Source organism: Mizuhopecten yessoensis, unplaced genomic scaffold (genome assembly GCF_002113885.1).
Source record: "Mizuhopecten yessoensis strain PY_sf001 unplaced genomic scaffold, ASM211388v2 scaffold4535, whole genome shotgun sequence".
Classification (NCBI taxonomy): domain Eukaryota; kingdom Metazoa; phylum Mollusca; class Bivalvia; order Pectinida; family Pectinidae; genus Mizuhopecten; species Mizuhopecten yessoensis.
In genome coordinates, this window is record NW_018405595.1 from 777,132 (window position 1) to 849,220 (window position 72,089).

Here is a 72,089-nt window from a genome sequence, read left to right on the forward strand (position 1 = left end):
TTTGGTTGTTGATAAGTATACTGTTACACTAAAATTGATCCCCTGCGCCTCAGCTTTTCGTATGGTCAGAATGAATTACAAATGCATCAAGTCAGACGCCGAGTCTCCTATATATAGGTTTGTATTTACTACATATAAGTCTATAGAGACATTCTGAGACAAGTAATATGTTTAGCGTTTATTGAAACGACGATCTGTCAAAAGGCTTCATTAATGAAAATTATAATTGTTAGACCTTGGAATTCTGGAATGTTGACATTGAGGAAGCCAATGGCAACAATCTGGACAAGGGGTCACCAAAGCATATGGTACCTTTAGCCTGATTCCAAACACAGTTGTCATCATCGCGAAATAATTAGCTTTAAAATCAGCTCTGTGGCTATCACATTCTCTGTTGTCTTCCAAAACCTGTCGAATCATAACGCCATTGTTACTCTGATGGGAAGTTGCGGCAACAAATGTTTTTGTGTGAACGTCATATTTGACATAGCATTAACCAGTTATATATACAAACAGCAGGGTTCGTAAAATAAGACGTGCTTTTATCCGCAAAGTTTCAAATCTCCATTGCCGGTCTAGCCGGTCTCAGTCCATGGATTGAGGACGTTGTTAGTCCGTGTTGCGATAAAGCTTCATATGAATGGTATAGGATCAATATGTGAATGGTTTAAGTGATGCATTGATAGCGTTCCTGTCGCAGTGCAGTGAATGTCGCATGCTACCTGTCTTGGCAAATGTAAAGATGATATCCTTGTTCGGTTGTAATAGACCATTATATAACCTATCTAAGAAAATTTGTGGTTTGCGTTTTTCTCTGACACGGAATAAAATTTCACAAAAGATCATTTGACCAGTCTTAGCCAATAATTGAACGGTGTTCCTATCAGAAGTGCAATAAAGGTCTCGAAGGTGATCATTTAGCAATAAATGTCTTAGCAATTCTATGAATGGCATACCTATATACTATAAACTCTCGGGTCATTTTCACAGCAGCTGCTACTTTTGTAATTATTGTGGTAAAGTTATTCACCAAATTTAACACGACGGCAAACACTGAAAATATACACAGTATGAGTGAGTGTATTTTCACAAAAAGGCCAAATTATAAACCCTATAGCATCATCAAAGCTTTATAGAGCATAAACATCATGGACTTATGACTTCACACAAAACGTCATCTTTTTAATGCAATGGCGGTTTTCTCCATGTTACAGCGCAATCTTGCCAGCGTTTGTACTGTCTATCCCTGCATGGCTGTGTGGATATTGAGGAGGATGTCGCCCTAGCGATGTGTCGAAAGGGACTCAAGAACCTGCGCTCGCTGGACTTCAATCACACTCCTGTCACAGACAAGGCTTTGCTGCACTTTTACAGTAAGCATTATAAGTGTCTTTCTCTTTAGTTAATATAGTATGCTTCTCCATCAACAGCTAATTTTAGTATAAACTATGCCCAGCACGTGCACTGTTGTATTAAATTACCATGCCATTACTTACATGAATACATGTAACCCTCCGCCTGTCTTTAGTGCCACAAAAAATCTAACTAGCTTATCGAAGATATATCGTAACTTAAGAATACCATTGTATAGACTTGTATTTGCCAAATACATTGTACGCATATCTGAGTCAGACCTATATATTTATTCTGATCAGGTTCCTGTAAACACTTGAAGTCCATACACGTCTCCTTCTGTACGGAGGATGTCAGTAAAGACCCAGAGTTGAAGGACACCACGGAAAACTTCAACAAGCGAATAAAGGCCTTGGAGGTACTGCACAACCAAGTACTTAACTGTCACGAGATCTGTTTCTTATGTTGTCTTTCCTTCTATTTTGGAGTTTCCTGCGTTCCTGTTTTCTTTTCGTGATTTTGAATTCAGCATACACTTAGTTTGTATTTTTTTCTATTTCAGCAATAATTCTGGATATATCTATATACATTATTTACTTTATTTTCATATTCAATGCAGTTGGTGCAAAACATTTATTGTTACTTTTTTTCAGAAGTTGAAAAAGAAGGGAGGACTGTGGAATATTCTTAAGCTGGATGTTCAAAGAGTGAATGACTAAGAACCGTTGGAGTTCGGATGCCTTTAAGTGCAATTATGGTGTTTTCTTTTTAACAGATTTCTCTAAAACACTACAGTTCTTGCCATGGTAATTTCATTATATTCGTGATACGATATTTATATCTAGCTTGATAATTGTTTGGAACTGACAACTTTGGGATTACTGCAGGTTCTATATACATTCACCGTACCTGGAAAGTTCCCGAGTAACATCTCTTTTTACCATCATAAAACAAGGTTTTCAATTGTGTTTTTTTATGTATCAAAATCTTTCAACTGAACATTTTAATATATATTTATGAATGTCTGACTGCAACGATTACATTATATATTTCTTCAAAATGATGGCTTATTTTTTAGCTAGGCTTACTTTCATGAATATTGACTCATTAAGGTAGCAGAGCAGAGCTGAGAGTTGAAATATAATAACGTAGAATATCTTTTAAGAACAAATTCAAATGATTGATTAGAATTCACTATCAATTTATATACATGTATTTTATATCTAAAAATCAACACTGCAAAATAAAACCAGTGATTAGATTTCTCTGACAAACATATATATGCAAGACATGAAGTCATATTCATGTGTGACGTCACAAAGTTTAACGTTACGCCAAATTAATGACATGCCATACTGACCGTGAAATAGCATCAATCAACGAGACATGATTAGCGAAAATAAATAATATATATATAAATAACGCAGCAAGATGGATTAAAACATATAGAAACAACAAAGTAAATATACGCACGATTTAAACCATAAAGTTCTTATCAATATATTCATGCATACCATGAAAATCCAAAAACTATTATAAACATTCATATAATTTCTTATATTTATCATGATAAAAGTCATTCCGTCTTCCAATGTTAGGATTCATAACTTATGGTAATAGCTTTATCCAATCTGTCAACAACTTTACACATGATTTGTATCAAATAAAAAAATACATATGTTGAATAAGATTCTTACTTATCGTTGATAATATTTCTCTCTTCATTTCAACTCGCCTTTTGGCTTTGTTGTTGAGCGTTCAAATAAGCGAGGAAGGTTATGGGTTCTGTCCCCTGACAGAGACAGCTTAGATGGATGTTGGTAATGACTGGTTAGCCCGTTGTCAGTATAATGTGAGCGGGTGGAGTGTCAGATTACCGTAACATTTCATTGAAATGTCACTTGAGAGTGGCCCATGTTGAAAGTCGACCCGATGTACGAATAACACGGCGTCCATTGTTACATCACCATATCACAAGTAATTACTGTAGTATTAATTTTATGGAAGATATGAATTTTGAAATCGTTTATTAAAATTGAAGAGGTGGCAAAGACAAGCACTGGTATTTGTAGTTCTGTGAATTGCAGTTTGATTCTGTTTGACGTCATGACAACAGTCGTCAAGGCCATGGGGTTATTTTAATATATGCCAATGATGTTAACAAATGATGTCCATGAAGTAAATGTTAATGAAAAGATTTGTCCTCTTTACTGGTAGATATAATCAAAGTACTGAAAGTACTGAAAGCTAAGGCAAAAGATATATATATTATTTTTGGAATGGAGAACAAAATAAAGACGAAGTTCCCATCATATTGTACAGAAGGATTTACTGTTAATTTGTTATGAATCAAAGTTTTATGTAAAAGTGTACCACTGTGAAGTTATTCTTCTTGTGTGTACAGTATATCTTTATAGGTTTGTCAGAAGAGTGGTACCAAGTTTCCTCTAGAATATATCATTTTAAACCTTTGGATAATTAATTTGCATAGGAATTTGGAATTGCTTCCCTTTGTCCATACAATGTATTTCATAGAACATTAAAAACTGAAACTGGCATTTACCCCTTTGACCAATACCTGATTATTTTAAACCATTGAATAGATTATGCACAGATTGTGAACATCTTTGAACTTTGCCTTTGTTGTTGAATAAGATATCAACCCTTGCCTTATCTAACAAAGTTACTTGGCATAAAACCATTGACCAATCAGAGTACAGTATGCTAATTAATTAGGCATGGATTTCACTCAACTTTGAACTTATCGTCTAAGTTTGTATATTGATCAATATATATTCAAGCAAGTTATCTTGTAAAGTGTGCACATCGACCAGGGTTGGCATGCTTTTTAATACGTGTGAATTTTGTTCAAGTTTCAATTTTGCATCAGTCAGTGTATATTGTTACAGAACAATATTTATAAGGATGTTTACTTGCCGAAACTAAATTGTGGATAAGCAAGTGGATTACTGCTACCCATAAATTTACAAGTCTCTCAATAATTTTGAAAAACTTTTAAATAAAGTGTTTTACATATTCACTGCAGTGAAAAGGTCTCTTCTTATGAAAAATGGAACTATTTTGAATCTGTGTTCCCATGAACAAATAATATAAAAAGCACTCTAATTCAATATGATACATTGTTGTATGTTTCAATATTGAATAAGATAAACAAAATATAAACATACATACTCACACACACACACAAGATTAGGAGAGTTACATTATTTTCCCTCTATTTCCATTGCATAAATTCTTCACAAAGAAAACAACAACTTTATAGCATATGTTCAGCTTTATCATCTTCATAGGCTAGCATTTGAAATAAGATGCACATATTAATTTCAAATACATTTCAAAAGAGTACTGCAAATGTACCAGCTAGAACACATACTATGTTATTACAGTTGTCATGATTGTTGGTTTCAGAACTGATAGCATTGTGCAACAAATGTTGACAACAGGACTTATTGAAAGTTGAGGTTGCTTGTGTATATGCAAACAGGTAGTGCATGATTTAATGTTGAGAATGATGGATCAAGGTTTATAAAATTTGGTTTGAATACTTAGTTAGGAATGCACTGACAATTTCTCTGTCACATGTACATGAACAGGTTGTGAAGCTGTAGCCTTCACCTTGACTGAATGAAATTGACCTTAAAACTGTCTTGAACAATTGATGTATGAAATTTAGAAATGAAGTTTCAAGAAATATGGTTGAAAACTTAAGAAATAATTGCTTTCATTGACATTGATACAATCTTGTGTGCTATCCCTCTCATATATCACACAAGATTTAATATCAAATGTTGGACACAGTAAAATCGAGCGAAGTTAACAAATATCAAGTTACATATTATAACTTTTATTTTATTTTATTGATATTGATCATAAGCATTGTTAAAAGTACAATGTATACCAGGGATCTTACATTTCTTTTACTACTTAACATTTGCGTTGACTTTTAATTCATTGGACAAAAACTAAAAGGAAGCCATGACCAGTATTTCTATCTTTAAAAACATACTTTTAATTTTTTTTCCAATTTGCTCCCACCACCCATAGTGTTATATTGATCAAAACAAACGTTGTTTCCAACATTTGTGCCCTTAGTCAGTAGTGGGTGTTCAATCACATTCATCAGGGTTTCAGCATCAAGTAGGGGCTGTTCAATCACATTCATCAGGCTTTCAGCATCAATATTCACAGATTCAATCTGTTCCAAGTAAAGATCACTGACTTCTCCATTAAGGAAAAGTTTGCGAGGAAAGCATTTGAACTACATTTGAACTATTCGCTGATGGAAGGATCTGTGGACTCGGCTTTCATGTGTCTGAGAGAAAATGATTTAGTCAGAGGTTCCTCCTCTATAAAGTAACTGACAGATTTCAAAATGTCATGTCACTGTTGGTATAGTTCTTGCAGCCTTTTGAAAAAGTTCATGAAGTCCTCAAAGGTATGAGAGAGTTGGTACAGTTCCTATTTCTCATCCTCCTTTCTCCCATCAATAACCATCCCTGTCTGTTGTAATATTGATTGCTTTCCCCCCCTAAAATAGAACATAGTTACCATATAATTTCTGCACCAGCAATAATGTTTAGAGATGATATTCAAACAAATAGGAGGCATAGCAATATGAGCTTGTATAGTGAGAAATAAGGCATTAAAGCTGAGGAGTTCATTAAAATGTTTCAAAAACATTTCAATAAGTCAATCTCTTTGGTAGCAGAACTAAATATAAACAAAATGTACATTAAATTCAACTTATAACAGCACATCATATGGGGGCTTAAGACATCTAATTCCTTAGGTGGTAAAACATGTGTACATAAAAAGGTACCAGTAAAAACAAAACAAAATTAGTTTAAACACACGCACTTAGATATTCACGGTTTTCATTAATACAAAAGATGAAGCAGAACATCACTCTCCCCTGGTTGTTTCCATAAAGAAGAAATTAACCAGGAAACATGGAGATGTCCATTGCACTCCTTTATTTTGCTTACAATGTGCAAATGTGCCTACTATGTGCTAATAAGCTTTCCATGTTATGGTTTTGTTTTTTATGTGCTGTATGCAAATGTTCTAAATGTGCTTAAATTACCATGTGCTGATGTGCTTACCGTGTTCAATGTGCCTATTAAGTGCTTTCCAAGTGATAAACTCTTTTTCTGAGCTTACAGTATACTACATGTACATACATGTTTTTATTTTATTTTTCCATGTTGTAATATTTTGGTCTCTGTTATTATACTCATGTTTTGTCTTTGTAGCTTATGTTGTATGTTTTGCAAAATGGACGTAAAATATATATTTTTGTATCTTGTACGTGCTCAAGGATTTTATCTGTAGTTTTTGGGACTATATATAGAAAAACTTTACCCCAGTATGAGGAATTGTTTTACACATTTATCATAAAACAAGTTATGTTCAGATTTCAGACAGAAGATACTCTAAAATTGTACAACTCAGAAAAGGTTGAAAAATATTTATAGTTCATTTTTTTCTGCTTAGAAATATTTAATCTCTAAATTACAAATGATAACTGTTTTAACAGGTCTAGTTTCCGAATTGGAAACCAAACCCTGTCTGACCTATAAATGATCATTATATAAGGCCAATTAAAAGTTTAAAACAAATATTGAGTTTATGCTAACCCCACAGATACTGGACACACTAATAGTAATATGATGTGTATAAACTATGATATATTATACACACTATACTTATTGGTGTGTTCGACACCAGTGTGGTTAACCAGACTTATCTCAGATTTGTGTTCTACAATACCCTTAAGTTTTTATATGCACTGTTAAAGTCAGAACTCCTGCTCTATATTAGCGCAGTAAAGATATTTTTCAAATTAACAATAAAATGCCTAGCTAATACATACCTACCCTATTTTTTTCTGATAGTAGAAACACAAGTAATTTGTTTGGCCTAATGTTTCTGTCATTTCATAATATTTAGAACTACTATACTTGTTTAAGTTTCCAAAACATCAAGTAGTATAACAATTGAAACTTCAATGAAAGCCAACATCACAATGAATCTAATAATACAATGTTTATAACATGTTTTTTTTTAACTGAATGAGAAGAAATGTAAGGCCAAATATCCTCACAAACAACGCTTAAGTGAAATCAGTTTGCAACTAAGCAGTTCGAAAATTTTGCAACACGTCTGGAGAAAGACGTTCCTCGTGACGCTGTAATTCACTAGAGTAAAACGTCCGTTTATTATGTTTGTTTTTGCATAATAACTGCTATACATACCGTAGAAGCACCTTCCTTTTTGTCATCGCCGCTGACAACATGCGCCATTCTCTGCGGCTTCGGCCGCATGCTTGGCCACAAGTCACCGAAATCGGGATACATAGCCTTATTTATGAATCAGTAGTAGGTAAACGTTGCAGAAGTGTATGTATATTGTTCATTGTCAATGCTGCTTAAACAACATGCCTAACATTAAGTCAACACTCGCCTGCATTTTCGTCTTTTCCGCTTCGCGTTGCGAATGATGTCTAGGCCTACACAAAACGAAAGTAAAATGTGCGCATGTCTAAATGTAAGGGAGATCACTCGTGTTTTCCCGCAGTATATGTCTGAAATCATTCCGAAGGTGTTGTTGTTTTTGTGTATATTGAAATAAAAGAGTCCTGTTATATGGTAATACTTCAATAAACGAAAAACACAAATCACACCAACAGACATATAAAATGTAGGCCTATCGGAGCATATTTTCGTTTCTGGCTGAGCTGTAATTAGCGAGAAGGCGATATAAAAATGCAATAGCATATCTTATGATGAAAATAGAACAAAATGATAATACTGCGAAGGTAAAAAAAGCCTTCAGGTTAGAATACCAATATGGAACTAGAGAAGGACAGTGGCTAGTTCTAACATGATTCCCGGTCTCATCTGCCCCGGCCGGTTGATCCCATTTTAGTTAGGCAAGCCTGGTGTGAATCACACGGAGGCGATTTTAGAATTAATTGACAGGATCCGTATCCATTAATAGGTTTGTAATATGAACTTTTTATGTTGATCTCCTACATAATTGTAAGTTATACTCCGCCTTATATTTCGTTAAATTATCAAGTTTACGTAACAAGTGCAAGCGAAATCCTAATTGACTGCCATGTTGGAAACTTCCTCAATCTTTCCGATATAGGTCAGACGTCTAAATATGGGTGTCATGACCAAATATGGAAATTGTAGTAAACATGACCGCATCAGTAGTAATACTATATTTGGCCGTGAAGGCCATATAAGGAAACGGATAACATCACGCGTGATCTAACATGGCCGTCGTTTCTTTTTTTAGAGTTTTTAGTAAGGATTTGTTATTTTAACGATGAACGAATATGCAATATTTTGATAACATTATAATCATATGAAGCGTGAATCAGATATATTATTACTGATTAGCACTTTTGATTATCCTCAGTTAGTTGGAACAGGACCGCTTCATAGCTCTGACCACGCAATATATAATTGTAAACAGGGACGTAAATGTCACCAATTTTAGCCAATCACAGGACAATATTTCCGTGTAAAGGGTTAATCCAGCGACAGTTCCAAGAGTAAATACGAAGTTTTAGAAGGATACTTAGTTCTAACTAAGAATAAGATTATATCCAATGACGTTTGAGTGAACTTGAGTCCGTGGTAATGGATTTTATTTGCAGTTTGTTTAGTATTACTAGAAGGTGACGTTATGTCTCGTTTATGAATATCTGAGCTCATTAACTGAAGTATTTTTACCGGAAGTTGCGTGTAGCATGCATGACCTACATTCAAGTAGCAGTTCCCGATTGAGATAAACAGGGTGCATTTTCAATAAGAATACGACGTTGTGATAAGATCATATGTTCTATAAAGAAAAGTAATGATATTTACAAGCCATTTGAGTCCAAAGTTACGCATAATAAAGACAGTAGGTCCGGTATATGATTCAATTTAGTACCAGTGACTACCGCTAGAGGCCGTCTGTGTGAAATCGACATTGATGAATATCTGAGCTCATTAACTAAAGTAATACCAATAGCTGGCGGCTAACGCCTTAGCTAAAAACTTAATAAACATCTAATGTTTAAAGTTGTATATCTCCATGTAAAGAGCACAAATGTTTGCCATTGAAAGATACAAACGAACATCTGTCAAGTACGATATGCACTGAAACACAATATTTTGATAAACGCCTCAAAGAATTTCACAACAATTAGATCTGTTTAGTAAATCAAAAAGATTAAGTATCAACAAAACTGATATTTGAACACCAGATTGATCAAAAATAGGCCAAATATGAAGATTTTCATGGAGACATTGAAAAAGAACATGAACAAGATCAAGTGTTCCAGAAGGGTAAAGACACTCGCCAAGTAAATCTTGTTCACATTCAAGTAATGTCACGTCCTCATCGCGAGAACGAGGGTGGTGAAAACACTACAGAACTAAAAACATTGTTTGGTTTACGTCCTATTAACAGCTATGGTCATTTAAGGACGTGCCAGGTTTTGGTAGTAGAGGAAAGCCGGAGTTCCTGGAGAAAAAACCACCGACCTACGGCCAGTAGCTGGCGACTAAAACCATTGACCCTCACATCACACAAGGAACCCTGAAGGTGGTGTAGTTCATTGTTAGTGTAGCTGTAGTCCAAGCCTTGTGTGCCACAGCTCTTTTTCTTGCGCACTTAGTGCACTATGTGAAAAGGATAGTCTACACTTAACTGTGTTTTTCAGAAACTTTTTTGTAGATTGGTCTCTTTTAATATAAATATATTAAATCAAACATTTCAATTTATTGTAAGTTACGTTTTGTACTGGGATGTAGCAATCGTTGGACAATCATAAGCAAACCAGTGTTATCTTGAGGTTTTGTTAACGAGTCTGTAAAACTACATAGACTACCCAATTTAAAAAAATTATATTTGACTCCAGGCATGCTACTGAATTATGCTTATAAATAAACACTATTTCTATCTCTGACAAAGAACTAATCCATGTAACATATGACTATGTTACAAATCTTGGCTAAAGCACATTTATTTTTGGAGTTAATTGTTCATTGTATTAAAGCTATATAGACATCAAACATGTGTTTGTCTCAGCCTACATGCAGCTGTAAAAAGAAAAGAAAGAAAACAAAATATTACCACTTTCATTTCAATCTTATTATAAATCTTTAATAAAGGTTTTAAGACAATCAGAATGTTACGATTCATAATACAATACACTGTAATGAATGCGCAATGTATATTTCATTATATGATAGAATAATTGAAGTGTTATAACGTTTATTATAAGGTATGAATCAATTGATATTTCAGGTACACACGTTTTATATATCATAAGGAACTACAAACCTAGTGTCAAAATTGAGGTGTGAGAAGGATACATTATTGCAGATAATTTTACATCAAAAATAACCAATCTGTATAGAAATTACAAAAGGCTGTTAAAAACTAGGCCCAATTTTTCATAATAACTTAAGGTTCAAAATTACACATTTTTGTTTCTTTTTGTAATGATTTTTTTCATTTGGTCTTGAACTCTTAATTGTATTAATTTTTCATAAGAACATTTATTTCTATGAAATTATACTTTTAATAAGACTGAAGAAAAATTCACATATTTCAATTTTTTGTAAACAGAAAACATCAACCCTATTCAGTAATTTACAATAAAAAGTATAAGGTTGGACACGTACTGACAGGGCAGCTGAATTTTGGGATGATTTGTTTTTCTGTCGAAAAATAAAGGTCAGAGTTCAATAGCAATTTAACACATTAAGATAAAAATTTGAAACACTGTCCACAGGACTTTGTCTGATTATTCATATCAAAAGTAAAACTTAAATGTTCTTGTACCTAAAATGAGCCCAATAAAACATTCTGACCCTCATTAAATTTTGTAACAAAAGGATGTTATTTATTAGTTAGCTAAAGAAGTTTGATACAAGTAAAATGTGTCCTGTAACAAATATAGCGGTGATATAAAATATGGATTTTAAGGCTTTGGACTCATTAAATCAGATCCCACATATACATATATTTTATTTCTAAGGGATAATCATATTCTTTTCGATTTTGAAGGATTTAGAGTTCATTAAACAAAAGTCATACATTACAGTACATCCATAATGAATCATGTTTCTGTAAACACTATGGTGTCCTAAAGTTTAAAAAAAAATGAAACCATTTCCTACATATTAGCATGTAAATAGCATTTTGTTGCAATTGATGAGATTCCTCTAAATAGAACTTATGCTACAGAAATACGGAGCTTAGTTAATCCAGTCACCAATACTCTAGTTGTATCGCTATAAAGCCAACATTTTATGAGACAGGTCACCTTTTTTTCCTGACATTTGTCCAAGCAATCTAGTGTCACGAAATCTAGTGACTTTTGCTGGAAATGAAGGTGGGTTGGATTATCAAAGCTTGTCTATATAACAAAAACAGTCCTTAAGTAAACATCTATATTTCACTTGAACATTTTGAAAGCTTGTAGTTAGAAATATTCTCACAAATAAACAAACAGTGGGCTACTTTAAAAGCATTTGCAATGTACGTAACAAAATCTGAGAAAATTAAAATGGAATTTACAAAAGTTTGCGATCACATTCTTTAACATGCAAACAAAACATATAATCCTCATGTTTTTTTCTCCTTTCATTCCGAAATCTTGAGAAAAGAAATATTTCTTATTGACAATCACAAGCAATCTTATAATATGGCCTCTTGCTTAGATAAAGAGCATTGAACACACATGTTTTATAGATTGAAACAGATCCGTATTTCCCAGTTGTTTTAATGACCCTGAGCAAAAGGTCTGAACTATAACAATGATATCTTACAAATATCTCCTGAAGAACATAGCAAGTAATGAGCTCTGAAATTCCTTGGAAAGACGCCCGTCTATCAAACTTTAAACTTCCCAATAATGTATACATTTAAAACTGGGTAGACTGGAACAGCTAGTATAAAGGATCAAACAGACATGGTGTTCAAGGGAGGATCTAGACAGAAATAAAAGATGTACTCTGAACTCCATGGAAGGATGCCAGACGATCAAATATTTACACAGTGTACTGTATTGGTACACATTTAAACAACCAGGTAGAATAAAACATCCTTCAACAGAAAAAATACATATCTATATCTATATTCTTCAAGCACTTGAAGCTGAAACTTAATATTTCTATCACAATTTTTGCACTGTGTCTTTCTTTTACATGTGTCAAATAAAAAGAAAAAACTCCTAAAATTATACACATTATCAAAATAGTTTACATGCACACAAACAGTATTTCTGTACATCACATTTCAAAGGCATTGAACCTCAAAAAAGTGTTGACAGATAGCTTAGGAAAATTGTCAACAACTAAACAAAAATAACACATATCAGTAATTGAATCTTGTTAAAGTTCTTTTCTTTTCTCAATTAAAATAAAATCAATTTTATTCAATTTCTTCTGGTACTTTATAGGAAATATATATGGTTCAAAGATTTTTTTCTCTCTCAAAAACTCAATTTTTCCCTGTATTATCTACTGTCTTACAATATTATTATGCTAAATGACAATGGCATTTCTTGAAAACAAATAGATGTACATTTATTTATACGACTTCCCACTATTAATTATAATCATTAAAGCTATGTAATACATTTTGTTGATTCTTGACTTTTACGTCAACACAGGAATATTTAATTGCCGTAGAGGCACGAGCACACAATACTATAAATAATACACTTACCCATCTCCGAACAACAATGTCCACCTCATAATATTTACCGTATTTTGTGTATATTGGGTGAACCAATGACGTAAAACTGTTATTTATTTGAGCATTTGTGTAAGTTCTTACTACCTTTAAGACAGTGATACAAACGAAAGAAGTGATTGATTGATGAAGTTAGAGGAGGTACATGTAAATCATTGGGTCCTTGCATAGCTCTTATTCTGTCCATTCCTTTCCCATATCTATATGTGTTTTTATCAGAAGAAAAATCCATTACCATGCAATTTTACTTAGAAAATTGAATAAATATGTTTAATTACACTAACTGAACATTTTTATCAGATTGTTTCCATCAAATCATTTTAACAAATGAACTCGAAATATGTTACTCTGACAAATAAAATGATAGAAAAAAAGGTAAACAAACATATATTGTGATTCTGAATTAGATTAATTTGATCAACTGTTTACAAAAAAGTATTATGACTGTACATTATTCTGCCATGTGCGAGACTAGCTTCGTGGAATTCACTTTTGACATGTATATTTTACTTGTATTGCTTGATGTTGAGGACATCGGTAACGTAAAGTTGAGTGATGAAATAGTGCATGGAACATAGGTTAGGTTATTATGTCATCATGAGTTAACACTACATAACCAAAGTGCCCTCAACAGAGAGAAATACTAGTTTTAATACATCATATGATCTTGACATGAAAACAAAAAATAATATTGACTGTCGCTGCTGATGGCATTTTATGATGGCGTAAATACCTGAGTAATCGTCACGTCACAATACTGAATAGGATGGTGGTCAAACAGAGACCAGATACATTAATAATGGTCGTAGGAATTGTAGTGTAATACACCAATATTGTATAGATATTGTAGTGTAATACACCAATATTGTATAGATATTGTAGTGTAATACGCCTATATCGTATAGGTATTGTAGTGTAATACACCAATATTGTATAGATATTGTAGTGTAATACACCTATATCATATAGGTATTGTAGTGTAATACACCAATATTGTATAGGTATTGTAGTGTAATACACCAATATTGTATAGGTATTGTAGTGTAATACACCAATATTGTATAGATATTGTAGTGTAATACACCTATATCGTATAGGTATTGTAGTGTAATACACCAATATTGTATAGATATTGTAGTGTAATACACCTATATCATATAGGTATTGTAGCATAATACACCTACATGTTATAGGTATTGTAACACTTACATCCTATAGTTGGTGTAGTGTAATATACCTATATATGGTATAGATATTTTAGCATATTACATCTACTGTAGCATGATACACCTACATGGTATAGGTATTGTAGCATAATACACCTACATGGTATAGGTATTGTAGCGTAATACACCTACATGTACCATACATGTAGCGTAATACACCTACATGTACCATATATAGGTATATTACACTACACCTACTGTAGCACGATACACCTACTTTAGCATGATACACCTACATGGTATAGGTATTGAAGCATGATACACCTACATGGTATAGGTATTGTAGCATGATACACCTACATGGTATAGGTATTGTAACACTTACATCCTATAGCTGGTGTAGTGAAATATACCTATATATGGTATAGATATTTTAGCATATTAAATCTACTGTAGCATGATACACCTACATGGTATAGGTATTGTAGCATAATACACCTACATGGTATAGGTATTGTAGCATGATACACCTACATGGTATAGGTATTGTAGCATAATACACCTACATGGTATAGGTATTGTAGCATAATACACCTACATGGTATAGGTATTGTAGCATAATACACCTACATGGTATAGGTATTGTAGCATAATACACCTACATGGTATAGGTATTGTAGCATAATACACCTACATGGTATAGGTATTGTAGCATAATACACCTACATGGTATAGGTATTGTAGCATAATACACCTACATGGTATAGGTATTGTAGCATAATACACCTACATGGTATAGGTATTGTAGCATAATACACCTACATGGTATAGGTATTGTAGCATAATACACCTACATGGTATAGGTATTGTAGCATAATACACCTACATGGTATAGGTATTGTAGCATAATACACCTACATGGTATAGGTATTGTAGCATAATACACCTACATGGTATAGGTATTGTAGCATAATACACCTACATGGTATAGGTATTGTAGCGTAATACACCTACATGGTATAGGTATTGTAGCGTAATACACCTACATGGTATAGGTATTGTAGCATGATACACCTACATGGTATAGGTATTGTAGCTCAATACACCTACTGTAGCATGATTCACCTACTGTAGCATGATACACCTACATGATATAGGTATTGTAGCATGATACACCTACTGTAGCATGATACACCTACATGGTATAGGTATTGTAGCGTAATACACCTACATGGTATAGGTATTGTAGTGTAATACATCTTATCATATAAGTATTGTAGTGTAATACATCTTTATCATATAGGTATTGTAGTGTAATACATCTTTATCATATAAGTATTGTAGTGTAATACACCTATATCGTATAGGTATTGTAGTGTTATACACTTATAACGCTCACCATGACTTTTAAGCAATTATGGCAAAATGTTCTCATTCACTGAAATTGCAAGCATTGCCTGATTTTGGGTCTCACCTTTCAACACTTTAAGGGGTAAAACACCCTTCCTTTATATGGTATCTGATTCCCTGGGACAAAGGATGATACATAGGAAATGTTCTTGAAATATTGTCAATTGTTCAGAAGGAGTAGGCTGAAAATGCTCAATTACCAACATTTGAACTAAGTCTACACTTTTCTTTTACACAAAACTTGAATACCAGGACCAATGATGTTTTGTTGAGATCTGTGTAAATGTAGAAATGAAATCCCAGTTGTTTCACAAACATGAAACTAAGTTCTGATGGGAGGGCCAAATCACTGAGCCAATCTTTGTAGCATGATGGTGTGGTAAAGTGCGAGGATCTCAACAATATTCAAGTTATTACTCCATTTTGGCCCCACAACCAAGCCCCCAGGAGGTCTAATCCTTCATTTGTACAATAAAGGATGCTTCCAGTCTGGTTTTGAAGAAGTCATTTGAAGAAACTGTTGATGGACGACAGATGCCTTTCTATAAAAAGGTTGAGCTCAAACTTATTTCACCAGTAACACTGACAGAACTATATTTAACGTATCAGTACCCTGGAAATGAAGGAGGTCATTAATGATAATAATGATCAGTATAATCATGCTATCTTACAGGTCACACCATCATGCATGCTTTGTTGTGTAGCTTTCAAAGGGATATATCAATTCTGTAGTCCATATCATATACTCATCAAAGATATTGCACAAGTTGTTGTAATTATGACCACTTCCGGTAAGGAGATCACTTTCACAGTGACTATAAGTAAGTATATTTGTATCTAAAAAAAAAAGCGAAACATTGAGTTTTCAATAACGAATGTACTGGTACTGATAAATTGCTGTTTCACATTTTTATCAGTTTATATCAGTAGATTTATACAGAAATGCAGTATACTTTCAATATGTCAGAAAAATCTTTGTCAGGCTATTCCGTCTTTGCGTATTGCAGAGTTATCTGCTCTTGTGAGCAGGTATTGATTGTTACGTCATTTGTTTGAGATTTACGTCATTATTTTTTGAGAAAACGACATAATTTTCATACACGAACCAATGTCATAACAATCAATACCTGCTCACAAGAGAAGATAACTCTGCAATACGCAAAGACGGAATACTACAGCATCCCGACTCCGAGTTAATGAAATGCTGGGAATATCTCCATCTTATATAACAAACAGACAGTAGATTGTTATCTGCCTTAGTGTCAAACAAAGAGGGTACTTATTGTAGCATGGAAGCACTAAGTAGATTTAAAATGGTACTTTTGTGTAATTATCTTGAGGTAAATTACAGATAACATCAATGGTAAAGAAACAGCTAAATCTGTTGGATGTTTACGGATGATCAGACCATGCCAGTCACTGGCTACAACAGATTCATACAGCTGCCTCTACTAAAGATATTACATTAAGTTACTTTTCTCAAAAACCTCAGATCCATCAGGATATTATGCATTCTGGAAAGTTTTGATATATAACACATTTCCAATTAAAATGCCAGCATTCACACAATGACCTCATCAACATAAAAAGCAAATTTGGCCTCCCCACTATGGATCTCCATATATTCCTGTAGTGAGTCGGTAATACAACAAATTTAAAAAGAAGTAATTTAGAAGTTCAATTCCATTTTGATAGTGACCTTCCATGAAATTCATATTGACTCTCTTGATTTATGGGGTTCATCATGTTATGCCATTGACCGGTGAGTTAACGAAATTCTATGTATCACAAACTGCACCCATATGTGGGTCAAATTAAGGTATGAACCTAGTATTGTTTTATCTCATAATAACATAATAAAGGGCAGGCCATTGAGCACATCACAGGTAACATAAAGGGTATCTATTGGAAAAGAAAATAGCTCCAACAACATTTGTTACTTAATAAATAAAAAGAGAAAAATATTTACCACCTAGTTTCATAACCTATTTGAACATGTGATTTAAGATCAACTCCGGAAGTTTTCTAACTTCACAACATGATATTTAACACTTTAAATCTTGAACTCTATCCGTTCAACAGAACTAGATTCAAAGTTATGGTACTCATCAGTTACCATACTCACAATAGTCCTGATAATTTACCATATTCTCACCAGAATGATATGACCATTCTTAATTGCCTATTCATTCATTAGCTGAAAAGCCGTCTCCTCAGTTCCATCCAGATATGAAGTCCATGCCATATGTTGCACTTTTTCCAGAAAGCAGTAATAAACTTCATATTATCGTCAGCTTAAATCTGGAAATGTCCAAGTTTTCAGCGTCACTCGTAACTAAAAGCTGCCATATTTTCCTTGTCTCTAGTCAAACTGCCTCCTTATAATGGGGAAATGGATCTTTTCAGATACACCTTCTCTCATAAATGGTAAGATGGTTTCCTTATTCTGAAATAAATAAAGACATATAGCAGACATATAAAATAGTTATGAATGTAAAGAAAACCTAAAACTATCATAGTTTGTTGTTTTGATTTGGTTTTGATTACTGTACTGGGGTTAAACATCCCTGTAACAGCCAAGGTCAGATTTTCTTGGAAATCCTCATAAATATGAAGTCAGCTAATGAAATGACCAACAGAGATAGCCACTTAACCAATGACCGTTGATAGAGAAATCTTCACATATTCATTGTATATCTTAAGCTTTCAACCAACCAAAGAAAATATCATTAGTAAAATAAATGGTTACATTCTTTCATACCAATAGTCAAGAGGGTTTACAACTTTTTTCAAAATCCATTGTAGAATATTCATCTGACAGGATAAAAATCACAATAAATTATTTTTGGTAAAACAAATGTAGCAGTACATTTTTTCTCTGTTATAGGAAACCTATAACAGAGAAAAAATGTCATATCATGAAAAGGTCATAAGTAGAATGGTTTCTCCCATTCTTATCTGTGTATGATAAAACTGTCCTGGGCAAGAAAGGGGTGTAGGATGTTTTTTTCTTTCATATTCGGTCATGTAAGATAACGCTGGCCATGTAAGATAACCATGCTTGCTGAGTCTATCTTACATGGGCTAATCACATCACGTAGTAATACAAAAACTAAGGGGAGCAACTCTGGTGGACATGTTATATTCGCCCGGCTCTGTATTTATTAATTGTACCTATATATTTCTTTTACCAGTAAATTGATTAATTACATGATCAGTCATGAATTAAAAATTTGACAACAAAAACATAATTTGTTTTCTATTTTCAACTAGGAATTATATTTTTCTCTGTGCATTAAGTGAGATGTACAGTAAGTATTGATGAGATTCAAAGATGGCGCTTAGAAAATGCCGTATGGAAAACAGAAAGTTGAATAACAACTAAACCATAGAGTTATCATGAAAATGTGTTGTTTTGTGGGTACAAAAATGTTGCGGTTTGAAGGTATGGTGAATTCATTTCTACTGCTATTTTTGTTTTTAAACCACGGAGAAAGTATTTCAAAACTGTAAGATGGCGACCGCCTGTGTGCAATAATGCATTGAGAGGTGAAGTATTTGTTTTTTAATGGTAGATATGAGAGAAAAATACTCTCTCATATGTAACAGTAGGTGGATAGAGAAATCCTCCCTTGGGGATCATAATTGGGATAAAAGCCTCGGGTTTTACCCCAATTTTTGATCTCCTCGGGAGGAATTCTCTATCCACTTCCGGTACACATGAAAGAGTCTCATAATCTTATATCTAATATCACAACCGGACAACGATAGTATTAAAATCAGGAAAACTCTGATGTGGCAATGTGGAAACTGCCAATAGAAGGGAATCAAAAATCGAAATTAACTTGTAAACACTCTAACTCAGAGAGGCAAGATTTATTATTTTTTATTTACATGTAGACAAGTAAAGATTACAAACTGCCCTGGTAGTTTTTCATTATGTTTTATAAGTAAGGAGCTGTAGGGAATCCACTCACAGATCCACCAAAGAATGCTATCAAATTGTCTCTCATAAGAAGTGTTGGATCACCAGACTAGTTAAAAATTGTACCAGTAGCAGTGCCTTTAGGGAGACATGCAAAATAGAAAGAGTATGTAAATGAGACAAGAAACCTATATGTCCTAAGCGCCAAAACATTTCGGCACTCGCAGCTATCATTCTACAATTCTAACACTGCCCAACCATGTATTAATTTACAGCTGAGTAGACTGGAACAAGTGGAGTAAAGTATCTTGCTCAAAAATATAACACAGTGCTGTGCTGCGACTCGAACCTGCAACCTTCGGTCACGAGCCTGGCGTCCTACCACTAGACTATCATGCCTCCTTAAAACACTAAATGCCTCTAAATGGATTATATACATACCCTTCTTGTCATATTTTCTCTTGATAATCTATCTCTCTTTTCATTTCTTGAATCCTTTAAAAAAGAAAAGTGTCACATCATTACTTCATGGTTATATGTTTCTATCTATCAAACTTAATTTAAGTTTAAACTTACCTTGTAGGAAGCACATGTAAGATTATGCAACAGTGCAGTGCCCATCATTTATCTAGAATATAATCTTTGCATTTGCCTAGTGCATTCATACAATATTTTTCCTATTTTTTCAACATCTACTCAATAACCATCAATCCAAGAGTCCTGTAAACTTCTGAGTTGAAAGGTACCAATTATATTCAAATAAATGAGCTATGACCTACATTGAAGGTCAAAGCTAGAATCCTATGTGTTAAAATCTTCAAACTGTTATTTTTGGATTTTACAAAATAAAGGATTCCCCTGTCAAGTAGACAAGAGTTATCTCCCCTAGTATAAATGTTCAGCAATAGCTGTGTTGAAATTAGAAAATCACTAATATTAGTCTAGCCGTCCATTTTTCTGTAGTTTTACAATTAAATCACTACATTTGATCCTAGGTCTAACGGGATTAGCCCGACAACATTTATCATGTCCTATTGGGTTTCCACTAGTTTTCACACTGATTAAGGGACTCAAACTTACCACACATTCAAATATGACGATGAATATTAACCACAGCAAAGAGGACAGGAGCAGAATCACCCACACAACATTGTCCTTCATCACCACCTCTGAAACATAACCACATTAACATTAGACTTCAGAGTCAAATTCCAACTTTCCACAAAGGACAAACACAGTAGCATAAGTGTATTCATCTTTTCACACTCCGTAACTGTATGAAGTGAAGATCTAAACCACTGATATGTTATGACCTAAGGGCAAAGTCCACAGGGGCAGGGAGTGACCCCATGGCCAATCATTGTAGCATGATTGTTATCATCTATTCATGTGCACGTTTTTAATATGTGGACCATTCAGATTTGAATCATCAAAATCATTCTCGTTAAGTCGGGAACACATTAAAGAATTGTAAATCTTGAAGAAACATACAGAAATATTGCTTTAAATTATGTTATTATTTTTATAGTGTATATGATGTTATCAATTAATACAAATGAGAAATATGCTGTGATACAAACCTAATCGATTGATGCTGAAATACTGGAGGACCCTGTACAACCTTTTGACAATGGTACCAGATCTTGCACAAGTTCCCTACAATATAATCCACAACAATTCTTCATAATTAACCATCTCATACAGGTGTAGTAACCATCATTTATTACCTACACATAGACTTGTCACCATTCATAATTTACCTACTCATACAGGTATAGTTAAAGGGGCTGGTCGGGGAAAAAATGTCATATTTGCTAAAATGGTATACACATGTTTAAATACTTTCTTATGAAATATACCGATTTAAATTTTGCTGAAATTCACTCCCTAAGAGTAAAAATTATAANAGTCATGACAGGCACGAGGTATCAATACCGTTATATATAACAACAACATATAGGTAGGAATACTACACTTGCATCATACATGACCTTTGAAAACAATTATTTACGTATAGTATTGCTGTCTTGTCCGCTAGTTGAGTCCGACATGGCACATGACGGCGTGCTATTGTTGTTATCTTCACTGCCTCACTTTCGAAACAACCATGTGACATATATAAATAGATCTGCGCTAAATTTACGCGGGGCTTCCCCAAGATTTCAGTGGTCAAAACTGGACATTGCAAGCAGAACTCCACCATCATATTGCCGTGGTATAACTTCTGGAAGGCCAGAGAACGCATTTAGACCCATTTATTTTGTATTTTTTTCCCGACCAGCCCCTTTAACCATCATTTATTACCTACTCATACAGGTATAGTAACCATCATTTATTACCTACACATAGACTTGTCGCCATTCATAATTTACCTACTCATACAGGTATAGTTAACCATCATTTATTACCTACTCAGACTTTTCTCCATTTATAATTTACCTGCTCATACAGGTATTACAGGTATAGTAACCATCATTTATTACCTACTCATAGACTTGTCACCATTTATAATTTACCTGCTCATACAGGTATTACAGGTATAGTAACCATCATTTATTACCTACTCATATACCTTTCTCCATTTATAATTTACCTGCTCATACAGGTGTATTGCTATTCATTTATTTACCTGCTCACAGAAACCATAGCTACATGGACTGCCATTTGGTAGAGATCCTGTATTTTTCAATGGTGTACAAGCTCCGGTGCTGTTGGCGTTTTGACAACAACGCTTACATAGGTTACCTTCATCTGAAGTATAAGAATGTTGTATCACAAGATGCTCTATATAGGCTTTATATGTGTGAAACGGTCATCTTCATCAAAGTACCCACTGAAACTAGACAGTCACATCAAACCAGCTTTATTCCCAGTTTGTGTATATAGGAGAAACAGAATTTCCAACTCATGATGATTAATAATGTTTGTTATTCATTCTTGTGGAAGCTAGCAGGTAATATTTGAGAATCGGCTCACTCGAATGAATTTAAACTTTAACCATAACTCATTAAATACCCTGTATAAACACAACCCATTATTGTGTGGGTTTCTCTACAAGACAACATATAAATTGACTAATATATACCAGGAAATTTTCACAGCAGCTATAACTTTCACCTTTTTCACCCTTCTGTACTAATTTAATCCACAAATATTCCAACAGCATTCCCTACAATACAATAGTAGGTGAAGTGAGAAATGATCACAGGAGGAATAGGGACACTACCTTCACAGATGCACGGGATTTTGCCAAGTTGCTGACACTGTCCAAGACATACACCTCTCCTACACACTCCGCTGGAATCATAGAAAGACAAAATATAGTTACTTTCTTTTCCTGAAATTTTATTCATTTGCTTCTTTTTTGTCCCTAGATAAAAAAGATCAGCATATGGTATTATCCTTATTGGTGATCAATAGCTCTCTCATTAGGAATTAAGAGATCTCAAAATACCTTGTTTATCTGGTCCTAAGGCAGTTTATTACAGTGAAATTTATCTCAGCTACATCTTGGTTACTCATTATGTCCTTTTTTAATTTAATTCCATGCACCAAACAATATCAGACTACTTTCAAATGTGTGCACAGATCAATGTTCAAAAGTATCAATTATATACTTTTTCTTATTAATGGTTGTACATAAAATATGGGTACTTGTAATACAGATAATATCATCCCTTACGGATATACAGATTTGGACAGGGTGGGTGGCTGATGCAGTGGAAAGCGCAATCACAAAGACAGCTGGGGTTTTATTCTCTGATCTGCCATGATAAGTATAGGGGGCACCTGCCTGGCGATGTAGGTTTTCTCCCAGGTACCCCAGTTTTTTCATGTTCAAACCCTCTATGCATTGCCATTCATGCCAACAAGAGCAATTATTAAAAGTTGATTTTCCCCCCATTATTATTGCAAAATAATAAAGTAATACAGATATAATCTAGGTCAGCTTTAAGAGAAGGATTTAGTACTTACTCGTCAGTACAGTTCCGCCCGTCTCTAGAATTATCAGCCACAGGGCAGGTTAAATCAATACCGCTGTATGTGTTAAGGAATTCAACACAGATTTTGAACAGCAGCAATCACATCCTTGTCAAGTTCATCTAGAACTTCAGTTTACATGTAATACTTTTATAATATTTAAATAGGACATTCAAAGAAGCAATCAGACCTCATTAATCTGCTACCACTGTTTTAGCAGCAATTTGGTCAAGTTAGTGTTTTTAGTAACAAAGTCTTTTTGTTCTAACTGATTTTGTCTCATTAATTAAGGTTTTACACAATTCAGCTATGCTATCTTGGAACTAAAGATGAGGCTTGATAGCATAGTGTGATTTATATTTTTTATTTATTATTTTATTTAAGATGAAGAAAAAATGTAGGTTCTCAACCTTGTATGGGAGCTAAGGTGCAAGAACCATAATCTACTGTCTGTATGTGATAACTCCAATATTTTATTTATTTTCATTATTATTCAGGAACATTTTATAAATATTTCTATATTTTATACCTTAATTGATGCATCTACAAAGATTATTTTATTTTGGAAATCATAACCTCAAAAATTTGTTTTCAACAAGCAAATTCGTGGAATTTATATCCTCCGCTTTCAGTACATATTGTAGGTAAACATTATTGAGGTTAGGTTTAAACATGTGAGTATTGTGCTGTTGAGACATAATGTATAACTTGAAACTCAAAGAAAAAAAAGCCTTATCTAATATTTGCTAGAGGTATTAAGCGGAAACTGCAGATAATGACTCTGCCAAATGGAGTCTGATTAAAGTGGTTGTCAAACTTGGCCCAGCCCTTAATGCGTTGAAGCCTGTTACTAAGTTTGAATACAATCGATACTATTTGCGAGAGCAAGGAACAGAAAGGGAAGATAATGACGTTTTTTCGTTATTCAAGGGGCCATAACTCCGTCATCAAACTTGGCCGAGCCCTTAATGCATTTAACCCTGGTACAAAGTTTGAAGAAAATCGGTTAAAATTTGTTGTAGTTATTGCACGTAATGAAGCGTGCCAGATAATGATGTTTTTCATTATTCAAGGGGCCATAACTCCATCCAATGGGGTCCGCTGAAAGTGGTCATCGACCTTAAGGTATCTAACCCTGTGACCAATTTTGAAGAAAATCGGTTAACATTTGTTGTAGTTATTGCACGGAAAAGAAGCGTGACAGACAGATAGATAGACAGAGAGATAATAAGGAGTTCATGCAGTTAAGGTTTGAATTTCACTGGTAAATATTTTATGAACTTTACACTTAGAATTTCAAATATTCAACTGAAATATTCAGCTTATATATTTATTTTTATTTTTTCAAAGATGTCCCTCTCCCTTGCATTGTTAAATCGGATGGATATAATTGATTCACTTTTTAAAAAAAATGTGTCTTTCCATGCATTTTTTTCTCTTAAGGTTTAAATAAATTTTGTAAAAACGTACTTGAACCTGAAAAAAGACAGAGTTTGGACAAGTCTTATGCTACCTATACAAATTTCCACATACATGTATTTACATTCAGACAATCAGTTCAAGGATACTTGCAGTTTGCCGATTCCTTGCAGCCAGATGATGCTCTGCACCTCTGGAAGCCTGAAGCCACTTGACAGGTCAATCTGTCACAGCATGGGTAATTCATGTAGCTGTAGAGGAAAACACGGCACTGTGAATTATACCAAAACATGGCCATGTGTGTCTGTACAGTGTATAATAATAGAACTACTTTGCATTTCAAATACTGTAAAAGCAGAAATTTTCATAATGTGGAAATGTTTGGCTTAATTTTGGCGTTGCTTAAATTATTTCGAAAATATCCACATGAATATTTATTTATTTCCAGATTTTTTAGACTATATGTATGAATAAATAAAGTATAGATTAAGATTCAAAACTATTTCCAATGCAAAAATGTACACACTGTGGTCAGTTTAAAGAGTCACAGGGCAAATATTTCCACACATGAACATTTCCACTTTTACAGGTGCTGTATCTACATTAACTTTTGTGTCAGTTGAAATCTTCATTTGATAACTACTATAAACTATATCGGTCTGGGCTCTCACCAGCTGCTCAAGTTTTTGTTAATAATGATTTGCTATAGTTAATTGTGAAGACATATATACTGTTATCTACATTGTGAGGACGAGTCTGAGCCGAGGCAGTCATTGGTTACCTACCTGCAAGTAGCCTGACCAATCAGCTTGCAGTCTTTGTCACAACAGATGTCACCCATCTTCCCGGAGTCACATTCCTCATCCTTATCTACCCTCCCATTTCCACACAAACCGATTCCACCTGTGGACTCTGTAAAACAAGTTACTTGGATATCATTTTACATTTCTGATCAACTTTCTGGGGAAAAACGATTTAGTCAATAAATAAACAAAATTTACAGGAATTATTTTACCTCAACTTTCTGACTTTAGTAAAACAATTATACTGTCTTAAATAATGAAAAAATAGTGACTAGAAAAGAAGTCCAGTTGAAATACTGGATCCATTTTATGTGAAATTGTGTCAAACTGTTCCTTTTATTTCAAATACCTCTGAATCAATCTTTTGAAAATCATCAAATAACGGCTTCTACAAAATCCATCTGTATAATGGATTCCACTATTGTGAATATCTTGTCAGCTGATTAGATTACCATTACAGTATTCATACGGATTCTGTATTTGGTTTTATTTCTTTAAGTTTGGCAATAATCTCCCCTGACACTGCTTCCAAAATTCTATTCTATTCTATTACAGAACTCTTTTATTGATACCAGCATATTGTATCATACTCACAACTGATTAAAAAGTGATATTGAAAATAGAAAAGTTTGTTTGAGGTTGATAAGGGGATGATCCAGGTACAGGAAAACCTGTTCAAACCAAACAATAAACACCTTTGTTAATCTATGCTAGTACCTGTCTTTTCCCAACGAAAAACTGTCCCAATACTAGTGTTTCGTGTAAACCGATTGTATCATTGTGAGATAATAGATGAATCACTCCAGTATATATACAGTTAAGCATCATTCATCCAGCCACCTTCTAGTTCATTTTCCCCACTTTATATCCAGAAATCAGAAAACTGGTTATCCAGAGTATCTATAGAGAGTAAAACCTTTTTAGAGAACAGATTGTCCTATTATTATGTTCAAAAGTGTTCTTGGAATACAGACATGTAATTATCCAGCTTCTGACTGGGAACAACACTGAAGGGAGCTGGATCGCAGAGACTTCACTGTAAAATACAGGATCTTAACAACACTGAAGGGAGCTGTAAATAAATACAGGATCTTTTAAAACAACACTGAAGGGAGCTGGATCACTGAGACTTCACTAAGTAAATACAGGATCTTAACAAAGCCTCCATTTCATATTAGAATGAATAAACAAGGCTTAAAGATTTCATTTTAGTAAGATAACTACTATGTATATGGGGCAAAGAATGTCCTTAACCCTTTCACCCCTATGTAACTTCAGTAAACTCTTCCATGTATTGATTTGGATGAGTCCATTATGGCATACAGTGGTGAAAGGGTTAAAACCACCAATGGAACCTGTTAGTCCTCAAATGTGGATTTACATGTCTTACAAATTCTACACTCAAAAGTATCCTGGACTCTGATACATTCAGTACTATAAGTGAAATTTCAGACTAACAGAGAGTGATGTTTTGGTTTTCACTTAAAATATTTTTTTTATAAATATGAACGACTTGTATATATTTAGATATACATATGTATCTACAGAAGATTGGTTATACATACTGTCTATGTGTTCAAATAAAACAGGATAAATTACTCATCACAACATACTGATAGCATGGCTGTTTAAGATGACATGTGACCTAATGTCTTTGTGATATCACAACTTAATATGTCTTCTATGTCACATCAATTCTGAGATCTGGTCAATTTTGTCAAAATGCTTCAAAATTTATATATAACAAGCACAGATTTACAGACATATAGGTAACATTTCAGCTAATACTAATGAGTTTCATATGTTTCTGTACAAATAGGATGTTAGATTTCTGTCATGCTTCACATTCTGATCATTTCTGATACACCAGCTATCAACTCATACCCTCACGTAGGTTCACAAACATAAATTCTACAAATGTTTATTTGAAATATGCTGAAAAGTTATCAGAGTTACTTAACATAAAATACGTATTACTGGATGCTTACTTCAATTATCACATAAATGAACAATTAAGAGCACTACAGGGGTGGAACAATATACGTCCATTACATGCCAATATGTACTGGTAGGGCTGTCACAAAATATCGGAAAACTGGTATATTGCAATATACAGGTATATTGTATCATATTTACAGAAACGAAATATTCCTGTATCGCAAGATTTTCAAAACATTATTTTTATGTATTTGCTAGGTGTTTTGACTTTGCAAATTACTACACATTCTAACAGGTATGTCAATAAACACACAGGCTATTTAAACTAATCTTGGGAATTAGTTGAATAATATATCAATGAATGATTGGTATAACAAAATTTTGAAATCTATATCGAGATAATTGTATACACTCCTTCTGTATTGCAATATATTGTGATACACTCCAGGCATACTGTTACACCCCTAATAGGCACATTTAGAACCTTCCTGGTGCATTCTTAAATTATTTAAACAAACAAATATTAGCACATATTATTACAAAGGTATAATCTTATAACCAATATGGCAGCCATATAAATACATTTTCATTCTGTGAAGACACTTTCTTCCCATGATGCTTTGGGATAATTTAAAATCATCCAATGAGGTAAATCACCTTACTTAAGGCCACAGTAATAGTAGTTAAGTACTGTCCTGTGAATCACTGGAGCAAAAAGAAACTTTTTGCTGTCAAACCCTTCAGGAAAACAAATTCCTAGATATTCTATGTAAAACCCTGCACATTCAAGGATATTCAAGACTTTATTTAACTTTAAAAGCTGGGATAAAGCAAATCCTGTTTTATTTGGCTAGAAAAACTAGGAGTGTACGAGGAGAGGAGGCCTGGTTATAAGCTGTGGCTGCTTGATGGAACAAGTGTATCAAAATGCAAGCTTCTGTCAAAAGCTAGGAAAAGCTTGGATGCTCAGGTGAAAATTTTACGTTTTACAGCCCTAAACCTTGTATAAGGGAATACTTATGGTTATGACAACTGAAAAACCTGGGATAAGCCAGGACCAAGTTGTGTATGTTGATTGGACAACATTTAAAAGTTGACTACTTAACAGCTGAAGGTCATTTTTTAACTGTCCATGATTGTGGCATCTTAATAAAACAATTTGTTATTTTGATTAATTACGAAGAGGAAGCTTAGAATGTGGGCTATTAACCAAATGGGATATCATTAGAAACCTATCAGGGTGTTTAAAGTATTTAATTGTTTTCTGGATATTATGAGGAACTGACACATATATGCTTCCTTTTAATATAAATTATGATGCACATCACTGTGTGTTTAATTCATTTTTTAATAATATGGAATGTTTAATACTTAGAAAACACAGGCCAGATAAATAATGGGTAACAATGGAGAATGAAGGTAGTGTGAAGGATTTCTCTACTTTGAGTGTAAATGTTAGTATTGTAATACATATATATTAACGTACATCCTAACATCAATATTCCTAAATCACAATGCACATCTATATCTTAGTAAGATGATGCTAACTCTAAAGTTTCAAAAAACAAAATACACAATAAGGGACTTGTTGACCAGAGAAGATTCCGATTCCAATTCCAAGGGGGATAACTCCATCACATTTTTAAACATGAATATTCTTGACATACATGTGCATGAACAATTACATATGCTTTTATTGAATTTCAAGAAAATCTGATAAAACTCTAGTCCTATTGTTATCTGGATGAGCTTAATGTATTATATCTTAGGTGAAACAGGAACTATACCCCATCCCCACCCTTAAAAAGGATAACAAAATATCCCCTGCAAACTTTGCTTCCATGAAAAAATATGGCTACTAAATCTGTTTGAGTATGGAGCCAACGAGATTGAGGAGGGAAGCGCTGTTATAACTCAATGCAAGTTTACATATTTACCTGGAAAGGACGGAAGTGCTGTTATTACACATTTATTGTCTAACTCAATGCAAGTTTACAATTGTTTACCTGGAAAGGACGGAAGTGCTGTTATTACACATTTATTGTCTAACTCAATGCAAGTTTACATATTTACCTGGAAAAGAGTTTTCCTCTGGAACACAAAAAAATATATAATGCTACCGTCAAAGTTTCAACAAAATCAAATTACTTCCAAATTCAACTCCAATAAAATTTACAACATGAATATTGTTGATATGCATGCTACATGCACAATTACATCTGATGCTAATGCTGCTTTTACTCAAGAAAATCTTTTGAAAACTTCAGTACTATGGTTATCTGGACTAGATACGTAAGTATACAAACGAGATGAGAAATACTGACACTAAAATTCCCATCAAGTTTGCCTTAATATGTGAAGCTACCTAAAAGTCAGCCACTGCAATCTTACTATATATATATCTATCACCATAGATTCAACAGGACTCACGTTTGATGTCGGTGATTTGGCCTTAAGGTAGTTTACTTCAACTTGTTCTTTATACAGACATCTCAGTTACTGTAAACACATTTTATGTGTGTTTTGTGCAGACCAAAACATACTTAATTCACATAATGGGAATCTTCGTTCACAAAAGCAAAACCCTATCCTCCCTAGCACACATACCGTAAATCAGAATATCCAGATTTCAATCTCATTAATCAGGTCACAATCAGGGTTAATTGGGTCAAGGTCAACGTTGATTTTATGGAGATGAATTCTTTTCCCTTACTTGTGCAGTCTGAAATATTTCCTAGAAGTCCAAACATTAAGGTGAAGTATTTCAGACTTTTGCCAGCACAAGCACGAAAAAGAGGTTTAAATACCAACTGACTTTTGATAATTTAACATAACCATCATAAGCAAACAGGGAGTCCTGGAAAATAAACAGTAACACACTAATGAAATACAAATCAGACCATAATTTACACACTGCTTTTCACGGTATTCTCATTCCCCTCTCACACCTCCAGTTCTACAATATACTGTATTCTCATTCCCCTCTCACACCTCCAGTACTACAGTTACTGTATTTCTCATTCCCCTCTCACACCTCCAGTACTACAATATACTGTCCGTAAATCCTTATATATCTTTATATATAATGACCTTTGTAATATTTGTGAATAGAATGCATCCTTATTAGGACTGAATATTGATACAGATATTGTTAAAATCAATTCGAGATCTAATTCATTAAATTAATATCATAATTTTCTCAATATCAATACTTTCAGTAGTATTCATATATATTTGTATATGAACAGGACACCAACGAAAAAGCCCTTCTGACAGCAATTTCACATAAGACCATTGAGTATTAATGATGTTACTTTAATAGAAGTTTCAGCAAGCAACAGCAGGTCCAGAAAAAAAAACCACATACAACTATATGTTTTCACATGATCTGAATAATAGTTTGAAATCTTTGTTAATCTTTGTGACTTCTAGCTAATGGTCTTAATGATTATTATAATTAAAACCTTTGTAATCTACACAACAAAAACTAAACCTTTGTCAATTTCAATCAATTGATCTTATTGATTTGACATATTTCAATATCAAAAAATCTAACACCTGGTAATGTATAAATGTATGATATGTTACAAAGAATAACTGTTTCTGAGATAATTAAATGGCTATAAGAGATATTGTGATAAATATAATAAATATCTGATAAATAGTATAGATGTCTTGTTAAATATGATGTTTATTTCAATATCTACACTTCTGTTGTAGAGACACTTGTCACCAGACAGAAATGGAAAAGATCATTGAAAACCCAATACCGTACTACTTAAGTATGTTGGCTGGTTGTACAGGGTTTAATGCCCTATCAACAGCTAAGGTCATTTAACTCATCCCCCTACATATTTTAAGTGGACTTGCCCAGACTTTAATTCAGTCGAGTTCAAATGTGACTTTAGGGTGAATGGGTCACGGACATAAAGGCTGCTGTTCCACCTTTTCAGTGAAGCAGTTTGCAACAAAATTAACATTTCACAAAAGACGACCTACTCAGAAAGACAAACCCGAATTCTCTTTCTTTTTTCCTTGTATAAGTAATGAAATACCTAATTTTAACATTTATGAGGGTATAACCATACCATGATACATGTTGAAAATATACATTTAAATCCTTATACAACGTTAAATAGCCAATAAACAGCTTCTGATATATTGGATATATATCTATATAGACTAATAAATATAACTAAATAAAAAATGTACATGCTTAAATATGCATCAAAATATATATGAATGCATTAGTAATAGATATGAATTATATCTCAGATTACAGATTTATTATCAAACATTAATAAGATATCTGAACTCTCTGAAAAATGTTGAAATTGTTTTAGGCAATGTGATCTTTTTACAGGCATTCTAGAGAATTGTACAGGTAAGTTATAACTTTAGACAAAGACCTATGGATGAGAGAAAAGTATAATATAAGTATACTGTTTGAAAAATCTAAGAATTTTTTGCTCTAAAATTTTGTCTAAAAAGATTTCTAAGAAGTTTCTAAGAAGGCAATCTCTAAACAAAACAAAGAAACATTGCAAACCTGCAATGTTAAAGAAAGTTCATCATTAATAACACAACAAGCATTTGATTAAGTAGAGGAAATCACACGCAGGATTATACGGTTCATCACACGCAGGATTATACGGTTCAGACTTTATTTCATTTTGTTTACTCTCTGTTTTCGTGCTTCAATTTTGGTTCAGTTTTTACATCACCAAGTTTTGCATTATTCCGTGGGGTGATGATCCGAGTTTTAACTTCAAATTTGTAAACATTGAAGAAAAGTCAGATGTTTTATCATAATCTAGGACAACTTGCACATATTGGTAGATTTTTTTTATTGTATCACAAGCCATCAAGTAGATAAGGTAATCCCATATCGATGACTTTGTTTTCGCTCAAAATTTTGGAATGCTTTTTGTCCAGACAATGAAACACTCACTATGATTGGATATCTAATTCTGTCTGGGTTTGGTTGTCAGTCAATCGGAATCTGTGTTTCTTAAATATAGCTCTACAACCAAACTGAATCCTAGAAATTGTTGACTACAAATAGAATGTTGAGTACTGAACCGTTGTTAATGAATAGTTCTGTTAACAGCACCGCCACTAATCACCAGGTAATGTTAATTATTCAATAGGAATATAATATATACATATAGCAATCCTTACCTGAATTTACTGTTAGACAGAATTAAAGCAAAACATTTTTTTTAAATAATCTGTTTTGAACACATGCATGAATATTTGATGAAAACCATCTGCCAAATTAATAGATGAAATTCTCCAAAGCCATGTTAAGCCACGTGTCCCATCAGTGGTTTTTCCTCATTGATTTACTAGGAAAATCTAGTGATATACAGCGAAACCAGTGAGACCTGTGTCTAAATCAGGTTTTAACAAATACATGTAGGTTATATTTGGTAGTGTTCATAAGACATGGGATTACAGTCATATATCTGATAGGACAGTATGTCAGATTATACAGGTTTTACTATTATTAGAACTTGGAATCATCAAATCAGTTAAATAAAGATTTTTTTGAAAATTATGGTGATTCATTTAATTTAATACTGCTTCAAGTGTCAACACCCGATATCTAGACTTAACTTGGAAATGTGTAATCACACGTACTTCAGAAATAAAGCTTATGATACAAAGACATTAATTAACTCACGGGAAAACACTGACATACGATCAGACGACTTCAAGAGGCGCATGGAATGCAGACTGATGTGTTTTGTTTACCGACCTCACCTGTATGTATCACATGCTAACAGTAGTTCACAAGCTCAAGGTCGCTACGACTTTTGTTGTCGAGCGAGTTACGCTCTGTTAGATAAATCGGTTCACAAATGCAATTACAATAACTCTGTGAAAATAGTGGTTTGTAAAATATCAAGATCCCTATAAAATGCAAGTGCATGTGCGTGCACGTAATAACGGCATACCATGCGATAGCCTATGGTTACATATGTACCTGACATGTGAATATACCATGCGTAAGCAGGCTATNAAAAAGTTCCGATTATTTTCAAGGTAGACAACTCTCATCAGGATCAAAATAATTGTAAAATGTAAAATAAATTAATTATAAAGACTTTGTGTGTATTTGGTTCAATTTTTCACTCTTTTTGTATGTAACTATGTGTCCTGTTTGATTTTGGCTTGCATTTAGTAACTTTTATCCATATTGTTTCAATAAAAAATGCTTTTTGTAACATGTTATAGATATTTTATGATAAATAAAATATTTGTAGGGTTGATAAGCAATGGTTTTTTTCATTATTTTATTGTTGTAATAGTTTTGAACAATGCCACACGCTCAAAAAATGTGAAAGTGTTGAATTTGACAAAAATTCAATTTTTCGGTATTTTTTACAAATAAATCCCCAGTTTATCGGAAAGCTTAGATTTTCATAAAATCATCATCTACATAGTGACATAACCATCATGTGAAACTTTCATTGAATTATGATGGCTAATTGCGAAAGGGTGGAGCCTCCTTAAATTTCTCATATTAACAAAGCTGGGGTTTCATTTCCCACAAATACACAATACCTGTACATACACAGATCAGTTTAATTTTAATATTTTAAAAAGGAGAAAAAGCTGGATGATCCATATTCAACTTTTCTCCTTTTTTTCATAAAAAAGTCCTGTATGTTTTATAAATAGAATTTTTCCTCATGTCTTCAAATTTTCACTTCCTCTCCTTTCAAGTTAAAATCCAGTTTGGAATTTAATTTTCAGGAATATTCTACTAATTAATAAACCAAATTATTTGCTTAACCTTGGCTTAACAATGGTGCTTCGCATATTTTAAGATATTAGATTCTGCCTCACCTGAGAAACAGTCGAAGCCTTTATTCTGGAGCACTTTAAACACATACTGTCGACTGCAAGATGAGAATACCTGAAAAGGAAAAATAAACAATCAGAGGCCATCTGGGATCCGCAAAATGGAAACAAACTTTTATATTAAGTACCCAACATATAACACTTTCACAAAATATCAACAACGTCTCTGACATAGAACTCAAGTTATAACTGTCATTGTCTCAGCCAAACAGAGGCCATAAGTATCCATCTTGAATCCCGAAATTTAAAGTCTACATCTTAATATAAAAGTATGTTCAATATGTATCACTTTAAAAAAGAACTAACAATGTCAAATCCATAGACCTAAGTTATAACTGATATTGCCTCAGCCAATCAGAGACTATTGCGGCCATCTCAAATCCCTTAATTTAAAAGCCCCACCCCCCCCCCCCCCCCCCCACCTTTATGATTTAGTATATCCTATATCCTCCTGTGTATCACTCCCACAAAGTATCAACATCATCATCATCCCCATGAAACTCATATCAATTATAGTCTTAGCCAATCAGAGGCCATGGCAGCCATTTTGAATCCTAAAAAATTAAAGTTGGCTATCTGATGTAAAAGCATATCTTCTATGTTTCATTGTAATTGTCACAAAATTTTGGAAAATTTATCTGGACTGGGCTTGAAATGAGAAAAAAAGTCAGCTACGTATTCTGAAGGATATAGTTTAACCTGAAATATAAATATCAGGTGCACATTAAATGATGTACCAATCATGCAAAGTTTTATTGAAATTTGTGTACTCTGTTGCAGAGGGTATAATTAAATTAAAAGAAAAAATGAGTTACAAAAGTCTCATTTTTTTTTAATGTAAGCACACTGTTCTACGTACTACATACTTGCTGCGAATAGACCTCCAATTTATTAATAATAATGTCACTCTGATGTGAAGATGTTAAATTCACTCAGCTGAGCCACTTATATTTTAACTGCACCAAGAACTTATGTCAGACTGTGTTTTTCTTGCACTTTCCTGTTATAAAACGGAAGGTAGATCTTTTTTCCAAAATACCTGATTGTTTGCCTGGTAGCCAGTTGTCGAGCTGGGATACATGATGTACTTGCCACCAGCTGAGGATCTCGGAGAACAGTTACTGGTGTCCGGGTCATGCTCACATCCCCAATTGTGGCCTAAGACAAACATAAAACAATTATATATACAGTCTGTATATCTAAATTATAGATCACATGTGTTTATCTGAGGTCACAGACAGCTCAAGTTCTTGTACAGAAAACAATTATATATACAGTCTGTATATCTAAATTATAGATCACATGTGTTTATCTGAGGTCACAGACAGCTCAAGTTCTTGTACAGAAAACAATTATATATACAGTCTGTATATCTAAATTATAGATCACATGTGTTTATCTGAGGTCACAGACAGCTCAAGTTCTTGTACAGAAAACAATTATATATACAGTCTGTATATCTAAATTATAGATCACATGTGTTTATCTGAGGTCACAGACAGCTCAAGTTCTTGTACAGAAAACAATTATATATACAGTCTGTATATCTAAATTATAGATCACATGTGTTTATCTGAGGTCACAGACAGCTCAAGTTCTTGTACAGAAAACAATTATATATACAGTCTGTATATCTAAATTATAGATCACATGTGTTTATCTGAGGTCACAGACAGCTCAAGTTCTTGTACAGAAAACAATTATATATACAGTCTGTATATCTAAATTATAGATCACATGTGTTTATCTGAGGTCACAGACAGCTCAAGTTCTTGTACAGAAAACAATTATATATACAGTCTGTATATCTAAATTATAGATCACATGTGTTTATCTGAGGTCACAGACAGCTCAAGTTCTTGTACAGAAAACAATTATATATACAGTCTGTATATCTAAATTATAGATCACATGTGTTTATCTGAGGTCACAGACAGCTCAAGTTCTTGTACAGAAAACAATTATATATACAGTCTGTATATCTAAATTATAGATCACATGTGTTTATCTGAGGTCACAGACAGCTCAAGTTCTTGTACAGAAAACAATTATATATACAGTCTGTATATCTAAGTTATAGATCACATGTGTTTATCTGAGGTCACAGACAGCTCAAGTTCTTGTACAGATGAATGTGTTCATATATGTCTTTGAGTAGGTATGTAAGTCAGCTGAATAACTACCGGTATTTCTGTGTAGTCAGATAAACACATTATGTGGGGTATTACATATATAAAACAACTGTTTTCTATAGGCCTACAAAGCATCATTCACTTCAATTCCGTGTTTTCAGTAAAAGCCGGTTGATGACAAAAGTAGCCTGGCTATTCTCAACTTTGAACCAGCAATTTTTTTTAATGCATATACATTGTATACATGTATCAACATTATAGCATATCATTTGAACATTCAACTGACTCTTATTTTCAAGACAACGACCTGTTTCAAAACTTAGTAAGAACACATGTTCTCACTACTGACTGTGTTATCCCAAATGAATGTTAAATTTGCTGATGTAAATCCTGAAAAAAAAACAAGGACAAAATATATCAATGACAAAGCAACGACTACCACTGGAGCATCAGGTGGTAAAATGTTTGTCCTTAAGCAACATTAATGCCCCAGGACAAAAGTTGTATGTACCAGTAAAAGGCACCAGAACTTTAAATAGTACAGTTGGACAACTTACCTATTTCTGTTTTAAGGAATGTTCCAGCATCATATGAAAGAAAAAACATCTGTAAACTTTATTACAAGTACAGAGTGTTCATTTCATGAAGGACACATGCGTATATGGTTCCTTACTTTTGATCTACACACTAAGAACCCTGTGAAATTTCAGTACACTATTCAAGAAAACACTGATAGTGCTGAAGTAATCCAAATGATAAGATAATGGTAATCATGCAATGTTGTAAACCCAGAAAAGTCTTACAGAAATGAGTTTGCTATCAGCAATGACTTAAATATCCATGTTACTTATAGATGGTAGGCAAATTAGTTTTAGTATGTAACATGTCAGGACAAGGAATGTGCCTATTTGCGGATTACCCTACAAACTACAATATTTACTGTGAACACTGGAGACTTTGTGCCTGTTTTTAAAGCGAACACAATTTAAGTCACAATCAGTGCTCTATAGACACAATGCAAAATTTATAAAACTAGAAAATGTATGTGAATCATCCATATACCCACGCTACTGCTTTAATGGAAATAAAGGTAAATACTAAATCTAACCAAATTCAATGGAAAAAAATGCAAAGTCTTACCCAAGTCTGTGAAATAGAAAATATAATAGCGCAGCCTAGTGTTAATTTCCTTGGTTCACAGTTACTATGAACAATTTTTCAGTTTGAAGCTTCAAAGATCAGCAAAACTTATAATTATACAGTAACTGATAATAAGGTGTTTTGGTAGTTTCTTGTCTATGATAAAGTGATATTTAGAAGCATTCAAATAATAAATGAAAATACTTCAATGTAAATTATGCAGGTGAATTGAAAATTGAAACTGTTTAAAAAAACTTTCAAAGTTGAAGCATCATGGTACAATAAATGTATGTACATCCTCACACTACAAACAAAAATATTAAATCATGTTTTTTTTATATCCATTGTAAAGTCTGACATACCGTGTGTCACGGTGAGTGTTGATGGCAAACTCATGGCAGTGCTGCCCCCTGGTGTCTGGAACGAGCTGACACCGGTGTTGACGGCCTGCTTTTTCCCATTTACATAAGCAGCTGTGACAATCCAAGGATAATATAATTAAAATATCTGTCTCAAAGTATTCTACATGCTGAAAATTCAAGCTTATGAGAAAAAAATCTTATTTAATACATGATATTAAAGGAACGCAAACTCCATATGACTCAGATGCTATATGGCGATTATTTGATAATTACTTCAGAATTTCACAACTTTAAACACTTTTTCCTGCTGTCCTCAAGTTGTTTGAAGAAATCTCTACATAATCTTAAGCCAAAACACCAGAGAGTTCTACTGTACAGTAAGCTCCCTTTAATTTAGTCTCGGATATAACTGTAATGCAACTAGGCCAGGTAACCATACAAACTCGTACCTCAAATGATGAGGGCCACAGTAAAATGATCAGACTTTCAGAGTTCAAATCAAGGTCTGTCCTGTTATATGTATACAATCAGATCACTGATGTAGAATCTATTTCGTTCATTTCATTTTATTACTTTTCCATCAAAAATCCTTAAGGTATGGTTTTCTTTTCAGAAATGATTTATCAAAGCTACAACAATGCTGGAAAAAGGTTTAAATGGATAGTTACAGCTTTTAGCAATGGTAGGGGAATCTTTAATTTAAATTTAGTTAAAAACAAATTCTCTATGTTTACACTATTAAAGAAAACTTGTCCAAAAATCAATTTCCCTGTCTGTTATGTTTTTAAACTTAGTATGCATATTTCTCGTAAAAGTCAGAATATGGAATCATCTCAAAGGATTTGCCCATCTGAGTAAAGTCTCATGGGGATCTAACCATGTGAAAAGTTATTCTTCTTCTAATTCAGTGTACAAAGGCTCCATCAATACTAATGATTTGTGCCTTCGAGAACCTGTGCAGAGGCGTAAAAAAGGGATTGTTGTCAGTGATTAGATTAGGTTTTTGTGCAGGGTATAAGATAATAGGTAAGAGGTTGCGTATGTACTAGCGTGTGATGAGGGCTTCAAGGGCTGCATAGGGTATGTGTGCCTTGAAGTCCTCGAGTGGGAGTGATGTACATTGTACGCCTGCTAAGGGAAGGAGATTCCATAGTGTTATTGTGTGTGGTAAGAATACATTTGTGACATTTATCACTTGCAGTTTATTACAAATGTTCCTACTTTTAGCTGATACCAATAAATATTGATGTCTGTACAGGTCTGTACGGACAAATCAGTCTTTCATTATGGGTTTGTTATAGGAGTGTTGGTACCTACCTCTCGAGCAGATTCCACCCAGGTTGCTTTTGTGAGGAGAGGCAATGTAGGCAAGACCCAGCTTTCCTCGGAATGCTTGATAAGTAAACAGGTGGCCTAGACACACATCCTTGAAATCCTGGACATGTGATTCACCGAACCACTGAAATAATGGCACACAAAAGCAACAATCACAAAATCACTGAAATAATGGCAGGTGTATGTGGACAGCTGAACCCAAGAGCAATCCAGTAGGATAAGTGTACTCATCTTTTCATGCCCAGTAATGGCAGGTACGATTAAAACGGGGAGAAATCTAGCCATTTCCATGCTTAGTCCTCAGATGGAGGGCTAGACCAAGGGACCAATCTTGCCAAAAGCAATCCTGGTAACAAATACATATTTATATGGATGTAGGGTTGGAATGACAACAGTTTCTGTGCTTCGACCCAGGGCCTTAGTATCTGGATCTTGTAGCATAATTGCGTCTCTTTACCCCCATTAAGCGTGTATCTGATTATAGATTGGGGATCTCAACTATATTTCCAAGTTACCCCTTTTTGGCCCTGCCCTTCAGCCCCACAGAGAGAGTCAGCTCCGCTTTTTGGTATATTTTTTTATCATTACTACCAGAAGATGCATCCTAGCGTCTGATCTAAAGTAATTTAAAGTAACACAGCCAAATTACTAGTTTTGGGCCCTCCCCAAAACCCAGAGGCTCATTTATTGTAATCATCACCATCTGAGGTTGTTTCCAGTCAAATTTGATGAAGTTCTGCTCAGCAGTTCAGAAAGAAAAGTTGTTTGAAGCAACTGAAAAGAAGACTGATGTCGCTGTACAGTATAATCTCATCTTGGTCCTTCCAACTGGGTAAGTTAATAACCACCTCGGCTATTAATAGAACCAATTTAAATAAAATGCTCCAATAAGAATCACTTGAGTAATTAATGGAATCAGTAAGGTACAACTTACATCTAGTACATTGGACATGTCGTTGACACGGCCCTTCATGTTGTAATGATTGTTGTCCCCACTGTCAGTGTACGATTCGTGGACAATTATCTACAAAACAAAGCAACATATACTATGATACAGATATATGTCAATTCAAATTTTTTAATGGGCAACAAACTAGAAATGTCTATAAGACATAAATGTCCCCAATTAGTGTCATTTCTTTTATGTTTACATTTTCACCGCAAGGTCCCCTTTAAGCATTACCAGAAGAAATTGCATTCATAGAGCTATGAACGCCATTTGATCCATATCATTTTGAAGCTCCTTTTCCCACCTTGAATAACATGAGACAACCATTGGAAGCAAACATTTTGGTGGTGTTAGGCTGTTCCAGGAATTTTGATTGCACTGATGATAAAGGAATATCTGTATTTAGGTCAATCATAACAAAAAACCATAACAAAAAACCTAAGATTTTTATATTTTTTTAATAAGGATTGAACATCATTATTTCATTGTTAAGGCAGGCTTCATGAAATGAGAAACTGATTTGTTTTCATACTGGCATGAAATTGAAACATTACTGGTCAATCCTTATACGAATTCCTAAATAGTAACAGTAAACTTAATCTTGATCACTGGGCTGGTTGACAAATTTCTATTAATAAAAATTATGGCCTTTGCCATGACCTTGGAACCCTATTACACAAACTCATTCAAGGTATCTCTCATACTTCTGAATGACCTTTGTAAAAGGTTTGATCAAACCCTTAAAGAAAATTTGCTAGTTAGTGAATTGGGATGCTACAAGGATAGAATATGCCTTCATCCCCCATAAAATGGCAGGGGCATACTAATATACCCTCTTTTGACTGCACTAGAAGAACAGCTGAGTCGGTAACAGATGTACAGACGGTTTCCCCAAGGAACAACCTTGTACTCATGTTATCATACAGCGATGCCCGTGTGTTGAGGTTAAGAACTTCTTCTTGTACATAGTTATCAAGTCTCTATGATATACAGTACCCATATACAGACAAAGCTTTCTAAGGTGCCTGCACAAGGAAGTCCAGTGCCCTATTGATTTCCTTTAGTGCCAAAATCAGTGACAAATAACCAAATAACCTTCAATCACATGACTACCACGTATTTGCAATCAATAAATCTATGTTTGTAATTTTGTATATTACCTCAAGTAATTCAACACTCAGGTTGGTGTTAAAAGACATGACAGCAGTCAAAGTGAACATGATTTTTGTATATTTCCTTTTATCACGGAATTAGATTAGATGCTATCCAAGTCTGTGCTTTTATTCTTATAAGTGATAGAAGGAATCTTAAATTTTGTTTTCATTTTAGACTTGTTCTCAAGTTTTCTTTTTAACTCAACAGTCTCCTCAAAATGAAACCTTTTAGACTTGTTTAATAATTTTCATATGGAATGGAAACTTATTTAATGTCCTGTAGGCATAGCATGAGTACATACTGGATAAAACTGAACTAAAGATAATTAACTTAAACACATGCATACCTCTGCAATTTCAAACCCTGTGTTAAATATCTCCTCCTTATTGTCAGTCCAGACAGTCCTTTTGAAGTAGCCATTGACCCTGTCTATCAGACTTATCTGTGGAACAAAACATGTATTGTGATGGTAAATTTAAGGCTGTATGCTACTGTACCTTACCATAATTTCATGCGGATAGCCGCTACACCGTATAGCCCGCACAGTTTCAAATTAGCAGCATATGTAAAACAAGAGGCCAAGAGGGTCTATATTGCTCACATGAATATTAAAGTAGTCATAGCAACATATTCTCATTAAATATTATACTGTACTACAAATGTTTCACTCGCAAACTTCGTCGGCTCCTTCTGTTGAAACTACCAGCCAAACATTATGATAAGATTCTATGCTTTTTGGTTCTTCTCCCTCCCACATGGTTTTAATCCTCCAAATATTAACGAGCTGATCAAGTTTTATTTAAATTCACATTGTAATATGCTAATATTCTGATTACCAGGTATCTTGAAATCTGGCCTCCATGTTTATTTATCTGTTGGCTAAGTTTCATCGCCATGCATTCACATCAACTGAAGTTATGATGCAGAACGTAATGACCAATCGGTCGCAAATATGTTAATGACATATATTTACATTACATGCAGAAGCGTGCCACATTGCACTTTTCTAACTCAAAAGGAAAATTATTGGGAGATTGAGTTAGGATAGAGACGCAGATTTCAAGACACAATATATTTACACAGTATCCAAAACAAATTTTGTCAGGAATATCAAAATGTTTTAGTTTATATAAGTAAGTAGTAAAATTGTATGTTTACCATAAATTCACTTGTCGGGTAGCGGTCACCTTGACCCATATTGGAGAAAAAGTAGAAGTCAGCAACTACTGCCAATCTGCACAATGTTCGAGGCCCGATGATGGGGGATGTGGCCTGACGCTTCTCTCTCTGAGGGCCTAGATGGGGCAATTCATTGTAATACATGCATAAAATTTCAATATTTAATAAAAAAAATAAAAAATGCTTTATCGACATGCATTATACCCAAACAAAATCTAAAATCACCACTTCTAACAGATTGTACAAACGCATTCTATCCAAAAATTCCAAAATGTGAGAAATGCATGTTAAGTTTTACATTCATCACATAAAACCTTTCCGTCACTTACACTGGGGAGTAAATGGGAGTGACAAACATAGACATGGACAAAGGCATGTAAGTCTGAGGTAGACATGACTGAGGGACACATGACATGACAAAGGGAGGTAAGTCTGAAGTAAACATGATTGAGGCACATATGACATGACAAAGGGAGGTAAGTCTGAGGTAAACATGAGTGAGGGACACATGACATGACGAAGGGAGGTAAGCCTGAGGTAAACATGAGTGAGGGTCACATGACAAAGCTGGCACAATATGGGAGCCTTAACCGCATTAACTAAATCAAAATCTATAAGAAACTCATAAAATGATTTATTCAGTAAATTTTTCAGTCACTTGTAAAACATTTTGTCATTGACATAAATAGGTTAATATTGACCCCTTATTTCAAGAACTAATTTCTAATTTGCAAGCGTTCAGAGTCAAATTTGGTGATAAGTAAAACCAGTCCCCATTGTTAGCTGTTTTGTCAGGTCATAACCGAACAATCTAATCACAGCAAAGTTTGCTTCTAAAGATAAGTCTGATATATACCATAATTTACTCATTCCTACCTGTAGACACATTGGAACACTTCCAATTCAAAATTTAGATTGGTTCATTATGAAATTTTAGAGACGAATGAGTTACACCTTTTTCATGATTTATGAAAATATCACTCCAAAAATGAAAAACATTTTTTGAATGAAAAAAAAATTGTTCGATGTGAAATAGATATATGCATACATGACCAATAAGCGAGATAATACCTGTACTCTCAGGCTCCGGTTCAGGTTCCTTTGGAAACAGCCTGATCCCATCGTTTAGCTCCATTCCAACAGTTTCATCAACATTAGCAAAATCTCCCCTGAAACAATTTATGCAAGCACATGTGTCAATATATGACATACCTTTCTGTCATATTCTACATAATCTAGTGGAGATTTGTTTTATTGTGGCGACACTATAAAGTGGCACCGGAGTAATGTCATCATTCCTATAGCCTACATCATCTGTCAATACTGTTGTTACTTGACCATAGCTGTTGTAAAGATGCAAAATTTCTTTTCTAAAACTGTATATTAGATGGGGCAGTACATTTACGTCAGATCACATGAAAGTAATTTTTAGGAAATTGAAGATAATCTGAGCTTTCGAACGCATTGTTATAGGAGAAATTCCATCTTAGTGCTTTTGCGGTAGAGCTAGAGTTGCTGCTGAAATGTTTTTCAATGTGACAAGGTAATCAGATGAAATGATTTTGCAGAACCATTTTGCACACTGTCTTAGCATATAATAGTTATGAAAATATATTCATGATATATCAGACAATTCTCTTTCAGAAGGTGAATTTTGATTTCAATTGCATAACAAGTAACAACCAGAAGTGAAATCTATAATTATAATAATAACACAGTGAGTCCAGCGAAGAGGGTCCTTAGAGCGGAACCCGTGCTGGAAAATATCATTAAGTAAGTATAACAATTGGCCACAGGAAAGTTCTGTAGTCTATATCAAACAATAAGATAATCTAGATTGGATTCCCTTCTCCTCATTCACATTAACAAACATTTCCAGTAGCTAAGTCATGTTTGTTCGGCGACTGACTTGATCATTTTGACAACATGTATCAATTGATTGACAAACTTACAACAATAAGCCACCAAATAAGAAATCAACAAGTATTTTATTTGTGGAAATATTTCTCTATTTGGGAAAATACATCATAATTTGGCTAGGGGAAGCAGTCATTATAGACAGCTATAGATCAACAACAACAACAAAAATGATACCAAACTTTTGACCAAGTGAGATAAACATGAAACTGTCTCATATCCATTTTTTCCTTGTTAAGCAAGACTTGAATATATTTTATTTTTTGGTATAAGTCATCATACATGTTACACTATGGAGTCAAGAATCACAACAGGACAGTTGCCCCTCTGAGAATCCTTCGCCGTGCTATAAAGTGCCCTTTTCTGTGCAAATCACTATTCCCTTTTTTACTCTGTGGGAAACACTATTGTATTGCTAATAGCAGACTTACATGACTCCTCCAATCATAGCATCAGGGTCAAACTTCACATCTGATTTTTTGTAGGTCACCATTGAGTGGTTGACAGAAGGGGGAAAGTGTCTCCATGAGGGCTGTAATACAGTACAAAGTATAAGACACAGTGTTGATTTGCTGTTGAAGGATTTACAGATAAAATTTGAAGAATGGCTTAAAATACAGGATAACATACAAGAATGTAAGTTTGTGCCTAAAAAGCTGTGCTACATCAACTTGGACCAAAACCAGGTATGGTAGGAGTTTTTCCATACTGAGTACTTCAGGCTAACTAAACACTGTTCTGTTAAACATAAAGCAACACTTCATGATTGCCACAGTATAAGTGAATTACATTATGAAAACCAGTAACACATACATTTTTTAACAAGAGGCCCAGAGGACCTGTATCGCTCACCTGAATATTTAAGCAGTCATAGCAAAATATTCTCATTAAATATTATACTATAATAGAAATATTTCACTTGCAAACTTTGTCGACTGCATCTGTTGAAACTACCAGCCAAATATTATTATATGATTCTATGCTTTTTGATTCTTCTTCAGAAGTTGTTTGAAGTTTTTGAAATATTTTTCCCTGTGACCTTGTAAGTAGGTCAAGGCAATTTTCCTTCTCAAACTTTGTTGGCGCTACCAGCCAAATCTTAAGAATCCATTCCTTTTGGTTCTTCAGAATGGTTTGAAATGTTGTTGATCTCTGTGACCTTTAAAGTAGGTTGAGGTCATTTTCATTTGCAAACTTTAGTGAGCTCTATCCAAAGAAGCCACCAGCCAAATATTATGATTCTATGCCTTTCCATTATTCAGATGATGTCATTTGATGTTTTTGACATATTTGACTCCTGTGACCCTGAAAGAAGGTCAAGGTCAAACTTTTGTCATGCTCAATCTTAAGAAGTTACCAGCCAAATATTAAGATTCTATACCTTTCAGTTCTTAAAAAGAAGTTGTTTGAAGTGTTTGACACATTTGACCCCTGTAACCTTGAAAGTAGGTCAAAGTTATTATCATTCTTAAACTTTGTCGGGCTCTATCCAAGGCATCCTCGATAGTCAGGGGTTACACTAACTTTCGTTCTCTACACCCCTGGAATATGTCATAGCAAAATTGAAGGCTCGGTGTGCGCCACCTTGTTAATGAGACAAGAAGACTAGTTCGATCCTTTGATGTACATCAAAAGAATATTGCGGTCATGTAATGGTAAAAGTCGGGCGTCTCTCCTTTGTAATCTTCACAGAAAGGTATCAAGCCTAGCGATTGGTTAGTTTTTTTTATCTGAGACCAATCAAACAGCTATCTTGGTGCCTTCAATTTTGCTATGACATATTCCAGGGGTGTACATTGCGAACGTGATCATAACCCCTGGATATCGAGGATTTATCCAAGGAAGCTTCCAACCAAATATGAAGATTATATACCTTTCAATTATTCAGATGGAGTCTCTAATGAAATGTTTGACATATTTGACAACTGTGACCTTGAAATTAAGTCAAGATCATTTTCATTCTCAAACTTTGTCTGGCTTTATCCAAGGGAGCCACCAGCCAAATACGAAGATTCTTTACCTTTTAGTTATTCAGGAGAAGTCATTTGAAGCATTTAAAATATTTGAACGCTGTGACCTTGAAAGTAGGTCAAGGTCATTTTCATTCTCAAACCTTGTCATGCTCCATCCTAGGAAGCCACCAGCCAAATATGAAGATTCTATACATTTCAGTTCTTCAGAAGAAGTCCTTTTAAGTGGATGACAAATTTGACCCCTGAGACATTGAATGTAGGTCAAGATCATTTTCATTCTCAAACTTTATCAAGCTTTATCCAGGAAGCAACCAGCCAAATATGAAGATGCTATGTCTTTCAGTTCTTAAAAAGAAGTCGTTTGAAGCGCTAGACATATTTGACCGCTGTGACTTTGAAATAAGGTCAAAGTCATTTTCTTTCTGAAACTTTGTCAGGCTCTTTCCCAGGAAGCAAACAGCCAAATATGAAGATTCTATACCTTTCAGTTCTTCAGAAGAAGTGGTTTAAAGTGTTTGACATATTTGACCCCTGTAACCTTAAAAGAAGGTCAAAGTCATTATCATTCTCAAACTTTGTATGGCTCTATTCCAGAAAGCCACCACCAAAATATGAAGATTCTATACCTTTTAGTTCTTCATAAGAAGTCATTTGAAGTGTTTGACACATTTGACCCATGTGACCTTGATGGTAGGTCAAGGTAATTTTCATTCTGAAACATGGTCAGGCTCCATCCCAAGATGACACAAAGCCAAATATCAAGATTCTGTATCTTTCAGTTCTTCAGAAGAAGTCATTCAAAAGCGTTTAACATATTTGACCCCTGTGACCTTGAAAGTAGGTCAAGGTAATTTAAATATTAAGATTCTATACCTTTCAGTTCTTCAGAAGAAGTTGTTTTAAGTATTGGACACTTTTAACCTCAGTGACCTTAAAAGTAGGTCAAGAGTCATTTTGTTCTCAAACTTTGTTGGGCTCTTACCAACAACACAACCAGCCACATATTAAGATTCTATACCTTTCAGTTCTTCTTCAAAAGTCGTTTTAAGTATTTGACACGTTTGACCCCTGTGACCTTGAAAATGGGTAAAGGTCATTTGCGTTCTCAAACTTTGTTGGGCTCTTACCAACATAGCTACCAGCAACATATTAAGATTTCATACCTGTAACTTCTTCAGAAGAAGTCGTTTTAAGTATTTGACACTTTTGACCAATGTGACCTTGAAAGTAGGTCAAGGTCATTTTTGTTCTCGAACTTTGTTAGGCTCTAACCAAAGAAGCAACCAGCCACATATTAAAGATTATATACCTTTCAGTTCTTCAGAAGAAGTTGTTTTAAGTATTTGACACTTTTGATCCCTTTGACCTTGAAAGTAGGTCAAGGTCATTTTCGTTCTTAAACTTTCTTGGGCTCTTACCAATGAAGCTATCACCTACATATCATGACTCTAGGCCTGTCCATTCTTCAGAAGAAGTAGTTCAAAGGAAATGTTGCTGGACGGACGGACGCCAACGGGACGGACAGACGACAGAAGCTTTGCCATGGCATAAGTTCACTAGCCCTTCGGGCAGGTGAGCTTAAAATTAATTGTCTGATCAAGAAAACTTCCAAATTCATGCATCAGGAAAGAAAATTCCAGGATCTTTCATAACGCTCTGAAGTATTAAATTAGCAAAATATTTGATAATTAATGGACTTCATTTCTATGCTTTGTAAGAACATGGGCAAAAATGCATTTTAAATGCAGAAACTTTTGATTATGTATGATGCTCAAAAGTTGCATCTGTAAAATATCCCTGATAAGTACATTTGTGGTCTGCTATCCATCTTAGGCCTATCATTACCATTGATGTACACTCATTATTAAGGACTTGCCCACTGGCAGATTCTAAACAGCTCTGGTTATATTTTCATAGCAATTTAGCCCTAGACATCAGACTAGTGGAATTGTAACCTCCTGTTCATCATGCTTGAAACTTCTGAGCCTGAAACTTAACAATTTCTTCTTCTGTTAATGTTACTTTTTGTATACACAAACCTGTATTGACCTCAATAAATGGCTGTAACTAATCAGTTATAATAATTTACCTCCACATAATAAACCTCGTCTTTTGTTGCTATGCTGGCTGTCATGATCTCACCATCCCAGAGAACATGTGCAGAGGAGTCCGGGTCATCTGAACCATATCAATATAAATAAACTACTCATAATATCATACTACCTTGCTGTCACAAGAACATCCTTTCTAAAAGAGTTCTACATTAAGTCATGTGAAAAACCGTATAAGCACATAAGTTGCATTTGTTTAATTAATTTATAAAATAGATAAAAAGCTGCATTAACTGCTAACACCTTGACAGGTTTTTTTTTATTTTAATGGGTTTTTTTTAAGATACCTAATATGGTAAATATGTAATATTTACAATTATAGACGTTTGTTGAGGTGAATATGTGACTGACGCAAAGTCGAGGTTAATATCACTTTCTCAGGTCCATATTACCAAATATTCACATATTCACTGAAATCAAGTCTTTAATTGCTATACATGTACCGGTACATGTATTAGTTTTTAAATGAAGTTTTAACCTTTGAAAAAGGAGAAAATGTATGAAAATTTGCGGGGTTAAGTATTGCATTTGGGAGAAAGCTTTGCGATGTCACATTTGAATTGACATCATAAATTGAAAATCAACCATTATTTTCTTCAAATATGTAGTGAGACAGAGACAATATAACAAATCAACAACTTTCATGTCACTATGATCCAGCCAATGAGAACGCAGGAAAAATGTGTATCATCTAATATTATATATGTAACATAAATAAAGTATATTTCTCTCATTTCTCTGTGTGTAAGCTAGAGCTGACCAGGGTAAGAAAGGGGTGTAGGAAATTTCTATCTTACACCCCATTTCAGGTGACGTGATGTCACAATGGAGATATTTTAATCTAAATTTTATAGGCCCTTTTTGAATAAAAATCAAGCTGAGGAGAGGAAGGGCCGACAAAAAAAATATTGTACAAACAAAGTAAGAAACCGAACTGATCATAAAGTCATACAGGGTTTCCCAAAAGTACTGGACTGTCCGGTTTGATTTGGATTTGCTTTGTTTAACGTCCTATTAACAGCTAAGGTCATTTAAGGACTTTATTGGACTGTCTGACAAATCTGGTGAAAATCTGTTTGGTCAAGTATTATCTACCCAGATGTCCGATCGTCATTGTATTGAAATGTTAGTTATAATTTCTTTGTTGGTAAATGTGTTTGGTTCAATACATACATCGATACAATAGTGTGGAGTTGTATACTCAGTATCTTATACTGATGAAAAGATTGGTCATATAAAATCTTATTTGTTCCTATGAAAGTCTAGTAACTGTCTAACCGAATGTCCTGTGACAGTGGAAAGTTTTTTGCGAACACTGGTAATAAACCTTCATTCTTAACAGAAATCTTTATCATACATACCATAAAGCTTCCCAGATAGAAATTTTCTCCTGTCAACAGAGAAAGACTCCTTGCTCTCCCCATTAATTGCGGTTGCTTTGAAGTCTGAACTCAATACAGAAGACTGCTTCAATGCTAGGTGGAAATCTCTGAAAACACCAAACACATCAGATCATCTACAAAGATAAGACTGAAATGTTATGACAGCACTGCAAATTGCTAATATGAGAGTCCAATAAAAATGTCCTCACCCCCACCCCCCTTATTTTTTTGGCATAATTATCCTTTAGAACAAGAAATTAGCTTGGTATATATATATATGGCATTATGTAGGTATTGTGTTATAAATTTTAGTTATTCTATATTGTTTCCAAATATCTTATTTAAAATCTAATTTTACATATATCCAAATTCATTGTCAGATTTATCCTAGTTCACTCTACCCCAGTGCCCCCTGTTTTAAGGCCACCCCACAGCCTTGCCCTTTATTTATACAACAGTTCTTCCATTGGGCCTGCCCATCTGCCCCATGGGTTGGTTGGTTGGTTGATGGGTTTATAGACTACGCTTCATTGGCATACCCGTGTTCGGTCGTCTTGAAGGGGTAAGACTCCAGCTTACCGGGCCCTCGAAGATTCAAAACCACCTTGCCCATCCAGGTCACGCCCTAAGGTCGGTCAGCTCCTTAGATGCCGATAGGCTGTCGCAGCTACATACAGCACGCATACGGGAACACGTGAAACACATCCTTTAAGCAGCTTCACTGCCCCATGGGGGACCAATACCCTTTATGTACATAACACAGACTCCCCTTAGCACAGAGACGCTCCATAAACATCTCCTCTGTTAGTCTGTACTAATCATAAGTCTTTTAAAGAAAAGCTGACAGATTGATGCTTACCTGCCCATTGTGTTGAACCAGATTTCTTTCATGTCAAATCCTGGTTTGTTATCAGCGCTTCGCCGAACACGCAACTTAATGTCAGTAGTTCGCATTGTCTCATAGTAGTGGAGCTTGTCAGCTATACCAGCTAAAAAATTAAATATAGAATGTATACATCTCTTTGAATGATATTGCAATTTGGCAACTCAAATCATCAAGGCAGCCAAATATATCTGTTATTCCAGGACCTCTATCTATACTTACTGTAATGGTTCTAATAATCACCTACCCCTCCACTTGTTGGGCAAAGTATCCAACAAAGATATTCTTTTCCGCTAAATTTTGAAGCTATCCCAAATATTGGTAGTTGTCATTTAAGTCAAAATGTTAGATTGATGCATCTGACAAAGTTCACTTTACAATATTTGCATTATGTCTGTGTTAACTGCCCATCCCCCTTGTGACAATGGTTTCAACGTAGCCCTGAAATTGTCATCATAGTTTCCGATAATTACTATTCATGGATTGATGCAGATTACGTAAAAATAAACTAACAAAACATAACAAAATGGATAAGTCCATCCTTTAAATGTCATAAATGCTAGCGACAGTTTTAAAATGGCATCGTTAGGAAGCCAATATACTTGGCTTTGTCTTAATAAAAGTGCAGAAGTCCCATGAAATAGACCAAACATAAAGTTAGACAAGCATTATGCATGCAGAAGCTCATAATTAGTTTTTTCTTTGCATAAAATGCATTTTCAGTGTACAAGTATGGATGCAATGCTGTGTACAGATCCCCAAATTCCGAAAAGACCATCAACACTAACTTGATCCCCCAAGGCCTAACTTCATGACATGTGTGGTTGTTAATTTCAATAATACCCAACCCACTTCTTTAGTGTTATCATTTGTTCTAATTGCCGGGCTGATATAAGAACCAGTATCGTACTTGTACTTACATCCCAAACTCACGCTGACTTTTTTCAGCTGATATATTGGGAGACTAATTTGCCAGAGTTGTTATTTAACATTCATTCATTCATTTGAATTTCCTTTAGGTCAGTGGTAGAGCGTCCGTCTAGGAAGTCTGGGATCGCGGGTTTGATCTGCAGTGGAAGCACACTACTCTCTTTCCTATAACAGATGGTGTCCGTAGCACTCCCTTTGCTGACAGGGAGTCAGGACCTGGGTTGTTGTGGTGTTCATTGGCAAACACATTTGAAAAGGGGGAGTAGTGTGGCAGATTTAAATGTATACATCAGATTATGATCGCCTTTTAGCTTCGCACTAGAAGGATTTTCCCTTAGGCTCAGTGTTAGAGCATCCGACAAGGAAGTCTGGAATCCTGGATAAGATCCCCAGTGAAAGCACACTACTCTCTTTTCTGTTACATATCTTACTATAATTGATGATTTGTCTATTGGATCTTACATTGATCATGAATGATGTGAACAAGAGGGACGCTACATAAAAGCAAATGGATTACCTTGCAATTAACTTCAACATTAGGATTATAATCTGTTATACTCTCTACAGGTATATATATATATGTCAGATCATGTTTTTATTAATTTTCAACAGAATAGAAATTGGGATACTAACATGGCACAGGCAGAATATTGTCATGTTCAGCCATGCATACAAAATCTAGCCTTACAACAAGTTTGTACTTCAGTACTATAGTATATATATATGGTAGTCATGCGTGACCATGATGGAAAAATGATAACAGCCTTAGTCAGCGACAATTTACATGTTTACTACTGAAATATATAGAGTCCGGAGGCATGCAATTAACACTATACAGTTCCAACGTTTTTTGTAGTATTAACTACATATTAGTCTGTAATTCAGATCAAAATGACAGCAAAACAGCACAGTGACAGTAAAAATCGACAATATTTAACTATGGTATGTCACTGGTATACCATACTCCAACAGTGTTAGAGATTTACACGGCCAGATACTTTTGACAGGCGCCATGTTGCAGTCGGCAAAGTCATATCCGATAGAAAAATAAGGCCGACCAGCGACCTCTTATGATAGGAGCATGGTATACCAGATCTAGTATATCAGTATTTGACCATCTTTTAAGTTAAACTAGATTATCATTTATGGGATTTGATTTTAGTGTGTATGCAAAAATAAAGAGCACATTTTTTTGTCCTTAAATGTGCTAACTTGGCTACAGTAAGGTTTATGGAAATCCAAACACTACTGAACACCTGAAGGTTGTCTGCTATTTATGGACGTTTGCTAAAAACGAATTTTTCCATTTTTATACATGTGCATGCCACGACCACGAAAATTTACATGAGACATCCTCAGTTAAATGGAACACAGCTTTGAGATAGGGCAATTGAAGAGAAATAGCAAAATGGGAGGAATGTATAGCTACTGCAACTTTCGTTTTGACAATGCGGAACCTTCTTCGTCGTCTGTTCTAAAGATCTGTTAAGTGTTGCTGAAATTTCCTTTAGTTAAGGGGGCAAACATATTAGTATCATATCAATTATGATTACTTACAACCCCACACAATGTGGTAATGGCATAATAGGACGATTATCCACAGTAAGGAGGTTAGTCTCTGCATTCTGTCAAAAATCCCAACTCTTTGGCCGCGCCTGACTCAACCGGATGTTTGGTTGTTTTGACCCTAATCGAGCATTTATCCATTCAGATTTGGGATGAGCAATATGTATTTTTATAAATAACACATATCTTATCATAATCACTTAACATAAATTTATTGGTGATTTTTTTTCAATAACACAACTTTTTAAATTTTGAAAATCGTTTCATAAGATATTCTTTTAAAGGATATAGAAATGCCACTTTGAATCCTTTTCCTGTTTTTACACGAGTTATCTCTCTTTATCTACTTCCGTCAAGATATAATTTTTGATTTTTTTTTTTTTTAAATCAATTCAAATTTTTTAGTCAAATGTGACATCGGGGCTTTATTTTTCCTTATGTTTATCTAGGTAAAACGCTAGATATATATCTTTTATCTTCTATATCTTTATTTGATCATTTATGTGCACATTGCGATAATTATCTGCTTGCTAAATAAATGTATAAAAGTGATTGTAAGCCTTTAGGTGTTTTTTCACAATTATAACTAATACTATTATCCATATGTTGTAAAGCGATTTAGAGTTATTTTGCAAATTATATAGGGCGCTATATAAATGTTGTATATTATTATTATTATTATAAGAACATTAATCGAATTTGCATGATACCTTAATTTACACGTTATTCATAGTATAATGACAATGAATTACAAAAGAAATCTAAACAAATAATTAAACAAACGAATAATTAAGTTAATAAAGCTAAAATTAAACATAATTTTTAAGAAATTTCAATAACAAAATACAAATGTAAATTCATTCAATGAAATGAATGAAATTCAAAGTTTTAAAGAATTTAAAGAAAACATTACCTTTTTAATCATTGTGGATTATACCATTAGCCATTTTAACTTATTTCAAATGCAAAAGAGTCCAACTATAGCCTACTATGTATGATTCCCAATTGGGTTGAAATGAGAATTTTACCCCTGACCTCACACTGCCCTTGCAGCTACAAGCTGACTAAATTACACTTCAATGGTGATACCAAAATATAAGAAAATAACATTTGAAGTTCCTTCAACACACTTGACCGTAACAGTAGCTTAAGGTCATTGAATGGGGTTGATTGTCAGCGACCTGTCGAGGTAGTTCAAGTGGTAGAGTATAGAATTCAGAGAGTCACGGGTTCGAACTCCTGAGTCTCGCCGTGCATTTTTCCATCTCCTGTTACATTTGGTTTCTATGACCAAACCCTTGTTTCAAGTAATAGGTGAATGCTTGACAAGGGGATACCTAGGCCTGAACATGGGTTGTAAATAGTGTTGTATTTGAGGGCAAAGACTTGGAAGAAGGAGTGAGGAATGTAATGAAACTGGACTGGGTCAACCGTCGGCGACCTGAGGTAGCTCAGGTGGTAGAACTAGAAAGTCTGTCTACAGTTCAGAGGGACACTGAGGTTCAAATACCAGTCTGCCCGTGCATTTTTCTGCTCCTGTTACAATTTTAATACATTCTATATAACTCTTTATCCCAGACAGTTATAGTTGTGGCAAGAATAAGTTGTACATATTGTTCTCGGATCGCTTCATAGATTTGTGATAGAGTGAATATTTTCGCATAAATAATTGAGCTTAATTGGTAGAGTAACAGACAGGGAAGCTGAGGGTTGCTGATTTGATCCCTGATTGAAGCGAATTGTTCTCTTCTTATAATGTCACAAACAGTGTCTGTAGCCCTCTATATGGTGACAGGAAGGTGTTGTGGTGTTTGAAGGTGAACACATTTAAAAAGGGAGGTGTAGTGTGGCAGGTTCTATTTGTACATATGCTCATGGTTTCCTTGTAGATTCAAGTTAAAGTGATCTTCTTTAGCTCAATGAGTAGAGAGGCAGATTGAGAAGCTTGATTCAAATCCAAATGAAAGCAACAAGGTAACTTTAGGTAAAATTTTGAGATACATGATATTTCTTCAGAACCTAGTTTCCAATCCATATACTAATAATACATGTAGAACTATTTCTAGAATTGTTTTTTAGTAAACTCCATCATGAAGTTGCAGGTAAGGGGTAAAAGAACTATATTTATCTGGGTGAATCCGTCACAGGTCAAGGACATAAAAGATGAACTCTTCCAATTTCATTCACTGATAGTTTCTGTTCCATACCCTCTTTTATCCTCATCTTCATGCAGTTGATGTTTTTCTTAAAATTCATATATCGCAACTGTCACAACAGGTGCCTTTGGGCTAATGTCATTGCTCAGTATCCAGTCTTCATGCAGGCAAGGATTTTTGTTCTATAAACATCATCTACTGATCATGAACTATCAATAAGCCTAGGGTAATGATGCTTAGCCAGTAACATGCTGAAATTGAAAGACTTGGAACCATTCTCAAGGTCAAAGGGATAAAAGATGTCAAAACCTATTAACAACCGTAGGGTCTTGGGTAATGATGTGTGGCCTTAAATGTAACAGAGAAGTAAAGCTCCACTTTGAAGGTCATAAGGGTACTGTAATACAGTAATGTGTTGAAAAAATAGTTTTTATGAATAATCCAGGGGACTATAGGGTCAAGATATTTGGACTTGAGCACGCTAGTGTAATATATGACTTAATTACTTTTACCCACATAATCAAAGTCATAGGTAACAATGTGTAAATATCATTACAAAATTACATCTGAACAACCTAAAGAGGTCTAGTTAAAAAATATTCAGACAGCAGCATGCTAGTATGAATCATCCTGAACCACTTAAAGGTCATAGGGGTAAATTGTGTTACAAACTCTAAATTTCATCTTTAGAATAATCAGGAGGCCTGGGTTCATGTTTGGTCTAAAGGCTTACACATTTGTTTGATCTTCTGAATGCAAAACAATGAGGCAGAGGGTCATGATATATGAAGGTCATAAGGATCAAAGGACTATGTATGGTTTGGGTGTGTTTTGGCCCCCAAATGCATCAAAATTCAAAACCTTTAAATGAACTTTGAAATGACTGTTTATTTTATTTTAAATACTCCCCATACACTGTCATGAAAATATTTATTTGAATTTCTATTTATTGTTGCCATGGTAACAAGTTCAAATTTGCATAAACTAGAAAAAAATGAATATTCAGTGAATTTTGTCATATTTTGCAAAGTTTTTCTCCTGGAAACTTTAGAGCGCATGCTTGAACAAACTCAAAATCAAAGGATAATGTGTAGGCACCTGTAATACATCTTTAGGAGAAATATAAAGTTTGTTCAAGATTGCACTCTATGGTAACTAAGAGAAAAACTAGGCAAAAACCTGTCAAAATTTACTGAATATTCAAATTTCATTAATTTATGCAAATATTAACTGGTTACCATGGCAGCCATAATTGAAAACCTAAATAAATGTTTACATAATAGAACCAGGGAAGTATTCAAAATTAAAGAAACAGTCATTTGAAAGTTCTAATGAAGATATTTAATTTTGATGGATTTGGGGGCCAAAAAAGGCCCAACCATCCTTTGTTAAAATTTCTAAATGCCCACTGCTGTATTAAACCTAGGGGTCAATGGTCATATTTGGCCTGTAGCATGCATGCTAGGTAAAAAAAAAACACACTTTAAAAATGTGTTAAGAATAATTATCTTAACCCATTTCCAAGGTCATAATTAGGTCAAATGTATCAAACTTCTTTAAACTACTATATCTGAATAATCAAGAGGTTTAGAATGATGGTATTTGACAAGAATCACACTGGGATAAAGGGCTATTTAATTTGGTACAAATGAAATGACACTAGCCCAACAGTGTTTTAATTCATACTGGTTAAATACGTTAAAACTGTCTTCATTCCTTCTTCTGCATTAACTAGAAGGCCTTAGATAGGGCTGCGACATTTGGTCTGTAGCATACCGAGATAATTAAGGCTAAAACATGTATTCAAGTTAATGACCTTTACTCTTCTAATCAAAGTAATAGAGGTCAGTGTTTTATTTCTGTAATAATGTATGTATTGTTTAAGCACGGACTTAGATAATAATGTAACGGTACAGGATAGCCCAAAACGTATCACTTCTGAAACGCATATCACTTTCTTTGATGATTGAAGCGGCGGTTTTTTCCCCCAAAGCACGTAAGTTATCGCGCTCTCTCGCAGTTTCTCGCAACATCAAAGTGACGGCAGATATTTCCTATGCCGAAGAGGCAGGTGCCTTTCCTTCTAATCTAATTCCGTGGTTTAAGTGAGAACCATTGTTTAGCTCGGCTGGCCTGAAGGAACAAGTGAACTTCTATGGGATGGCACAGAATCTGTCATCAGGTTGTCAACTTGGCATCATATTGTTTCAAACTAATTCTTCTAAATAACAATTAGACTTAGTGTGATATTTTGCCAGCAGTATGCTGGGATGAAAGGCAATCAAGTAAATGGTTCAAATAAATTATCTTGACCCATTTTCAAGGTCCCAAGTGTCAAATGTGTAAAAATCTTTGAATTTCTCCTAAAGATCATTGATGTCTAGAATAATATTTTGCCTGTAGCTTGCTTGTGTGAATGGCTATCAAGTTTGTCTGAATAAATTACCTGAACCCCTTTTATGGTCAAAGGGGTAAGAGTAATGAAATATCTTTTATTGCTAGCTAGCTTGGTTATCAGGTAATTTGACTATGACCCACTTCAAATGTCACAGATGTGATGTGTTTGCAAACAGCATTGCATAACAGGTGAGGGATGCAGGCCCACTGGTCCTCTTGTTGTCATTCCATCAAATGTCAAGGTCATTCATTATGTTCTTAAAATAAATGTGCTATAAAAATTAAATGAGACAAATGTTTGACATTATTTTTCAAGGAACAGTACCAACTTGTTAACATGAAATGACAACACAAACCAGCATATATAATGTTCATAAATTTATTCATTAATTATCGTCTGTAATAATCAGCAAGGAAGACCAATCAATTTAGTAAAAATTGCTATAATGCAAAATTTCTATTATGACTAATTGTCAAACTGACCTTGACCCCCAAAAAATAAACATGACATAAGCATACTAAGATTTTAATTATTTTTAATTGTCGGGCATATATTAAAATTGTAGAGACATGAGTTACATGAGTAACTATATGATATATAAATATTTGAATGAATGAAAGAACTTTTTTCACATTTTTTCATGGGAACGTAATTACTTTGATTTAAACATCACTGGGTACAGGGACGTATAATGTATATACTGTCCCTGCTGGGTACTATCATAATTTAATCATGATTTTTTTAATAACATAAATTTAAAACAATTAATGTTATGGAGGGGTCAAAGGTCAAAATAAGCTGCTATGTTTCACATAGCTACAATGACAATGATTGGTTAAAACTTGCTCACACTTAACAAATTGGATAAAAAAAATGTGTCTTGACTAGAAAATCACTGGCTGTAATACAACAACCCACGAAAGACTTCATAACTGAAGTTGGAATACCGTAATTATTCCTACAGTTAAATGCTTTATATTTAATATCAGGATCGTTATGTACATGTCTCTATATATAGTATACACACTGTACATGTATATACATGGCAATAACTATACCGTATTCACCATAATAACAGCCCCCTTTTTTCCTGTGTTATTCACCCCCTCCCATTCTTTGCTCGCTACAATAAAGTTGTCACCTGTAATTTTTCTTGTAGCACTGTTCATGTGGACAACAGATAACCTAACATCAGAAAGACACATTTTCATGTAATATCATCCACTCTTTATCATTAAGAGTCCTATAGAATTTTAGAAAATCGGTTTCAAAATGCCACACATAAAAAAAAAAAATATGACCACAAAAAATATTCAGTTTTAGATTCTTTTAAAATAAAAATAAAATCTTTAACATAAATGATTTGACTTATAAGGCATATTTTCTTACGTTTAAACATTTGTTAGATAGGACATTACATTCAGTATTTGTTTAAGGTGTCTACAAACATGATGAATGATCTTCAAAAAATTCACTTAACGATATGAAAAATATTTAGGCAGTTTCGTTTATATAGTTTTTAGCATGTTGTAAAAACTGGCAGCATTTAGGAACATGTAACAATTTTAAAACAAGTAAGAATTATCTCCCCTATACTACATCTTGTCATGTAAAAGATGTGGAAAATTAGTGTAACGGGCCTTAACGGTCACCTTGGTCCTACAGTATATATTTTTGTTGTTGAAATATGAAGAGGAGATAATTTACCAATTTGGCTGAAAAATAGTTAAGTATAACGTTAAGAGTAGATTGTCAGGACCATGAGTTGATCATCCTAGACCAAATTTCAGTTAAAACGGCCCATTAGAGCTTGATTTAAAGTTTGAAATCTTTTTTTTTCAAAATGGCCACCATATTAGATTTCTGATCAACCCAAAAAATAACAACACTTTGTCAGGACCATGAGTCGATCATTCCTACCAAGTTTCAGTTAAATTGGCCCAGTAGAACTTGACTTTAATTAAGTTTAAAATAGTTTGGTCAGGGAGATGTCAGTAACATTCCCATGAAGTATCAATGAAATCCCCTTAACAGTATTTCAGCTTAAGTTGAAAATGTCAAATGCTAAAGCTCAGGTGACCTAAACAGACTCGTAGAGATCAGAATTGAAGTACATTGTATCTATTTAATATTCACAATGTTAAGTTTATGAGTATTATTTCTAATGGTTAACTCATACTCGCAAGGAACAGTTTACGGCGTAAACAAATCCCATCCTTCTGATATCTGCTTGACTAGGCTTTCTTAATTTAAAATATACCCATACGATAGATCCATGGTTTTATTGTCATATCATCTGGGGCGTAAAAAAGTTTATAAATTTTGGGTGATTTTATCGCGCAATTATCACCAGAGTAATAACAGGCCTCAACACATCCAAACTTACAAGAATATTTTTACAATGATTAGGGATTTTGAATGTGGAAAAATTTGATCAGATATCTATGATGTATGCTGACATTAAGTACTGGAGTCACTGGGTGCAGTTTTGGTTTGGTGTAAGAATGAAACACCTCATATGAATATCTTTGGATCCATTATAGATAATTTCCTAGATTGCTAATCTTTAATATCAATACAGTATTTTAGTATCACCATCAGAAAGAAAAAAGAATGCAGAAATGATACTTCAACAGTTACCTATTATTTTTTAGAAATAGTCATGAATAAAAAAAAAAGATGTTCCAAGAAATTCTAAGAGCTCTATAATGACCTGTAATTTTTTTACAATTAGTAAATATATAATAAAACATGACTGAAGTTAGTATTTTTTGAAAAGGATGAAAACAATATAATCTGCCATATATTAGACCAATTAGTTTAGAAACTATTTGATGGAAAAACCTTAGTACATGTACGATTTATATACTTAAAAATGCCTTGTTAGTATATATGTTTACACTATATCCGTGTACACATGGAACAAATGAGCAGAAACACAGATGTAATGTCATCCAGCCTTCTTCAGTACAACTTGTTCAGTCTAGCGGTACACCACAGATTTTCATATCAATGAAACCATTCTCATGCTCAAACACAGATTTTGTGCTCAAGCCAAATTTCTTTTTCCAGTTATATTCCCATTCTATCAGCGATATGGCAAAATGTTGGCGAACTGTCAGGCAATATCCAATTCAGATGTTTACAATTGACATTTTGATTGTGTCACATGATTTAAGTGAGTTACAAAAAAAATAGTTTGAGCACGGAATCCAGATTTGAGCATTCTAACGGTTTCGTGAATGTAGGCACTCATGTAGTACCAGTAATGGAGGCTATGGAAATTCTACTACAGAGTTAGAAGTCAGGCACTTTCACCCTTTATTAGTGTATATGTAGGAGGAACAGGACCCAATTATAGCCGGTTTCAGTTTTAGGAAATTAATTACCAAGGTTTTAATCATTCCTCTTACTCTCCTTCTGGACAGTTTTCATAATCTCTTATCATATAGACTCTCAATGTTTCTTTGGTACCTCATTAGTTTAACCAGAGTGTAACCTCTGGCTATTTCAACCAAACAAAAGACATTTTTGACAGATAAATGTCTGGGTAAGCATTTATCTTGTGACAAAATATACCTATAGTCAGGCAGAAAGGGCCTGAGGATAGTCAGACTACACGGTATGTACTTTTAAGTGACCTGAAAGGGAAATTGTAACTTGTAAAATCTGCCAATGTCAAGATCTTTGGAAAATATGATCATGATATATTAATACGATAGTGAGTAATATAAACCTGGAGAATACACATTTTATGACATTCTCTGGAGAAAATTATATCTGGTTTCAGTAAATGAGGAATGAAGAATTCCATGAAAAATTTGGCACAAAAAGATGATATAATCCCTAAACAATTTAACATATACTTACTTTAGCAAGGATTTTATTTTAGCAGAAAAAAAAATCAAGATATGTTTCATATCTGTACTAGTTATCTAGCAGAATATGCTAATTAGCTCATTTAATTGTGACCATATATGGCAACCTCAACCTTATATTTCAGTACTTAAACAGAATTTCGCTAATATAAGTATGTTATAGCTCATGAGCCGAACCTTGGAATAGAAATCTAGAGGTCAAATCCTTACATGGCAGTGAAAAACAGCAATCAGTTCACTGATTATGAAAAAAGGTTCTGTTGCATATTCGTCATGATGCTGTTATGCTAAACTCATTATGAAATTTAAGAAGTAATCTCTTCCTCATAGAGTTTTCAACTACACATGAACAAGTTCCACTTTGTAATCAGTCGTTATTAAAACTGTATCTAATTCTGAAGAAATTTGAACCTCAGTTCTGATACCCATATACAAGTATATATATATTTTATTTTTGTATACATATACATGTACTTGCTATGTAAGTTCACAGGTATCTTGTTTCAAATCACTCGGAATTCTTGCACATATAATAAATCTGATGAGGATTTCCAAAAACTGTTTTGGTAATAAGTACAGGTTAGCACCATAATCCTTATTGCACTTAACGACGACCCCTAGCACACAGACTCCTCTCCATTGATCGACATGAGTTTTATGTCTCTACTCTCCAGTTCCAGGGTCAGTTGTTCCACTTCTGCTTCAAGAAGTTTATTTTTACGAAACATTTGTACGTAATTTAACTGAAGTTGTTTTTGGTAGCGAATCACTTTGTTCTTTTCATCTGCCCATTGTTCCCTTTCTTTGACAAGGGTATCCTGATGGACATCAAGTTCCTCCTGAAGTCGCAGAACCTCCTCATTTAGACCTTCTCCGGCCAAGATGGAGGTCCCAGGAGACACAAGTCTATCACAGTTAGAGTTAGGAGACTTGCCTCTGGATTTTAAATCTTTGTCACAAACACAAGACATATCAGTTTCCATTGAAGATTCTATCGAAACTCTTCGCAAATTTTCTTTTAAAGACTGAACCTCATCAGTTCTTGCAACAATTTCTCTAAATTTTTCGCCGATTTCCTCATCCTTTTCCGAGAGTTCCTGTTGCTTGTCCTCCAACTCTTTGCGTAGTTGAACAACCTCCTCAGTTTTAAGCGCAAGACTGTCGTTCAGGCTGTCCATCGTAAGGTGTAAGTCACCTACACTTTCATCCGAAATTGATTTATTATGTGATGAAATGTTTGCGATTTCTAATTGAAGTCTCTCAGTTTCCTGTGAATATGACTGTACTTTTGCCTTCAGCTCTTCCTTTTCGGCTTTGATTCGATCACATTCCTCTTTCATGGTTTTCTTTTCCTGCTGTAACTTGTAAACCTGCAGTGACAGAACCTGCTCTGTTTTGTACGACTTTCTTTGCTGTGTTTTTAGTTTTTGATCATATTCATCTTTGACTTGTTTCATATCATGAGACCAAGATTTTTTCTTTTCCTCATAAACTTGAAATATGGCTTTCTCGTTTTTCTCCATTACATCTCGTAATGTATTAATTTCGGCATCCTTTTCCTTCAGCATGGCCTCTAATTCTCCTACCCCACTATCACTTGGAGAAGGTGTCTGTACGTAGCCTTCCAAACGATTTACAGAAACACGACTCATATTTGATGACGGTATGGACTCGGACCGTTCTGGTGTATACTGTTTCTGACTTTGTCCATCACTTGAAAAGCTTGTCGAATGGTCACTGTCCATCTGAAATGAGCGGATGGACTCTGGCCGATCCGGACTGAACTGTTTGCTATGACCATCACTTGAGAAGCTGGCTGATCGGTCACTCTCGGTGTGAAGCGACCCATGCGACATGTTAGCAGCATTCCGCTGATTGGTCATTGGATAATCCTGCGACCCGTACCCATCATCCTGAAGAGAATACTTCCTGTTGTCCACCATTCGGCGAGTATTGACGTAATTATGGTTCACAACAACAGGCTTGAAGGCGATTGGCTTGATAATTCCACGGGCTGGTGACTGTAACGAGAAAAAGAGGGAAAAAACAATAAGAATCTCTGTTCAAACAATGACGATTGGTAACAACTTATCAGAATTTTACTATTAACAACTCCTAAATGTACATTTGAGATCAATTAGTTTGATTCAAATTTCATCTTTAAAACTTATTTACTTACAATTTCTGTACGAAAGTCCTGCATCATGTACGGTGTACATGAGTGTCTAGTATCAGGGACGTATATACTGTCCCTGCTAGTATGTATAGACAGTCAGGTGTTTAAACCTTCTACTGATTTCTGGCAATGGTTTGTGTTGATGTGTCGGAGCTTAGTTAGCGAGAAATCAGGATATCAAACAAAAAACACTTCCAGATGCTACCTTATCAGAACTCTTCATAATTAGAGACACATTTAGCATGCTGTCTGAATCTGACATTTGGCTGGGGTTAATTTTGGAAGTGAAACAAACACGAAGTTCTCTGGTACTAAAATGGACACTGTAGTGTAGGAGCGATAATTAAGAAGTGTACAATTTCCCAGAACCACATAGGTAACTCAAGAGAGATATTAATCAGATTTATTTATATCATGAATCATATCCTCTACTGAAAAAAACTTTTATGAACAATGAAACTACTGAAAATATATAAACAATTTACATGCAATATTACACAATCACATGTTTCGTTTTTCAAGAAAACATGTAATAAGTTATCATAAATAAAAAAACATTTCTTCCGTAACTTTTACTCATTTTAACTCTTCCAATTCAAAGGTATCTATATATCTGTGTATAGAATAGAGATATCCAACAAGTGACCTTCTATTATTATTTTACCCTAAAAACTTCAATCAATTCTACTTGATAATAATCGTACTAGAATGGATATTCAGTGTAATCGATGATCTTGAATTGGATATTTTGTTTCTCCTATGAATAAAGATGGTATGATGTCATACATCTATCGAAAATATAACCAGATAGGCACCACTCACGGTAGATAAATAGGGCACACTGTACATTTTAACTCCTCAGTAATGCGGGTTAAGAGTTTTGTTGAAAATATTTGTTGATCATCGAGATCACGTCGACAAAAGTTGATTTATTTTAAACATTATTGTTTTAATGTTCTAAGAAACTGCACTTATTTTATTAACAGTTTATGTAAATAGGTCAGCATGTCGTCACAAGCTGACATCAGGTATATATATAATCTGGTAACTGTGACATCAGCACACAGCACTTACCATATTAGGCTTCATGATGTTTTGTTTAAACTAGATCTGACATAATCCGTTTGAAAATCTTAGCACAGTTAACAAATATCCAGGTGTTCCTGTACAGGTGAAACTGTTACAAAATCTGCAGGACAGGTAGAATCATCAGGTACATCACTTTACCTACTAGTATCTACATTGGTAGCACTGTTACAGTTTACAGACAGGTTTAACTGACCAGGTGTGACAAACAACTCCCTCCTAGGTACATCCAAATCTATTGACATATGTCATGTGTACAGGTAACTCTCACTACATCCAGGTGTAAAACTATACCTGTAGTACATTAAATATTTGTTAAAGTACAACTGATTGTCCACTGGGTGTGAGGATTCACTTTATCCTGGTAAAAACATTAGGAATTAGCTTTCTATGCTAGGTACTCAACACACGTGTGTATCCTTTAACCAGGTATAGGTAAAAACAATTCACTTTTTTGCCAAATGAAGGCAAACAAATAAAACTGTAATACTGAAGATATATATGTCCTTCTACAGGTAAAATATACCCCAGAAGGATGAGACAAGATCTGAGTGAGAGAATGTCAGTGACAGCTGGCGAGTCGTGTGGCTGTAAATCGGGGTACGTTCTACCCTGTAATGATAACAGTGAGCTGGCCGACTGTGAAGGGACAGACACTACCCGACTCCGTCGACCTTTGCCTGACAAATGTGAAACAATTACACCCTTCCATTATCAGCACTGATATTTAAAGCATCGCACACCCTTTTCCGCTATCTAGCACTAAATCTGCGTAGATAAATGTTCCGTCTGTGATGCGACAATTATTCCAGATCACCTGTCACTGACGTGTAGTTAGAGATTACATTGCACACTTTCATGTCTGACGACAGATGATATAGGCTTAATGGCAGTCTTCCTCACTTTATCTCCAAATTTAAATAAAGTTTCAAGTACAAAGTATATAGAACCATTCAAAACCTGATTTGGACTTTAAAAACGACTTTGTAAAAGTAGGGCACAAGACAGCCTGTTCTTTACTGAAAGCTTCCGATTAATGTATTTATTTGATGTATTTTTTACACCTGAAGAATAGGCTGACACATACAAAACTTGGTTGCCAGGTAGATACCGGTGAATTTTTCATACAACTTATTGATTTAGTTTTTTTCTTTGATGTCTACTCTTACCAACGGTAGCACAGGTAATATGAAAATTGCCAACTTTTATATGATCCAAAGCATTGATAATCAATTATGATAGATTTTACACTTAATGATCCGCAATATCTGTCTTATATGACAACTTTTACAATACAGAGCTTCTGTGAGACATAATTTCACTAATTACCATTTTTTTTTCAAGGTGGGGGGAGGAAGTGGGATCGCACCTCACTAATTAGCACAACATACTATGAGAGGCTAACATCAATGTCATCAAAACGGGTACTAGGTGTCCAATCAAATCTGTTCCTTTATAGGACAAAGGAAGCAAGAATTGTTCGGAGAAGTTGGGAAGATGAAAAGTGTGGGTGCGAGACAACATACCATCACACTGTGGACTTACATGTGTACGTTCTGATTTAGTTAAATTAAATTGAATGAATTACAGTACAAGAGTAAACAGATCAATGTTCAAAGGAAATGGAAATTTCTCCCCTGTAACAGGATAGGCTGTAATTATGTGCATCAACATTCCAAATCGACAGTTCCTCGATCTTCTTGTACTTTTACCCTAACATACAAACATCCCTCTGACCTGAATCAATTTAATCTACAAAATACTTGGTTCCTCAGACATGAAGTTTCACTGTTGGTGGTTTAAATAAAAGTTGCACATGTTTTTTCTCATGAGGAATCCTTTATAATGCCAGCATTTTGCTGGAATCATGGTAAGGCAATTTAATGAGTTTTACTCTTACAGCCAATTATAAATACAGAAATAAACTGCCAGGGGGCCAAAAAACAACTTTTAGATAAATAGTATACAGTATTTGAGATATATGAACATTTTGATAATAACAATTTGTTACTTCATTACTTTGTCATTACTTGACATAAATGAAGAAAAGTTCAAAACCCATAAACAATGTGGCCTTTATAACTATTTTACTGCCACTTCCAGACAAAAATGTAGACATTCAGGTGTCAAACAATAAAACAAGCAGGTACAAATCTTACAGGTAACACTAGCCCATCTTTGACAACACTTGGTGACTGCCTCAGGTCCATTTCCCACTCAGCAGGGGAAGTAATCACACATTACCAATATCAAAGACAAAGTTATTTTATGATTATAAGTAGTATAATCACTATACCTACCTATATCCTTTAAGTTTTCTACCCTCCATCTCAAAACGAGAACACTAGACCCTTGAATCGGGGCATAGCCATACCTGAAGGGATGGGAATAAAGAAATACTGGGTGTTATTGTAACCCCCTAGGGATTTCCTTAGTGCATTTTACAATCAATTGGCTGAAGTATGTAGATCTACAGGTCGCCATTCAGGTCTGTAAGTTAATTACATGTTTGTGTTAGCATGATTTGCCAGCAGGAATTGCAGGTATGTGGCAGGTATATCTAATAATCCAGGTATATCTGGAGATGTTGATTTGAGAATTTTGTAACTGACCGTTAATGGACTCTAGGTATCCCATAATAAACATCTACAGGTTTCATATCAATCAATCAACAATGCCTCAGGATTTTCACAAATTCTGATCACTAGATTTGATTGGTCAGTCAGTTAACCACAAGATTTCAGTGGTCAGTTATTTCAACATTTGTCCAGGAGACATAAAGCTTTCCTGATAAGGCATACATCTAGATAAGTCTTGTATTGACTTACACCAAATATATCATATACATACAGGTAGTGTTTGTAGCAAACATGTCAGATATAATGTAAACCAGGAATATATTGTCATCTACCTCACACACACCTGGGACTTATCAGTGAATTTCATTATTTATACAGCTATATCCCCTGGTACTAACATGGTATCTGACCCCTAGCAATGCTGGTTATCACAGCTCAACCACTTCACAGATTTATCATTACAATCATATGCCCTATTCATCAAACTTTCCCCCATATATTTGAACAACCAGTGATTATGGAAAACATCAAATGATACATGCACTGTGGATTTTTTTTTTCTCAATTCATCAAAACCGTTGAAGAAGGAGAAGGAATACCTTTGATTTTGTTATATAAACCTTTTTTCATGGACAACCAATATGAGTCCATTCTATAAATACAGAAAATACAGCTAAGGAGTCTCCATCATAGAACACTTACTATGGCAGCATCACTTTTTATTGTTTTAGAAACCATTTATAACTTACACTTACATCATCTCTATAAATACATTTTGACTAGCTTGCTCCTGTGAAAGGAGGCCTCCATTATAGCTGTGGCCAAGCCTGAATATGATTGATGACATCAAGTTAGACAAGTTGTCAGACTCTATACACTTACAGCACACCTCCTACTTTGAAATCATAGCACTTCAACATGACCTCATTTCTTTTTTCCACTAATATTAACCCATTCATACCCTTAAAGTCACATTTGAACCTTACCAAATCAAAGACTGGGCAAGTCCAGTTTAAATATGTAGGGGTGAATGAGTTAATGGAGACAAAATGAAAGGAACCAAGAGAGAAAACGGCCCTTACAGATATGTTTGGGTTGTTTGTGTTTTACATCCTATTATACATAATTAAACAGCTGTGGGCCCACTTGTATAAAACATCTCAAAGTTAAGGAAAATCTCAAGCAATGTATTGTCTATGGGAAATCTTAGACTTGAGGAAATCTCAAGAGTTGAGATGTTTTATACAAGTGGGCCATGGTGATTTAAGGACATGTCCCGTTTGGTGGTGGAGGAAAGCCCTGGACCTTGGGGCAGTGCTTGGTAATTAACTGCCCCACGTAGCCTGGGACCCACGACCCAGTGGAGTGGTCTGCGGCCCCATGCACTTTCAGATAGAGGAAGGGTTTAAATAGAGAAGATAGATACGAAAATCAGCAAATAATGGGAAGAGGTAACAACTGCAAACAATATGTTATCAACAGATCTAGAGAAAGCACACCGTTAGGGGCTCTAAACAGGAAGCATTGTGTCAGTGTACATTAAGGGCTACAGAACACAACAACTTGGGCAGATCCCTGTAACTCCAGTCTTGTTACACTCCCACATTCAACTTCAAGTTTCAAGAAGTTTTAGTGTGTTCCTAATATATTAAGAAAGATTTTGATGAATAAATCTGACCTCTAAATGCAATTGATAAGAAGTATTAATGAGGAAAGTCTTTCGCATAAAATCATATATAGTGTTATATTTTTTTTCAATAGAAATAAGTAGCAAAAACAAACGACTAGAAAAAATGAAACACGCTTGGGGCGTGTAAAGAAATGAATGAGATGTGATAACCAAAAGATCTACATCCTTTTTCACCATTACAACACAAATTTCTGGGTTCTTGGTATCTATATATACACCTAGCAAATGGAATTAAACTTTCCATTTGAAGTGACAAGCAAAACGTTATCTTGATAAATTTCTGAGGAAAATAGCAGAAATTGTATACGAGAACGGGAGAAGGATATATATACCTACAACCATTCCCTAGTCCGTAGGCTTTCCCCGATCAATAGCTATAAACATTAAGACTGTATATCGTACAACAGTGTACACGCTCAGATCAATGACCACATCTTTACCTCTCCTCTGTGTAACATTTAGAGACTTGGCAGACGTATAAACATCCAAACAGCAACGTTTCTACATCTAACACCTCAGCATTTCAACTCTGCTATGTCAGTAACGTGTCACGCGATTCTGTAGGGAATCGTCTCCATCAGGTTCCTCAAGCTATCATGCAATGCGCACACAAATGGGAAATTTACACCTCAAGGAATTTTTTGTAGTAACAGTAGTACTGTGTCTTCTGTTCCAGGCATGTTACTGATGGTGTTATATCAGTGTACAAATGGATATACAGTGTATTAGAGTATATTACACACTGTTTGTTTTTTATCCATGTATACATATATATACACAAAATATCAGCATAAAAAAAAAATCCAAGAAGTTAGTCTGTCTTTGCTTCCTTGATACAATGATGAAGATGGCTAAAGTCCTTTTTGCTGTCATACACGCTTGCTGAGATGCCAAGCTTAAAACACCATTGTACAATATATGTCAACACAAGTCTAGAGCAGGTCAGCATACATCACTGTCAACTACCTGTATATTAGTCACACTCCATTATACACTCCTCTTCATATTCCATACAAACATTCAAGCCGCTGAAGCACATTAGCCATTCTGTATCTACACAAGGTTAACTTAATCCTTATACCAAAACCACATGATCAAATCATTTGGTCATAAATGGTACAGAAAATATTCAAATACATTTAGCCTTCTAGTTTATGACTCTAACAGAAATGTCTAAAACCACAAAACTGTGAAAAGATTTAGTCTGGTGAATCCTCTTCAGAGAACTCAGTCCATGAAATCTTGGTCAGATAAATGTTTGTCTACAAGGTGTCACGCCGCCAATTTGTGACATCAGCACACTGCGTATACAAAGCTTTCTTACACCTGTGATCCTAAACCATAGTAGCTGCAGGTAGAATAATATGCTAATAAACTTTGGTATGAATTTTATCTACAAAAGTGTACTAAACAAAGTAGTGATGCTATAAAACCAAACGTTTACAGGTAAATCCTTAACATTTGGGTGGTTTTATTGACTCTGTGGCAAGTAGGTGTAGCACTTTGTTAGGGCACCGACAGATATATGACAGATATCAAATCAAACCTCTGCAGGTAAGGACTGTTTTATGGATCTTTCAACTATCTAGTCCATAAAACGCTTTAATATGTTACCTATAGGTATATGGTATATAAATAATACATATTTACTACAGAAATGCTGCAGTCATTCAAAAACTAACCAATCTTCTTATTTTCTGCAACTATATGTTTTGGGCAACTTAAGAACCTTAAGTTACTTGTGTACAAGATAACAACATTAATTAAGCTATACAGGACTTGATGGAAGTTTGTTAAAAAGTGGCCTGGTTTCCACTGGGGAAGTGAAAAACCTCATCGTATAATTTGCTGATCAACAACTCAGCTTTCACTGGTTATATACTTCCAAGTGTATTCCAGTAGCTAGGGTAAGAATATTGCTTCCAAGCTTTCCGCATGAAGTAACTGATGTTAATATTCATAAACCTGCTATCATACAGCTGGGGATGATGACAATGACCTGAATTCTCCCAAACTCTTTCTAACACTCGATCCTTATAACACTGGTAGCTATATATAGTTCATTGCAAAAATGGTGGCAGTATGACAAGGCTGTCGCGATTGCATACGTAAATCATTTGCTAAGAATTCTTAAAATATATGAAATTTGTGTCCTGAAAAAGAAAGAGAATTAATTTCATCCAAAACAGATGAACTATTTTGAAACAATTATCAGTGAAAAACACACAAGCACTATTTACACATAATCTGATGCTGGTAAGGAACCACTAAAGTATCCAAGTCTGAAATCCTACCTGAATATAGGAGATTTGTCACGAGTAGAAACAGTCATTATTTACCTGCAGCTTCCTCTACAGGGAGAAGTCTATTAAATCCTCATGTACCATACAAATTCAGGTGAGAAAATCCTTGAAATACTCGTAGAGCAAGAAGATCTTAATTAATGTACAACCCGGTGAC

At 34.5% G+C, this 72,089-nt stretch overlaps 3 protein-coding genes and 1 long non-coding RNA gene across 8 annotated transcripts in view; 2 read left to right on the forward strand and 2 right to left on the reverse strand.

Annotated features, from left to right (window-relative positions):
• LOC110449242 overlaps positions 1-3,570 on the forward strand; it is a 53,723-nt gene extending 50,153 nt beyond the window's left edge. The window contains exons 15-17 of the mRNA XM_021495986.1: positions 1,215-1,373; positions 1,656-1,771; positions 2,007-3,570. Of these exons, the coding sequence (XP_021351661.1) occupies positions 1,215-1,373; positions 1,656-1,771; positions 2,007-2,072 (341 nt within the window). The 3' untranslated portion in view covers positions 2,073-3,570. The remainder of the gene's footprint in view (positions 1-1,214; positions 1,374-1,655; positions 1,772-2,006) is intronic.
• Positions 3,571-14,429: 10,859 nt separating this feature from the next.
• Positions 14,430-16,555, forward strand: LOC110449223. Its single transcript, XR_002462829.1, has 2 exons — positions 14,430-14,675; positions 14,786-16,555. It is a non-coding gene; the product is annotated as an uncharacterized LOC110449223 (long non-coding RNA).
• Positions 16,556-16,820: 265 nt separating this feature from the next.
• Positions 16,821-53,768, reverse strand: LOC110449224 (ADAM 17-like protease). Of its 4 annotated transcripts, XM_021495941.1 has the most exons (25): positions 53,658-53,768; positions 51,147-51,276; positions 50,267-50,394; positions 48,884-48,972; positions 45,253-45,353; positions 43,976-44,073; positions 42,884-43,020; positions 42,072-42,167; positions 40,556-40,645; positions 39,604-39,745; positions 38,287-38,397; positions 37,342-37,347; positions 35,692-35,810; positions 34,638-34,707; positions 32,964-32,972; positions 29,856-29,873; positions 25,827-25,953; positions 25,191-25,292; positions 23,617-23,679; positions 22,868-22,938; positions 22,271-22,392; positions 21,222-21,297; positions 20,722-20,810; positions 20,083-20,136; positions 16,821-18,162 (listed from the first exon to the last, which is right to left on the reverse strand). In XM_021495941.1, exons 1-25 carry the CDS (start codon positions 53,722-53,724, stop codon positions 18,079-18,081), a joined length of 2,199 nt encoding a protein of 732 aa, XP_021351616.1. In that variant the 5' UTR covers positions 53,725-53,768; the 3' UTR covers positions 16,821-18,078. The 4 variants fall into 4 exon arrangements, with proteins under 4 accessions (XP_021351616.1, XP_021351617.1, XP_021351619.1 ...); XM_021495942.1 differs by lacking the exon at positions 32,964-32,972; XM_021495944.1 differs by lacking the exon at positions 29,856-29,873.
• An 8,612-nt stretch (positions 53,769-62,380) lies between these two features.
• The window catches only part of LOC110449225 (leucine zipper putative tumor suppressor 2 homolog), a 106,786-nt gene continuing 97,077 nt past the window's right edge, over positions 62,381-72,089 (reverse strand). For both annotated transcript variants that reach the window (XM_021495946.1, XM_021495947.1), the window contains exon 3: positions 62,381-64,119. In XM_021495946.1, coding sequence (XP_021351621.1) covers positions 62,716-64,119 — 1,404 coding nt within the window. In that variant the 3' untranslated portion in view covers positions 62,381-62,715. The remainder of the gene's footprint in view (positions 64,120-72,089) is intronic.

What these genes read in the sequence shown, in the direction of transcription:
- LOC110449224 (XM_021495941.1), bottom strand. Translation starts at nt 53,724, where the DNA reads ATGCAGAGACTAACCTCCTTACTGTGGATAATCGTCCTATTATGCCAT. An exon ending in ACGAGGTTTATTATGTGGAG is followed by an intron (nt 45,354 to 48,883) that starts GTAAATTATTAT and finishes ACTGTATTACAG; the next exon opens with CCCTCATGGAGACACTTTCC. An exon ending in CAGGGTTTGAAATTGCAGAG is followed by an intron (nt 40,646 to 42,071) that starts GTATGCATGTGT and finishes TTTGTTTTGTAG; the next exon opens with ATAATTGTCCACGAATCGTA.